The sequence below is a fragment of the Mixophyes fleayi genome, chromosome 4 (assembly GCF_038048845.1).
Source record: "Mixophyes fleayi isolate aMixFle1 chromosome 4, aMixFle1.hap1, whole genome shotgun sequence".
Classification (NCBI taxonomy): domain Eukaryota; kingdom Metazoa; phylum Chordata; class Amphibia; order Anura; family Limnodynastidae; genus Mixophyes; species Mixophyes fleayi.
The window spans coordinates 102,324-174,412 of NC_134405.1; the positions used below are offsets into that span (position 1 = coordinate 102,324).

At 44.4% G+C, this 72,089-nt stretch overlaps 1 protein-coding gene across 4 annotated transcripts; it reads left to right on the forward strand.

Moving 5' to 3' along the window:
- Window positions 1-13,245: 13,245 nt before the first annotated feature.
- SHBG (sex hormone binding globulin) lies at window positions 13,246-43,334 on the forward strand. Of its 4 annotated transcripts, none has more exons than XM_075206084.1 (9): window positions 13,246-13,538; window positions 13,632-13,898; window positions 14,549-14,664; window positions 15,837-16,026; window positions 20,372-20,554; window positions 24,867-25,032; window positions 34,297-34,439; window positions 39,327-39,546; window positions 42,756-43,334. In XM_075206084.1, the coding sequence occupies exons 2-9, from the start codon at window positions 13,821-13,823 to the stop codon at window positions 42,869-42,871; spliced, it is 1,212 nt and encodes a 403-aa protein (XP_075062185.1). In that variant the 5' UTR covers window positions 13,246-13,538; window positions 13,632-13,820; the 3' UTR covers window positions 42,872-43,334. The 4 variants fall into 4 exon arrangements, with proteins under 4 accessions (XP_075062185.1, XP_075062186.1, XP_075062184.1 ...); XM_075206085.1 differs by having other exon boundaries at window positions 13,635-13,898; XM_075206083.1 differs by lacking the exon at window positions 13,246-13,538 and having other exon boundaries at window positions 13,546-13,898.
- Window positions 43,335-72,089: the final 28,755 nt, after the last annotated feature.

The following is a 72,089-nucleotide window of genomic DNA, read 5'->3' on the forward strand; positions in this document are numbered from 1 at the left end:
GGGGGGGTAAACACAAATAGTGATGGGTAGAAATATGAATGAGGGGGAGACACAAACATGGAAACTGACACCGTGTGGTATCACTCAGGATTATGTAGGGTCTCACTGCTCTGTGTCTGAAGCATTATGGAGAGGAGGACTACACAGAAGGTCACTTCCACAAGGCACCCAAACCAGGTAAGAATGGACCAATTGCAGGATGGGAACAGCTTGTGGGTGCAGCTGGAACATTGCATCCAAACCCAGTAGGCAACTGTGAACGACATCAGGTGAGCAGTGGGCCATCTGCTAGCTTGGCACCCTGAACCACCACGGGTAAAGACACAGCCAGGGGACTTGGGTTGAGTGGGGACAATTAATATTCAGAGCCACAGGGACCACCAAGTACAATAGGTGGAACAATGTTCTTGAAGAGACTAAAGCATAGCTCCTGGTGTCTGAAGGGAGTCCAGACTGCCCTTCAAAGTAGCAGGGTCAGGTTAGCAATCTTGTTCCTCCTCTGTCAATTAGCAGGTGGCAAAGCTGCCATTCAGCCGGAGACGAGACTTAATGAAAGACTCCTGTCTGAGCGCAGCAGATATTGGTCAAACGGCCACCATACAGGCACTCCACTCCTCAAGTAGGCAAGCCAGTTGCACAGATGGATAGTGTCCGCATTCTGTGATTGAGCCAGCCGTAGCATCCCAAGGGAGAAGGGTAATGGATCCAGGTCACGGTGCCTAAGCTGGCAGTTGGTGCGTGGCCAAGACATGAGCCCCACTGATGTGAGTGACTCTGGGGTGAGAAAACACTTTGGCTCCCAAACCGCAAGGTAGGATTAGGTAGTGTGGGCTGTGAGGATGATATGTATATTACACTTTAGAGCAGAGGAACTGTCAGGATGGACACAGATTTTTCAAAACAGAAGCCAAGCTGAAACGCTACCATCCAGGATACGCCACCCACAGGACATCTATTCCATGTTTTCATAAATAATGGTTCATTGAGGCCAGGAGTTATTTGTATAAATGTGTATAGTCCCCAGAGTATAATATGACCATTATCATAATTCTCTATGGAGATCTTATCCCACCAGCATTTAAGTTCTTGTTCCAACAACAGAGCCAAATTTTTCAATGTTAGTTCAATATCAAAAGCTTCATTATCACTAACATATGTGTTCTCAAAAGGTGTATTGAAACATTCACATGAGGGATCTGTCTCCATTACAGTGTACAAACGTTTTGGATGTACTGCTATTGAGTTGTGTATATAGCACAATTATTAAAATTGGAAACGTTTTGAATCTGGGAATGAAATACAACTCAGCGCTCCCCCCCAACCCCCAAGAAAAAAACAGAAACGTGATCTAAGCACAAGTGCCAGGTTGCTGCTATTGCAGGGGCTATGCACATAGAATCTCCCCACAAACGTTGAACCGGCATCAGACTATAACAGGTTGGGCTGGTCACCCTATAACAGAGAATTCCACAGCATGAGGTTCCCCAATTACAATATCACATAGTACAATCTTGGTCTGACTTCCCCTGGGGAATTGGGTCTGCAACTCCTTGGTGTTGGGGTAATATTTAAAATTAACTTTTGTTGATTTCTTAAACAATTTTTGTCTGTGACTCTACTGCTACCAGCAAGCACTGGATAAGCTGGTGCTTGTCTAACTACAAGTGCCAGCATACCCATGGCTGCGACGTATGCAGGCGTTTGTAGAACTAAGTGCAATGTCTGTAAGAGGGATGAGCTGTATGTAAAGGGGGTGGGGGCTATATATTGTTATTCTTATAGCACCATTTTACTTGTAAAATACTATTGGAGGAGTGATAGGAATGATAACGATGCGGGTATGCTCATAAGGAGAAGTGATAGCAAAAAACTATTTTAATGCACAGTGTTTTCAAATTCATTTGATTTGCACATTTTTAGACGTTTGCAAAGATTTTGATTTTATTTTTGAGCTGTTTTACTGAAGTGTTTAAAATTTGATGTCACATGGGGGAGTGTGGCCCGGCAGCCACAAGCGGTAGGAACATCCCTTCAGAGATCCGTGTCTTGTAAAACATGTTCTGCAATGCATGAAGCTTTGATAAACTTTGCATTGCGTGGACAAGGGAATAAGGGAATAAGGGAATATAAGGGAATAAGGGAATATAAGGGAACTTGATCCCCTATTGGGACTTATTAGTTTGGAGGACCTTTTTGCCTAGGACAGACAGGAGTCTGTGTATTGATTTATACTATTTCCACTTTTGTTTCTTCACATTAGAGATACGTCCTTTGGCTCTCTCCTGCTCTTCATGTATTGCATTTGTGAATGTTAATTATCAGTGCACTGGTATATTGTTTTTAATTGTGTTCATATAAAGACAGTTGTCACCATATTTTCAGTCTTGCTTCACTATACATTCATTCATTTTGTGCGCCGTGGGAGCAGATTTGTTTTGTTTTTGTTAGGAACCCCTCCAGCCGGTACCACAAAACCCGGAGTCTGCTCCGAAAGTCTGGTGCTCAGTGTTGCCCCTAGTGGTGGGGACAGACTTAGCTGCAGACAAACGGAGGGTCGTGAAATGTGTACCGGCTGTGGAGAACCCAGGAACAGAGAGTTATGGTAGACAGTGTAACCGGAGAACAAGCCGAGGTCAGAGGTCACTTGCAAGCAGGAATAGTCGGTAAACACGCCAAAGGTCGGGGTCACAGGCACGGTAGCAAGGTCCAAGGTACAGGCTGAAAGGTCAAGGGTCACTGGCAAACAGGCAGAGTCCAACGTCCAGGCAGGGGTCATACACAAGAAATCAATCCACAGGTTGTCACCAACACGATACAGGAGCAGGTTAGCAGACAGGCAAACTGGACACTATAACCGGCAGTGAGGCTGCAGAACTCACTGCCTTTAATACACAGACAGACCAATCAGGGCTTGAATGCACACTTGCAGGCTAATTGCCTGCTATACCGCTAGACAAATCAGGGCTTGCCCCTGGACCTACACTCAGGTGTAGGCTAATAAATAATATGCACTGCTAAATCAGCCCACAGGCTGTAAAACACAACTGAGCATGCACCCAGCTACACAGCCTGACGGAGCGCATAAAATTACTTTCGGCGTCCGGCCGTTGCCCTGGCAACGGTTGGCCTGAATCCCGGAAGTGACGTCCCGGTCGTCATAGCGATGGCCGGGACGCCAGGCGGAGCCACAGCCGCGACTGTCTAACATTTTTACAGACTAGAGATGTGCTTATTGGAAATATAAGGGATACTAGAGTGTCACCATTAAAAGAGATTTATGTTTGACAAAAATAAGGAAAACTGACACCAGCTACTTTATTCTGGAGCCTTTTTAACCATAGTCTACTGTTTCTGACATAGAGAAGTGGAGAGATATTTGCTTGTCACTAATTTCCTCATAAGACCACTTAATTGTATTTTATTGCTAAATATGCATATGTTAATGTATAACTTGTTAAGTTAGTGGATGTGTGTTGAGTTTAGAATGTACAATTGCTAGACATTATTACAGTTGGAGAATAATTGCAAGTACGCATTTAATGTAGAGGTGCCTCTTAGCTAGGGTAAGAAAGGGTTAAGGTATTGCATTGTATTTTTATACATTTACTATATTTCACCTGTTTTAAAGGGATACTTTTAAAATACCGTTTATATAAGAGATATTCTATTTTTTTATATATAAAAAGTCTAATTAGACATGAAAATCTTTTGAGAGCACCTGGCTATTATATAACAGTGTCGGCGTGGCTTTCAAAGACCAATTTGCCTATTGCTGTCTCTGTGTGTGTCTGTGGTTTTCTTAGTAGGAGGCGGAGGGTTACTTGGTCTCCCTCTGGTGTTGTTTCTTAAGATCACTACCCAACGAAGAGCCTACTGCGCCAGGGGTGGGCTGGGCCGGGGGGCAGGGGGGCGGAGGGTTCCTTGGTCTCCCTCTGGTGTTGTTTCTTAAGATCACTACCCAACGAAGAGCCTACTGCTTGCAGACCAGGGTGGAGGCACTGAGCTAACTGAGAATAAAGGTAAAGGAAAGACTTTACATAGACACCCAGCTGATCTACTGGAAAGGGGGTGCAACATCTAGATGGGGGTTTCCACACCACACCGCCAGAGTGGGCATGACCATCATGCAAAGGGAGTGGCTATCATTTTAGCCAGAGCGAGGCCACTCTCCAGAACCTTCCCTTACACTTCAAATACATGGGCAGTACTGTGCAAATCTTAGGTGTACATAGCTACCCCTTCCCGAGCAGAGCAGTGTGACGTGGGACATACATCCCAACTGTCCTTACAGTAGGGACAGTCTTGACTGAGCAGGACAGTCACCTAAAATCGGGACTGTCCCACCAGAATCAGGACAGTTGGCAGACTGTCTTGCTCTCTTCTACCTGTTCTTGCAGATTTCACTTCCTAAACCCTATCCCTATTTCCAGCCTGCCCTGACATTATATTATTAGTATTCACATTTAATAAATCTATCTCCCCCTCTGCCCAGACACTAAATAATTAGTATTTACATATAATGAATAGGCCTCCTTATCCACAAACTCAGCCCCACACCCAGTCATTACACCCCAAATCACATAAGAACGAAACAGCTCATTCATCCACCTTATATCAATTATTAATAAGTACTACCACGAACCCCCAATTAAATTAAATAGTCCCCGCCATCAAATCAACTCTCCCCAGCATCACTTCACTTATAAATTAATATCTCCCACCAGCTGTTAAATAACTATACCTCACCATTAAATCAATATCACATGTACCCCTACCATAGTTGCTAATTAATTATTAATAGCTAATAATTAGATGGTATCAATATTTTAAAAATAAATGTTGCTGCTGCCAGAGGAGTCTGAGTGAGGAAGGGATCTGGTTGTACTTCAATGTTATTAATAAAAATAGAAGAGGAAGATCTATAAAACAAAGTTTAAATATTGCAGCCAATAATCAATTTGAGGAAATAGAATCTACAAATTCTAAATAAATATGTATTATTCTTGTGTCTTCTGTGGGCTGCCCCAATATGTGCTCTGATAAGTAGGCTTTATGGTAAGCTCCAGAGGTGGCTGGTAAGAACAGTCTCCTGAGTCCCTCTGGAAACCAGTGTCCATGTTTCATTAAATAAAGAAGGGAATATAAATTGGAATTTTACTAACTAAACACAAAGACCTGTGGTTCTCTCCATCGACGGCTACCCCTCATTAGAAGTTATATCTCCAATCATTCACGTTGCCATTATATAATTATCTTTGATATCAGAAGCTTATCGTACTTTCATTTTTTTAAGTGAAACACTATCTAATAATAAAGTTTTACAAGATAAAGCACTTTCAGATGCAACCTCAAAACTGATAAACATTGTCGTCAGAATGGTTTCCTCATCTGAAATCTCAAAGAAGACATGAGTGGATGACATAAGAACTATAAAAATGTGCTTTTTAATAATCTATAGCTATATGGTTTACTAAACATTTACAGGATCATTTCATATAGTCACTTACACATGTAAATATGTCTATTGCTGACAGAAATTGTTTGATTTTTACCTGCCATCAAAAGCAGATATGATTTATAGCATAAATATTGCTGTAATATTTTCTTTGGTGGCTTGTATCACATAAATGTGCACTTTGTGTCAGGAGCCATGGTGATTCTGGTATAGTGTGCCATTTTCTTCAGGCATATAAGTGTTTTTATTACTGTATTGAATCCGTCTATCTAATCCAGTGGTTGGCAACCATTGGTACGTGTGCCAAACTTGGCATTTGAACCAGTTTTGTCTGGCATGCCAGAGCTCTGCAGCTGCCGCACTAAATCAGCCGCAGATGGCCAAAATGGAGCTGCATGCGCATAAAGTGACAACAATACTGTACTAAACATTATTTCTCCTTATGTGAAAGGTTCTTTATTAATATCATACTTCTGTCCTACGTTGGGTCCGATGTATAGGTTAAAATACCTGGCCACTGGTTGGATCAGCAGTCCATTTAAAATGTCAAGCTTGTCAACAGAATTGGCAAGTTTAGTTACATTTAGTAAAACAGATACTACTGTGATGCCTGTATTGTAATTTTAATTGCAATATTTATTATCACAGTTTAGTAAACAACAATCATTAAGTATTTAGCCAAATACTTCATATGAAGATCTGTCTTACTTAATATTATAAGCTGCACATCGATGCCTATTAACTTTTTCTTGGGTTCATCTTTCAGAAAGCAGGAGCAGTTGTTACGAGCCGCGGCGGGGCTCACAGCCGCCGCGACTCGCTCCCTGTGCTCCCAAGTATCCCGGCTGCCCCTTGACGACCAGGACGTCACTTCCGAGCATGGCCCGACCATTGCTAATTCCCTCAACGCTGCATCCCAGCAATGTAAGGAAGTCGGGCGTGTGCGCAGCACCCTCACCAGCCTGCGGGCTAATTAAATAATTTATTAGGTATTAAACAGGGGCTGTGGATACTTCCAGAGCTAGGCTATGATTGGCTGTATCTTGTATTTAAGGCAGGGAGGTCTTAGCCTCCCTGCCGGTTGTAGCGTTCCAGTTGTGTACTGTTGTTGACCTGCTCTGGATACTTTGATTGTTGAATATCTGTTGTGACCCTTTGCCTATTTCTTGGACATTGCCTGCTTGCCTGTGACCCTGACCTTTTGGCCTGTACCTTGGATTCTGCTGTTCTGCCTGTGACCCTGACCCTTGGCGTATTTTCTGACTATACTACCCCGCAAGTGACCTCTGACCTTGGCTTTCGTCTGACTATCCATCACCATCTCAGGCCCTGCAGCTGCGGTTTAGTATAGCGAACCCACACTACATTGGAGTTATGTCCTGGGGGCATCCGAGTGCCTGTGAGCGTGTCTAGTTCTACGGGAAAGGCGGCTGCAATAGGTGAAGACCTCCACCTATCAGTTCTGCAGGTTCGTTATCTGACCAGACAGCCTAACAGCAGTGCAGGGTATGGGGTGAGACCCTCAGGTCCACCGGTGGGTTAGGGTTAGGGTCTGACCCTGCATGCAAGAAGGAATATTATTATATCAAGCGTAATAAAGAAGTGTTTTTTCGATATAAGAAAAAATGTTACCAAACTTTTCTTGCGCTTATAACCTGGTTGTGTGATATACGTATGTGGGTGCATGTATGCCTGATGGAAACCTGGTGCATATGGTACAGGGACCGTGCCTGCAATACATACGACTTAGCATATGGACGTCTCCTATTCAATATGACGCGTGACAGTTCCTCTCAGCCCCCGGTTGTTGTTTGTTTATTTTTGCTGTTGTGCATTTTATTTTAAACATGAGAAGCTCTGTCGTTGCCAAGGTTGGCCTCCCAGGTTTATTAGATTTACATTTATCTCTCCAAGTTGGTGTCCCTACAGACATGGTTCTGGATGTCTATCAGAGTTGAACATTGAATCATGATAAAGCATGACATGAGTCTTGCCCAGGTGACAAGACAGTCTTTTCAAGTGAGTGCTTTTTCTTTGCCTACAATTTTCCATTAATACCCCTTCCACCTATGTTGCTGTTAATACCTGCCACACACACAAAAATCAGGTGCACCACAGAAGGTTATAATAAGTGGAATAATAATAATATGTAATAATAATAATAATATAATAATAATAATATGATAATATAATATAATATGTAATAATAATAATAATAATATGTCTGTGGACACCCCCTTTATACTTCTCCCTTTGTCCCCTTATTAACCATCTCTTGCCTATCATCATCATCATCAACAACATTTATTTATATAGAGCCAACAGATTCTGTAGCGCTTTACAATTGGGAACAAACAATAATGAAATAATATTGGGTAATACATACAGAGAAGTAAGAAAGCCCTGCTCACAAGCTGTCAGACACCTTCCCGCACTCTTACCTAGTGCCGGGACGGACGCCCTCTCTGCAGCTGCTCGCCCCGTTGCTAGGCAACGGGACATCACTTCGTTGCTAGGCAACGGAGACGCTAAGTGGCGCTTCCTGTTGGCGGTCAGACCAGCTGACCGCCGACCTCAACTCCCACCAATGGCATTTCAGGCACCACTATTTAAACTAGGCTCTGGCATCACTAGGGTGCCAGAGTATCTAGTCTCCTAGCATGTCTCTTGGCTCCTGTATTATATATAAGTATATATTCATTCTGCTGCCTTTCTGGATTCTGACCCCTGCCAGCTTGACCACTCTTTCTGGACTCTCCCTGGTTCCTGTTTTGATCTCCTGGCTCTGACCCCTGGCTCCCTGACAACTCTCCTGCCTGACTCCTCTGTACCTTGTTGCCCGCTCGGTTTTGACCCTGGATTGTCGACTACGATTGCTCACCAGACCTTGCTGGTAGCTACCTGGGAGGACTGCGATCGACACGTCTTAGCGGCTAATTCCAAAACTCCTTGCGGGGTTCCCTAGTGAAAATGTGGGGCGTGGTTAGACTCCGCGCCTCCTTGTGTAGCAGCGCAGATACCAGCAGGTAAGGCCTTCCCATTACCTTGTTCGTGACAGCCTACTCTGGCCATGACCTCGGACGGCCAAGGTGAACCCTCCGCTTGGGACCTGTTGCTCCACTTGGCTCAGAAGGTCGAACAACATGATGCCGAGCAGGCCAGACTGCTTCAATGCATTCAGGGCATCGCCACCCGTCTGGACTCCCTTCAGGTTTCACTATCTGTTCCCCAATCCGCTGTCACTTCATCTGGGGCCATTCCTCCCGTTCCTGCTCCAGTGTCAGTCGCATCCTTCTCTCTGCGACTGCCCATGCCTGAGAAGTTCGATGGGGACCCTAAGAGATTCGGGGATTCCTGAATCAATGTTCCATCCATTTTGAGAGCAACTCGGGGGCTTTCTCTACCGAACGTTCCAAGGTGGCTTTCATCATATCGCTCCTTCCGGACAAGCCCTGGCATGGGCCTCACCACTGTGGGAACGAGATGACCCCCTCCTTCTGGATGTCTCCTCCTTTGTTGCAGCATTCCGGAAAATATTTGATGAGCCAGGTCGGGTTTCTTCTGAAGCCTCCAGTCTCCTCTCCCTACGCCAAGGCTCTCAGACTGTTGGTCAATATGCGGTACAATTTGGCACCCTGGCTTCTGAGCTCAAATGGAACGATGAGGCACTTGTGGCGACGTTCTGGCAGGAACTTTCGGATCGCATCAAGGATGAGTTGGTATCACGCGAGCGCCCAGCGGACCTTGATTCTCTCATTTCCCTATGTAAAAGGGTAGACCTCCGCTTCCGGGAACGCACCCTAGAAAGATCCTCTACCAGACGCTTTTCTCCTCGCCTAGCCCCTCGGTTCCAGAACCCGAGCCCAGCCATTCCGGATGAGCCCATGCAAATAGGTCGCTCCCAGTTATCACCTGAAGAGAGAGAGAGAAGACTTAGGCAAAATCTCTGTCTTTACTGTGGAGAGGCTGGTCACCTGCTACTTTCCTGTTCCAAATGGCCGGGAAACGCTCCATCCTAGTCGGTGACAGGGAGGCCGTTCTAGGAGTCAGACTTTCTACTCCCTATTCCACCTCCAATCCAGATTTTCTCATGACATCACACTGGACTCTCCTAGTGGCCCTCTTTTGACCTCTGCCTTCGTGGATTCCGGAGCTGCCGGGAATTTCATCTCCGCCGCCCTGGCATCACAACTCCAAATTACTATTCGTGACTTACCTCAGCCACTATTACTCACTGCTGTGGACGGGAACCGCGTCACTAATGGCTCCATCTCCAAGGTTACCTTCCCTGTCCGGCTGATGGTTCCTCAAATACCGTTCCTGGGGTATATTGTCTCCGGTTCAGGATTAAATATGGATCCGGAGAAGGTTTCCGCAATCACCAACTGGCCTTGTCCTCTGAGCCTGAAAGCGGTTCAGCGTTTTGTTGGTTTCACCAATTATTATAGACAATTCATTAACCAATTCTCCACATTGATTGCTCCCATCACAACTCTCATCCGAAGATCAGCAAATCCGAAGGTTTGGCCTCCGAAGGCCATTTCTGCATTCACCTCCTTGAAAGAAGCCTTTTTGTCTGCTCCTGTCCGTACTCAACCGGATCAAAAGGAAATCTTCTTTCTAGAAGTGGATGCATCATCTGTCGGGGTAGGAGCTGTCCTTTCCCAGAGATCTCCCTCTGGTGTTTTCCGGCCTTGTGGATTCTTTTCCAAAAAATTCTCCTCCTCTGAACGTAATTATGGAATCGGAGATAAAGAGTTACTTGCCATTAAGCTAGCACTAGAAGAATGGCGCCATCTTCTCGAAGGAGCTAGGTACCCGGTCACCGTCTTCACAGACCATAAAAATCTAACCTACCTCCGAGAGGTACGCTGTCTAAATCCCCGTCAGGCAAGGTGGTCCTCCTTCATTGCCCGATTTGATTTTAAACTCACCTATCGCTCTGGTTCACAGAATTCTCGGGCGGATGCTCTTTCCTCTTTCTTTCCTTCGATGAATCAGATATGGCGCCCACAACTGAACCTCCTCCCATCCTCGAACCTTCCAGCATAATTGCACTAACCAGATCCAGAACTCCCCCAGTTGGCTGTTCCTACTTGGAACCCTACCTTCGTTTGAAAGCCCTCCGCTGGGCCCATACTACAAAGTTTGCTAGACACGCCGGATTATAAAAATCTTGTTCTCTCCTCACCCAGAGTTACTGGTGGCCTACGCTCCGATCGGATCTCAAGGATTTCATAGATTCTTGTGAGATATGTGCCCAAAACAAGATTCCGAGATTCCCTCCCTCTGAGTTACTCCTGCCTCTTCCCGTGCCTGAGCACCCCTGGACTAGCATTTCCATGGACTTTATTACTGATCTGCCGTCCAGTGAGGGTTTCAATACCATTTGGGTCGTTATCGATAGGTTTTCGAAAATGGCCCATTTTGTACCCCTTAAGGGCCTGCCTTCCGCCCCTAAACTGGCCCAAGTCTTCATTAAAGAGGTGTTCCGGCTCCATGGTTGCCCTCAAGAAATTATATCGGACCGTGGGTTACAATTCATATCTCGGTTCTGGAGGGTTTTCTGTAAGGACCTTGGAATTAACCTAAAGTTCTCCTCGGGATATCACTCCCAGAACAATGGCCAGATGGAGCGTGTAAATCAGGATCTTGAGATGTTCATCCGCTGTTTCTCCTCTGGTAATCAAGTCGACTGGTATAATTTGCTCCCATGGGCAGAGTTCACACACAACAATCATATACACAATTCCATCGGTTCCTCTCCCTTTTTTACAGTCTCTGGTGCCCATCCCATCCTTCCTGATTTCTCTCATCCCTCAGCACCTTCTGTTCCTGCTGCTCACTCTCTTGTTCGAGATTTGGCTCACATCTGGGCATCAACAAAGGAAAACCTTTTAAAAGCATCTCAACGATATAAACAAGCCGCTGACCCCCATCGCAGAGTTGTTCCCATCCTCCATATTGAAACCTTAGACTCTGGGTACCTTCGATGAAACTTGCCCCACGATTCATCGGGCCATTTCCGGTGACACAGGTCATTAACCCGGTAACCTACAAATTGCATCTCCCCCTCTCTGAACATCAACAATTCCTTCCATGTTTCCTTACTAAAACCATTGGTTCACAACAGATTCTCCCGCAAGACCTCTTGAACTCAGGGCTGTCTCTTCCATTGGGCATGATGGGCAGGTGCCCGGGGGCCCTGCAGGCAAGGGGGGCCCGTCCAAATCCTAAAAAAAAAATATGAATATGAGATCAGTCATATTTTGGATACCCGTAACTTCCGTGGGCACCCCCAGTACCTGGTCCACTGGAAGGGCTTCGGGCCCGAAGAACGATCGTGGGTATTTAAGGAGGATCTTCATGCCCCTCATCTTCTGGCTAAATTTTTCAAGAAACAATCTTTGAGGTCTGCACCTTTTCAGTGGAGAAGGGGGGGGGATACTGTCAGGCGCCGTCCCGCACTCTTACCTGGTGCCGGGACAGATGCCCTCTCTGCAGCCGCTCGTCCCGTTGCTAGGCAACGGGACGTCACTTCCGGTGTGGCAGGAAGTTGCCATACCGGAATGATAAGATTTATATATGCGTGTTGGAGGAATAGGAGCAGATACAGAAAGCACCCTGTGCTGATGTTCACTTCAAACCCTTCAGGGTATATGTTTACCAGATTTTTTCAGATCATGCTCCTCTTCAAATTCCTTTATTTATATTTTCTTTCCTAACTTCAGATGGCACAAACCCTGAAGGGTTTGAAGTGAACATCAGCACAGGGTGCTTTCTGTATCTGCTCCTATTCCTCCAACACGCATATATAAATCTTATCATTGGCCAAGTGGGGGTGGACTTTCCTAGAATTTTTATAATGATATCATACTATGTTGTTTTGTTTTGTATTTTATTTTTAATACATGATGGAGCAATAACATCATTTATCCATCACGAAGAAATCTTGCTCTTTAGTGTGGACCCCAATGTATGATTATCCAAGTGTGTAAAGAGGGTGTATGTATCCATTTTATTTTATCATATTGTATCTCTTTTGGAATATTTGTGGATGTTGTAGATACATACACAGCAGCACACCTGAGTGGAGCCCTTAATATAGACACATATGAAATCTAATCCCTAACGACTCCACCAGTCTCCCTAAATATTAATAATGTTTATTTATATAGCGCCAATCATATTAAGCAGAGCTGTACAGATAATATGTATCATCAGTCTCTGCCCCATTTTAGCTTACACTATAATTGCCTACCACGCACACTCATATATACACACACACACATACATATACACACATACTCATATACACACACACACACACACACATACATATACACACACATACACACACATACATATACACACATACTCATATACACACACACACATACATATACACACATACTCATATATACACACACACACACACACATACATATACACACATACTCATATACACACATACACACACATACATATACACACATACTCATATACACACACACACATACATACACACACACACACATATACACACACATACATATACACACACACACATACATATACACACATATACACACACATACATATACACACATACTCATATACACACACACACATACATATACACACATACTCATATATACACACACACACACATACATATACACACATACTCATATACACACATACACACACACACACTCATACACACACACACATACATATACACACATACTCGGGTCCAATTTGTCAGAAACCAATTAACCTATCAGCATGTTTTTGGACTGTCTCTCTCTCTGTCCCTTTGCAGACATATCCCCTTTTAGTAATATCCACCAATTAGTGTTCTATTACTTTTGCCTGAACTCCTGTCATTAACTCAGAGAATCGTCGCCCTCATAATCCAACCTTGTTGCTAATTTTACAAATCTTTCCCCTTCCTGCCACAGCCAAGCAGCTGATTCCTCTCTCAAAACACTGCTAGCTTCACATGCCCAGTCAGATGACAGGAGAAGTCAGTAATATTTAGAGCTCATGTGCGGTATTACTGTGAGGATCATTCAGGGATGTGAGTATATTAGAGGGGCAGGATTACTCTTTCTCACTAGTAAATAGGAATGGTCTGATCTATTGCAACTCAAACTGAACCTGTTCTTATCAGCAGAGAGACTGCCCACTTCCATATATCTGCATGCTCAGTGCAAATAGCTGATAGCATTGAGTCTGTCGTATGGGAGATGTCATAGCATTTGGCTTTAGCTCCTGAAGTGTGGAGGAGTTGGATACATCTGAGGTTTGAGATCTCTGCTGGAGTGTGGTAGCTGGGATATTCCATTGGTATCTGTTGATCATGGCTTGGAGAATGACATATTGGCTACAGATATTTGGACTTGTCTTGCTTAGGAGCCTAAAGGGAAGCACAACAGAGGTGAGCTTATGGGGAAGTACAGGAGAAATATTGGTGGGTTTAGTGAAAATAGGGATTGTTAGAGGAGAAAACTAGAATAAAGTCAGCAGGAATGGAGGGGAAAGGTTCGGTAAGACAGGATTTGGTCACACAAATGGGACACAGAAGAGAGATGAATGGTTAGAGAGTGAAGGGGAAATTTGAGGGGAAAAAGAGATAGGTACAAGATAGTGTAGGGGAGAAGAGAGTTCTGGGGGATCTCTAACATAGATAGAGATGAACAGCCACAAGTACGACTGTCTCTGGTTCTCACTGTCTAAACCATAGAGCAAAGGCTGTTTGGTGTGAGTTTCAGATAACATGAGACACAGTCAATTTCTGTATCATGAAACAGGAAATTATGTGCAGGCAGCAGAATGGAATATTCTGCAATATGAGGCGTAGTTCACTAAGGGTTACAGCTCATTTGGCTGGGGGATAAAGTACAAGCAATGACCTCCTCATATAAGTGTAAGAGCTAAAGAAGGAAGGCAAAATAAGGGTAATATAGAGGCTGAGGACATTCTGGCAGAGTGGATGATAGGCCTTGTATAACATGAGAATGTAATGTGGGTTCATGATTCCATTTAATCGGTGTCAGCAGTTATTCTCATCTTAATGTCATTCATTAGGACATAAGCTGCCATGCTGGGTTTCTGGATCCAGAGCAAACGATTAACACTGGACAGAAATGGGGCTACGACCTTCCAGCAGGAACTGTCCACATAGACTTGCAAAGTGTGACCAGGTAAGGACACATCTGGATAATATATCCGATACTTATAAGGAGAACTTCTCATAAGTGCCCTCCCTTAGGTTTGGGAGGTAATCCAGCTAAAGGGTACCCACTTGCACCAAGACAAACCATTTTGTGATGCAAATGCTTTATTTTTACACTAAGATTTACAGTTGAGCTAGGCTGCACCCCACCCTACAGTTGTATGGTTTTGACAAGGTGTAAAATTTTCTTTCTAGCTGGACTTTCTCCTAAATGCCCTTATTGTTCACTAATTTCTTTAATTGAATATTCATAGTTAATGTAAGAAGCAATAATTACCATTAGATGCCCAGTGTGATATTACTCTGGGGAAAAGACTATACCAAGCCCTAATGTATGTGGCTTCTCCCACAGTGGGTACCAATATGCGGTAGGCATCTTACACCCGAGTTACTAACATGTAAGGACAGCACACAAACAACAACCGAATAACATAACAGAACTCGCACAACAGGTAGAATGGGAGTACAGTGGCCTAATGCTCCCACAGGTTTGCACACGTTCCAGGGTTCATATCCCCGACCACTGCCACTTATAGTAGGTAGCCTCCCAACTTTTGGTAGGTCCACTCCGGCTACCTGGATCTGATAGAAACATCTCTTGTTGGCCAGCTATCCACAGATTTTCTCCTACAAATTTCCAGAGACCCCCAGACATAGGGCCAATTTATCAAAGGTCAAGAAGCTCTATTGTGGGTGAAAATGGATGTTCTCACCACTGATCGGCCTTTTTATTTATAGTCACCCTATTTCCCTATACAACAAAGGGTTGCAAGCAATAATGTTGCTGGTGATAAGATTTTGCATGGGGAACACAATTTAACAAGTATTGCTGGCCAGAATTTTGATAATAGAATAAAATAATTAAGAATGCCTTTATTTGAGTAAAGCATATTTTAACTTCTAAGGTTTTTATATTCTTTTAAAAATGTGGGCTTGATACTTGTTGACAGCCTGTGTCCCTCCATGCATGGCACCATGTAAATGCTGTCATTGTTTGGGAACTTATAGACCTAAACTTGTGATAGTTTCCATTTTGGATGTTCTAGGACTAACGCTCCTGTAGTGGGAGGAAGAGATAGTATGTGACATAACAGGAGAAAGAGAAGATAAAGTACTTGTGTGAAATGCTCTTCTTTATAGATCTTACTCCTCCTTTGAACTTCGCACCTTTGATCCTGAGGGGGTGCTGATTTTTGGAGACTCTGCGGGGGGAAGAGATTGGTTTCTACTAGGACTCAGGGAAGGACGTCCTGAAATACAGATCCACAACCAGCTGGCAAAAATAACTATCAATGGGGGTCCCCTATTAAATGATGGAATATGGCACAAGGTGAGCAGGATGTTGTATATAGGCATGTTGGTAATGGGTATGTGCCACATTACCAGTCTGAAAGATGTGGAAGGGACATAGGGACTGTTTTTGTTACTTGTCACTTCTGAGTGTTTACTGCTTATTACAAGTGTAACATTGTGTCTAGAATAGCCCTTTCTCACAGCAGCGCCATAGGACTAGAAGTCCAGCTCTGCAACAATAGCTTATACTCCATGTTTACGTCTTGAGTAACAAGCGTAGAGTTAGCATAATAATGTCACGTTTACAGTGTTATTAATAAATGTAAAAGTTACATTTACAGTATAAACTATAATTAAAATGTAAATACAATTTAATTTATATGTAAGTTAAAATAAATTTAAATTGAATGAAGTGCAATTAAAGTAAATACAAACATCTGTTATTATCCTCCTTAAAAATCCTTCCCTGCCACAGTCCAAATGAAAATATAAATTGACTAATCCGAATAGACGGCCACAAGTTCAAATAGATGACCAAATATACAGCCACACTAGTGAATTAAGTATTATCAGCTGGAGAAATCAATACACAACTATCCAATCAGAAGCAGCTAAATAGTGGTGCATGTATTTGCCCTCCAGCACCTGGCTTGGGTTAGGCGCATATGCATCTCTGCCTACCTCAGTTGCAATTACATGAACACACCCTAACTGTACTCGTCCTTTTCGCACTCTTCTCTTCATCTTCCACCCTCAACCTGCCCTTTTAATCGGGTTCCACCAAAATTCTTCCACACCCTCCCCCCTGATGTTTGCCTATCATAGCTAACCTCCTGTTCCTTTCCACAGGCACCCTCCCTTCCATCTTTAAACACATGCTCATCTCTCCTATCCCCAAGAAACCCTCTACCGTCCGATTTCCCTCCTTGATTTTGCTTCAAAACTACTTTTACATCTTGTGTACAACCACCTAACCCTCACTCTCCGCACACTCTCTTCTCGACCCTCTGCAGAACAATCAGCACTTTTATTGCCATTGAATACAAAATGCAGGTTGTCAGTGGGACAAACCAATTCATTAAGGTCTAAGTAGGAGTGTTACGGCTATCAGTATGATCATAAACTTGTAGAACAAGATGGAGAGGTCTTCACCTATAGCAGCCGCTTTTCCCGTAAAGCTTGACGCGCTCACAGGTACTCGGATGCCCCCCAGGTCTTATACTCAGAGTAGTACAAGTTTATGAAACGTACCGTGGCACTGAGTAGTGGGAGATGTAAGGTGCGTAGTCAGGAAACAGGCTGAGGTCAGATACCGTGATCAGGAACAGGCAAGATGTCAGGGCTGGCAGCAAACAAGGAGAGTTCAGAAATGTAGCAGAGATCAGGGCAAAGAATCAAGGTCCAGAATAACAAAGCCAAGGGTCAAACATGGGAAATCCAATAGCAGTAGATGCAGAGCACAGGAGCTGGTCAGGTAACAGAAGGTGACAGAAACTGCAAACTATAACTGGCAGGGAGGCTATGCCCACCCTGCCTTTTATATACAGATGACCCAACAAGAATACAGTCCCCACACATGCATAACTCAGCCAGAAGGCTGTTAATGGATTAGCTCCCATTGCGCATTGTCAGATTAGTCGGGCCGCGGCAGTAAAAGATAGAAGCATCCCGACTGTTGCCCTGGTAACAGCCAGGACGTGTGGGCGTAAGTGACGTCCCGGTCATCATGGTGACGGCCGGGACGTAAAAAGGTAGACAGGTGCGGCTCGTGAGAAGGAGATGGCAAGTTTTACCATCTCTGTATACATAAAGTGCTCTCTCTATAGCAGGAGAAGCTGACACTTAGTGCTTCTGCAAAATGGCTTCCACCTCTACACTTCACCAAGACTGCCTCACTAAAGTGACCAATGTTCAACTCATAGTTAGGTCAAAGGGTCACTTCTCCGTATTCGTCTTCCTTGACTCCTCTGCTGTTTTTGATACAGTTGACCATGCTGTTCTCCACATAATTGATTCTCTTGGTCTTCCCAGTGCTGTTCTCTCCTGATTCACCACGTACCTTTCTGAATGCTCCTTTAGTGTCTCTATTACTGACAAATTCTCTCCTTGACTCCCTCTATCTTTTGGGTTCCTCAAGGCTCTGTTCTCAGTCCTCTGTCTTTCTCTCTTTATAGTTTTGGTGAACTAATATGCTCTTCGAGTCACAACTACCACCTCTATGCAGATGACACACAATTCTACCTCTCCTCCTCTCTTGTCACATGTGTCCCTCTTCTATTGGCACTTGGATGTCCCAAAGCTACTAAAAGCTCAACATGTCCAAAACGGAGATCATTATTTTCCCTCCTCCTAGTGTTACAACCCCTCCTACAGTGTCACTCTTGCCTGACAATATAACTCCCCTTTTCCCCAAGCCCACTGCATTGGAGTGATCCTTGACTCTGTCATCAGCTTCATTTTTCACATCCAGTCCCTTGTGCTGGCTTGTCGCCTTCTCCTTTAAAATATTGCCAGAATATACCCCTTTCTTAATTAGGACATTACAAAAGCTCTTATTCATTCTCTCATTTTCTCCTGCCTTGACTACCACAATCTCCTCGAATCTGGTCTTCACCTCACCTGTCTTTCCCCTCTAGAATCTGTCCTAAATATAATGGCAAGATTGATCGTCTTTCAGCACTCCACATCCACTGCACCACTCTGCATATTCCTGCACTGGATACCTATAACTTCCAGAATTCAATTCAAGCTATACACCCTCACTTCCAAAGCCCTCACCAACACCACCCCTTCATACATATATGACCTTTTCATGAGATATATGCCCTCTGTGACCTGCCTCTGTCCTATACCTCTCCTACTCTCTAAAACTACCTCTCACTCCCGCCTCCTAGACTTCACCCATGCCACTCCACACTTATGGATCTCCCTACCTCACCTGACCAGACTCTCGCCCAATTTTTCACATTTTTCCCTCTTCACTATATCCTATTCCACCCCCAAATTATACTACTCCCTTTGTATGTTCTACCAGCTCTAGTCACATGTCCACTCCAACAACCAATAACCACTATTGTCTCAGCAATGTCCTCTCCATCTAGACTGTAAGCAGAACAGAGTCCTTTCTACCCTCAGTCATGTCTGTGGCTCCTTCATCAACCTCATCTGTACATGTTTAATTCTGCTTTATTCTATGCAATTGTATTTGGTATGATCTGTAACTCTGGTTTTGTATACGATGATGATTCTCTGACACAGTAAATCTTCCTCATCCTCTTACACAACAAATCACCCTCATCCTCCTACACAGCAAATTGCCCTCATCCTCCCACACAGCAAATTGCCCTCATTCTACTATAGAGCAAATCACCCTCCTCCTCCTACAAAGCAAATCACCCTCTTCCTCCCACACAGCAAATCTCCCTCATCCACCTACACAGCAAATCTCCCTCTTCCTCCCACACAGCAAATCTCCCTCATCCACCTACACAGCAAATCTCCCTCTTCCTCCCACACAGCAAATCTCCCTCATCCACCTACACAGCAAATCTCCCTCTTCCTCCCACACAGCAAATCTCTCTCATCCACCTACACAGCAAATCTCCCTCTTCCTCCCACACAGCAAATCTCCCTCATCCACCTACACAGCAAATCTCCCTCTTCCTCCCACACAGCAAATCTCCCTCATCCACCTACACAGCAAATCTCCCTCAACCTCCCACACAGCAAATCTCCATCATTCTCCCTCAAAGAGAGGTATGGCTACAATGCCTGTCACACTAGATGCCGTGAGAGGAGAAAATGGAGCACAGGTACACCATCGACTGCTAGGTATGTCACACTAGATACCATGGGAGTAGTAAATGCAGCACAGGTACGGTAGCTACTGCTAGACGTGTTACACTAGATTTTGTGGGAGGAGTAAATGGAGCACAGGTACACCAGCAACTGCTAGACATGTCGCAGTAGATGATGTGGAAGTAGTAAATGCAGCATGTTACACTAGATACTGTAGGTGGAGTAAATGTATTGTTTCACCTCAGTTTTAAAGCTTGTGTCATGTGACGGTTTCATATTTGAAACACAGACTGGAATATTTTCTCTGAATGTCCATCATCTGTAAGTGAATGGAACATCCATGCCTTTTCTCTTTATAATTCACCCTCAGAATATACATGAATCAGGGCCGTTTCCAGAAGAGAATCAGTGAAATGGTACTGTGGGATATTTCATTCACTTTAAGCTGGTTGTAGATCTGGTTACTGAGTAAATTTTGTTGAACCTGCCCTGTGTTCCTCTGATTAAACAGTGTTTATCTTTCTCGGATCACAGTTTAATTCCTGGAATGTCAAACATTGTAAATTCTTTCCTCTGACTCACAGGTTGTCCTACGCAGTGAGGGTCATCGTATTATCCTAGAGGTGGATGACCAGCAGTGTCTGCGTATTGGTCATGTGACAGAGAGGGTCACTCAGACTATGGACACAGCCATGAGAATTGCAATAGGAGGAATCCTCATCAATCAGACACAACTGTTGGAACCAGTAAAATATCTCTATTCTACTGTATATTTTCATAGCATGTCCTCCTTACCTGTGTTGTCACTCAAATATAATGTACACTGATCAATGTTACTAAGTGAAATGCTCATTTAGTTTTCTATAATTGCTGTGTTTTCAGGTATATTATGTTTATCAAGTTGGGTTCACCCTTAATCCACTGTATTTTCCTGGCTCATACTACCGAGACTATATTATTATTATTATTATTATTATTATTATTATTATTATTATTATCCTTTATTTGTTAGGCGCCACAAGATTTCCGCAGCACTGTACACAGTACAAACAGTAGACTATACAGGGTGAAACAGTACTGAACAATGAACAAAAAATACCAATACTTCAGAAACTCCAGGCAGGCTAATGCAGTAAAGATGGAGCGGAAGAACAGGTATGGAGACAGGAGGGATGAGGGCCCTGCTCATATGAGCTTACATCCTAAGGAGGGTAAACAAAAATCAGGCACAAAGGGGAGCCAGTTGAAGCATGGGGGAGAGAAAAGGGGGGCAGGGAGGAGAGAGGGGAGAAGGAGCGGAGGAGATGAAGGGGTTAAGTGGATGGGTGGTAGGCTTTGAGGAACAGGTGAGTTTTAAGTGCCCGTTTGAAGGAGCACAGATTAGGAGAGAAACGGATGGAGCGAGGGAGGTTGTTCCAGTGAAGGGGGGCCGCACGGGAGATGTCTTAGATTCTGGAGTGGGAAGAGGTCATCAGAGTGGAGGAGAGGCGACGGTTATTGGCCGAGCACAGGGAGCGGGCATGAGTGAAAATGGAGAGGAGTTTAGAGATATTGGGGGCATTAGACTGGGAGAGAGCCTTGTACGTGGTGGTAAGGAGTTTGAAAAGGATTCTGTAGGGGAAGGGGAACCAGTGTAAGGCAAGGCAGAAAGGAGAAGCAGAGGAGGAGGAGCGGTGTGAAAGGAAGATGAGTCTTGGAGCCGCATTGAGTATAGAGCGGAGGGGGGCGAGATGGGAGTGGGCGAGACCGGTAAGGCAGAGGTTGCAATAATCGAGGCGGGAGATGATGAGTGTGTGTATGATAGTTTTGGTGGCATCCTGAGAAAGGAAGGGCCGGATGCGAGCAATGTTGCATAGTTGGAAGCGACAGGCTTTGGCAAGGGAATGAATGTGGGGGGCAAAGGAGAGAAATCAGTCGAGGGTGACACCCAGGCAGCAGAGTTAGGTGACAGAGGAGATGGTGGTATTGTTAACAATGATAGAGAGGTCATGGTGGGAGGGGAGTCTAGGGGGAGGAAATACAATGAGTTCTGTTTTAGAGATGTTAATTTTAATAAAACGAGGACATCAAGAAGGAAATGGCAGAGAGGCAGTCAGATACACGAGAGAGGAGAGTGGAGGAAAGACCAGGAGAAGAGATGTAGAGTTAAATGTTGTCAGCATAAAGGTGATACTGAAGACCGAAGGAAGAGATGAGAGCACCAAGGGACGAGGTATAGAGCGAAAAGAGTAGAGGGCCGAGAACAGAGCCCTGAAGGACTCCTACAGGGAGAGGGGAGGGGGTGGAGGAAGAACCAGACGTTGATACAGAGAAGGAGCGGTTAGCGAGGTATGAGGTGAACCAGGCGTGGACAGATCCAGAGAGGCAGAGAGAGAAAATAGTTTGCAGCAGGAGGGGGTGGTCCACGGTGTCGAAGGCTGCGGAGAGGTTGAAGAGGATGACTAGGGAAAAGTGACCCCTGGCTTTGACTGATAGGAGATCATTAGTAACTTTGGCCAGGGCAGTTTCGATAGAGTGGAGGGGGCGGTAACCGGATTGGAGAGGGTCGGGGAGGGAATTGTCCAAGAGGTATCTGGTGAGGCGGCTGCAGACAATCCGCTCATTTGGAGGCATAAGGGAGAAGTGAGATAGGGCAATAATTAGCAAGAGAGGTGGGGTCGAGATTGTTTTTTTTTGAGGATAGGAGAGATAAAAGCGTGTATAAATGAGGAGGGGACTCTGCCAGAGGAGAATGATAGGTTGAAAAGATGTGCAAGGTAAGAGCAGGCAGTAGGAGAGAGAGAGAGCGAAGCAGGTGAGAGGGGATGGGATCGAAAGGACAGGTAGAGGGTGGAGAGGAACGAATAAGGGAGCGAACTTCGTCACCCGATGTAGGGTAGAAGAAGAACCAGAGTTGATTGTTGGAGGGAGTTGAAGCGAGGAGAGTGGTGGGAGAAGGATGGGAGGAGATGTTCAGTCTGATGGCCTCAATTTTGAAAGAGATAAAGGTGCCGAAGTCAGAAGCGGAGAGTGAAGGCGGGACAGGAGGGGGGGTGAAAAAAGAGGAGGGAGTTGAAAGTGGCAAAGAGGCAGCGGGGATTGGAGGAGTGAGAAGAAATGAGGGACTTAAAGAAGGATTGTTTAGCAAGGGAGAGAGCAGAGCAGAAAGAGGAGAGGATAAATTTAAAGTGAAGGGAACGAGATTTCCTCCAGAGGCGTTCAGCAGTGCGAGGGCACTTTAGGAGGAAGCGGGTGAGTTTGAAGTGCCATGGTTGGGGAATGAGGCAGCGCCGGCAGATAGAAGAGGCCGGGGCAACAGAATCCAGGGCAGTAGTGAGGGAGTGGTTGTAGAGAGAGGACGCCTTGACAGGGCAGGCCAGGGAGGGAAGAGGTGATAGGAGAGTTTTGAGAGAGGACGAGAAAGAGGTAGGGTCAATAGCATTAAGGTTGCGCCTAGTGAGGGTAGTAGGGAAGCAGGTTGAGCTCGGAGGGTAGAGCCCAAGCCACGGCCTAGAGTAGAGGTAGCAGCCGGGGAGCGGGTCGGGAGGAGGAAGTACCCAAGTGAAGGGTGGCCAAATTTGTGAGCAGTAGTAGCCATAAGCAGCAAGTAGCGGCAGCCATCAAAAAGGCATCTCCAGGGGTGAAATGCAGGGCCCAGAAGAAGTTCCAAGCTGGGCTCCAACAGAGAGCAGGCAGGACACGTCTGACCTGTTCAGAAGCAGAGATATGTAAATACTATAGACATTACTATCAGATAATTAGTATAATACAGCCACCTATTGTGTCTCTACAAGAGCCCTGTACAGCAGTCACTGTCACCTGGTGATATCTCTTCCTCTTTACACTCAGTTATCCTGGATCACACTACCTAGACTGTAGACATTACTATCAGATAATTAGTATAATACAACCACATATTGTGTCTCTACAAGAGTCCTGTACAACAGTCACTGTCACCCAGTGATATCTCTTCCTCTTTACACTCAGTTATCCTGGATCACACTACCTAGACTGTAGACATTACTCTCAGATAATTAGTATAATACAACCACATATTGTGTCTCTACAAGAGTCCTGTACAACAGTCACTGACACCTGGTGATATCTCTTCCTCTATACACTCAGTTATCCTGGATCACACTACCTAGACTGTAGACATTACTCTCAGATAATTAGTATAATACAACCACCTATTGTGTCTCTACAAGAGTCCTGTACAACAGTCACTGTCACCCAGTGATATCTCTTCCTCTTTACACTCAGTTATCCTGGATCACACTACCTGACTATAGACATCACTATCAGATAATTAGTATAATACAGCCACCTATTGTGTCTCTACAAGAGTCCTGTACAACAGTCACTAACACCTGGTGATATCTCTTCCTTTATACACTCAGTTATCCTGGATCACACTACCTAGACTATAGACATTACTATCAGATAATTAGTATAATACAACCACCTATTGTGTCTCTACAAGAGCCCTGTACAGCAGTCACTGTCACCTGGTGATATCTCTTCCTTTATACACTCAGTTATCCTGGATCACACTACCTAGACTATAGACATCACTATCAGATAATTAGTATAATACAACCACCTATTGTGTCTCTACAAGAGCCCTGTACAGCAGTCACTGTCACCTGGTGATATCTCTTCCTTTATACACTCAGTTATCCTGGATCACACTACCTAGACTATAGACATCACTATCAGATAATTAGTATAATACAACCACCTATTGTGTCTCTACAAGAGCCCTGTACAGCAGTCACTGTCACCTGGTGATATCTCTTCCTCTATAGACTCAGTTATCCTGGATCACACTACCTGACTATATACATTACTATCAGATAATTAGTATAATACAACCACCTATTGTGTCTCTACAAGAGCCCTGTACAGCAGTCACTGTCACCTGGTGATATCTCTTCCTCTATACACTCAGTTATCCTGGATCCGTACCTCCTTTACCCTGTGTTATTATGTCCCTGCAATTGCAGCTTATTTTTCTTACATTACTTTTTGCATTCTTAGTACTTACTCCTAATGTTCAGCTCATTACCTTATCATGTTTTGTTCCTTCTTACCATCTAGATAAATACTGCCCTTGACGGATGTCTCAGACACTGGATATGGCTCAGCCTGACCCCAAAATGGCTCTATACAGACACTGCCTCAAACTCTTCCAAACTTTGCTTTTCATCCCACCGCAGAGGCAGCTACTTCCCAGGTTCTGGAAGAGTGATATATCGCACCAAAGGTAATGACCATTAGCTTACTTCTATTCCTTACACTGCAGGTGATGCTATGTGTTCACTGATGATTTCTCCCAGTCCAAAAATTGTAAATGTCACAAAAACCTGCCAACATTCCCAATGGAAAAGCATATTTAGGACGCCTCTCCTCACACACCCTGTCCCTTTCACGTTACACACCTTTTGTACAAAATTTATCCCTGTTTGAGAACCAGAAATAGGGACTGATATCAGAATTGTTGACAGGTATTTCAAAATTTCAGTCAGTCTTTGATTCTAGTCACCAAACATTTGCTTAAAGTCAACTAGCACTTTTCTCTAATCCTTAACACACAGTAGACTCAACACTCGCTCCTGCACAACTAACACCCCTCACTCACAGCCATGACACTCTATTACCCACTTAACACTCTTTCACTTTGAGCCAACACTCTCTCCTACCAACCTAATATTCCTTCTCTCCAACCAGAACTGTCAACTAACTACCTAGCACACCTTAATTCGAAGGCTGGGTGCACACTAGAGATTTTTTTATCCGATCTTCGTACCAATCAGCCAACATATGACCGTTCAGTAAGATATTGTGTGAGTGTCTAAAGTCGTTCTAAAGTGCCGATCATCGTCTCATTTGGTTGGTCGTACAGTTTAATATTTTCTGACCAATCACCGACTAATCATGTAGTGTGTATGCACTCATGTTCACGATCTTCATAGAGTTTACAGAGTCGGGGGACTTTTCAGACGATGCTAGCAATGAATGTCCCGGTGAATAAATGTAGTGAGTGCTGTAGCAGCAATCATTCATTTGTTCCTTCTCAGACAGAATATTTTGTTTCAGAGTCACAGAAGCTAACGAAACTCATTAGGACATGTGGATAGCTATAGCAAGGCGGTTTTAATCAGTGTGACAATGTGACAGTAATGAATGAATGAATATTGTGCTGTCATTCTCCGGACTAGAGGACAAGATGAAGAACCAAATGAAGAGCACAGATCTGAAGGTAAATCGTGTCAGTGTGTATGCATGAACCGCCAGACTGATCGGACCTTCAGTAGTAGGTAAAATCGTTTCAGATAACACTTCGGTTGGAAAAATTCTTCAGTGTGTACCCAGCTTAAGCAAACACTCTCTCCAAACCATCTAACATTCTCTTACTCCAAACCAAACTTTCTTTTAACCACTTTGCAGTCTCTCACTCTCAACCCTCTCTTACCCACCTAATATAGCTTCTCTCCAGCCAGCACTCTCAACTAACCACTTAGCACTCCCTCACTCTAAGCCAACGTTATATACAAACCATCTAATATCCCCTCACTCCTTTACTCTGATACAACTACCAACTTAATATTGCTTCTCTCCAGCCAGCACTCTCTACTAACCACCTAGCACTCCTTCACTCAAAGCCAACACTCTCTAAAAACCATCTTATAGTGCCTCACTCCAGACCACACTCTTTATTAACCACTTCACAGTCTCTCACTCTGATACAACACTCTCTCCTACCCATTTAATGTTCCTTCTCTCCAGCTAGCACTATGTACTAAAAACCTAGCACACCCTCATTCTAAGCAAACACTCTCTGCAAACCATCTAACTTTCTCTCACTCCAGACCAAACTCTCTATTAACCACTTTGCAGTCTCTCACTCTCAACCCTCTCTTACTCACCTAATATTCCTTCTCTCCAGCCAGCACTCTCTACTAATCACCTAGCACTCCTTCACTTTAAGCCAAAACTCTCTACAAACTATTTAATAGTCCGTCACTCCAGACCAAACTCTCTAGTAACCACTTTGCAGTCTCTCACTGTCAACCCTCTCTTACGCACCTAATATTCCTCGTATTTAACTAGCACTCTCTACTGATCACATATCACTCCCTCACTCTCAGCCAACACTATCTACTTAACAACCTAACAGTCTTTTACTCTCAGTCAAGTCTCTTTTACCCACCTAACTTTCTTTTGCTCTAGCTAACACTCATTACTAATCACCTAACACTCCCTCACTCTCAGCTAACACTCTCTACAAACCATATAGCAGTCTTTTACTCTCAGCAAAGATACTGTCTTACCCCCCTAATATTCCTTTGCTTCAGTCTAGCACTTTCTACTAACCACCTAGCACTACCTCACTCTCAACTACAACCCTCTCCCACACAACTAATATTCCTTCACTTCAACCAGCACTTTCTACTAATAAGCTAATATTCTCTCATGCTCGGCTACAACTCTCTAATATACTCCAAATACTTTCTCGTTCTCAGCCAACACTTTCTCTGACCCACGTAGCTCCCACTCACCTCTCTGCTGCTTACCTAACAATCTCTCACTACCAGCCAACACTCTCTACTAACCACCTAATATTCCCTCACTACCAGCCAACACTCTCTACTAACCACCTAATATTCCCTCACTGCCAGTCAACACTCTCTACTAACCACCTAATATTCCCTCACTGCCAGCCAACACTCTCTACTAACCACCTAATATTCCCTCACTGCCAGTCAACACTCTCTACTAACCACCTAATATTCCCTCACTGCCAGCCAACACTCTCTACTAACCACCTAATATTCCCTCACTGCCAGTCAACACTCTCTACTAACCACCTAATATTCCCTCACTGGCAGTCAACACTCTCTACTAACCACCTAATATTCTCTCACTGCCAGCCAACACTCTCTACTAACCACCTAATATTCCCTCACTGCCAGTCAACACTCTCTACTAACCACCTAATATTCCCTCACTGCCAGTCAACAATCTCTACTAACCACCTAATATTCCCTCACTCCTGACCAAACTCACACAGTTTCTTCCTCTCAGCCAAGACTCACTCCTACTCAATTAATACTTCCTCACTCTTGGTCAGCACTATCTACTAACCACCCTAATATACCCTCTCTCCAGACCAAACTCTCTATTAACCACCTAGCAGTCTTGCACTCTCAACCAAAACTCTCATCTACTCACCTAATACTCCCTCATTCTTATCAAACACTCTCTACCTAACTAACTCTTCCTCACACTCATCCCAGACTCTACTAACCACCCAACACTCCTTCATTCTCAGTCACAATTAATTAGAGATGCTCACTGACCCACGTGTTTTGGTTTTGGTTTTGGTTTTCGATCTGGATTACCGTCGTGTTTTGGTTTTGGTTTTGCCAAACCGCCCTTGCGTGTTTTGGTTTTGGTTTTGTTTAGTTTTGTTTTGCTATTTTTGAAAAAATACCATTTTTTTGGTCTAAAATAACCTAATTTAGTACTCCAGTTTCTTGGAAAAGTGAAGTAATTCTAAAGCTAATAAATTATGAAAAAACAGTTTAATCCCTGGTAGGCCGTCCTTAATTCTAACACTTGCCTGCAAATTATACAGACAAACCTGGTCGTCTTCCCCCTCCATCTTTGATTATTGGCAATCTAGCCATCGTCTTTGGGTGTATATTACACCCTCCACTTGTAGTTGAATAGAAAAAAAGCAGCCTGCATAGACTGTAGAATTAGAAAGTAAAAATAAATGGACCAAGGTAGTTTGGTGGCTATCTAAACTCCCACCGGTCGGCTACCTCTCTTTCTCATCCCTTCTTCCCTTCTCCCCCTTCCTCGACTCCGTCTCCGTTTCTCCCAGCTCTCCGTCTCATCCATGTGTCTGTCTGTCTTCCCCTCCCTTTAGATTGTTCGCTCCTTTGAGCAGGGCTCTCCTACCTCCTGTTTCCATCACTTTTAACTGCGCTCTCCAGCTACTCTGCTCACCTCCTCTCGGCCCCTCTGTGTGTGTTTTTTTGACTAATTTCAAAAGACTGTGTAGTTTGACATCGCCTTTCCCAGATGACGTACTGGGAACACTACCATCGGGACTGGTGACAGAACCTGGTTGCTCATTCTGTTCATATGTGGACTGCTTTGAATCCATTCTGAGCCCAAAGCACTTGTAGTGCTACAAATTGTTTTAGATACTGCTGACAAATATGACTTTTGACAGCCAGAAAAATTAATGCAAAAGAATGGGGGACACCCCAAAAGCACATGGAGTGCTAAATATTATTTTTTAGACTGCTGACAAACAGGACTTTTGACAGCCAGAAATATTAATGCAAAAGAATGGGGGACACCCCAAAAGCACATGGGGGGGTATTCAATTGTTAGCGTTAACGAAAAAAACCGAGCGTTTAAAAAATCTTAGCGTTAATGCGGTAATTACTCGCGGAATTTCAGCTCGCCGCTCCCTGAGTGGCGAGCTGAAATTCCGCGAGTAAACTACCGTATTAACGCTTTTCACGCGCAATATTACCGTATAAACCATAATATTTTTTGAGCGCTCGTTTTTTTTCGTTAACGCTAACAATTGAATACCCCCCATGGAGTGCTAAATATTATTTTTTTAGACTGCTGACAAACAGGACTTTTGACAGCCAGAAAAATTAATGCAAAAGAATGGGGGACACCCTAAAAGCACTTGGGAGTGCTAAATATATTTTTTGGACACTGCTGCCAAATATTACTTTAGTTTTGACAGCCAGAAAAATTAATGCAAAAGAATGGGGGACACCCCAAAAGCACTTGGGAGTACTAAATATTGTTTTTCAGACTGCTGACAGGACTTTTGACAGCCAGAAATATTAATGCAAAAGAATGGGGGACACCCCAAAAGCACATGGGGGGTATTCAATTGTTAGCGTTAACGAAAAAAACCGAGCGTTTAAAAAATCTTAGCGTTAATACGGTAATTACTCGCGGAATTTCAGCTCGCCGCTCCCTGAGTGGCGAGCTGAAATTCCGCGAGTAAACTACCGTATTAACGCTTTTCACGCGCAATATTACCGTATAAACCATAATATTTTTTGAGCGCTCGTTTTTTTTCGTTAACGCTAACAATTGAATACCCCCCATGGAGTGCTAAATATTATTTTTTTAGACTGCTGACAAACAGGACTTTTGACAGCCAGAAAAATTAATGCAAAAGAATGGGGGACACCCTAAAAGAAAGCACTTGGGAGTGCTAAATATATTTTTTGGACACTGCTGCCAAATATTACTTTAGTTTTGACAGCCAGAAAAATTAATGCAAAAGAATGGGGGACACCCCAAAAGCACTTGGGAGTACTAAATATTGTTTTTCAGACTGCTGACAGGACTTTTGACAGCCAGAAATAATAATGCAAAAGAATGGGGGACACCCCAAAAGCACTTGGGAGGGCTAAATATTGTTTTTCAGACTGCTGACAAACAGGACATTTGACAGCCAGAAATATTAATGCAAAAGAATGGGGGACACCCCAAAGCTCTTGTAGTGCCAAATATTGAAAGAAAAAAAAAGACTCCTCTATCCTCCTCTCTTCTCTATCACTGGTTATCAGAATTGTAATCAGAATTGTTATCACAATTGTTATCAGAATTGGATGAAGAATAAGGTATATTCTCTGTCCCTGCTCCAATCAGCCTGTGACTACACCCTGCTCTGTCCCTCTGTCAAATGGCGATGGATTGCTGTGGAGGTGGGTATTTATGGATTTCAAATATCACGAGAACCGAGCCCCGAGATCCGACGACATCATGATGACATTCGGCCTTGATTTGGAATCCGAGCAGGCGGGAGAGTACCGAGCCTACTCGGCTCGGTACTCGGATAGGCAAAGTTCGGGTGGTTTCGGTTCTCGGGGAACCAAGACCGCCCATCTCTACAATTAATACTTTCTCATTCTCAGCTAACACTCTCTACTGACCACCTAATATTTCCTCACTCCAGCCAGCACTCTCTATGAAGCACTTAACACTCACTTTCTCTCAGCCAACACACTCTCCTACACATATAAATTCATCTCACTCCTACCAGCACTCTCTGTTAACCACCTTTCTGTCTCTCACTCCTGTCAACCATCTCTTATACACACAAAATATTCCCCCACTCTCAGACAACACTCTCTGCTACACACCTAATGTTCACTTACTGTCATTAAACCAGGAGGAATTAGAGGACGGAGCTGGTTTACCAGTGGTTAGCACCACTGAACGAAGAGGTGTGGAGTCTAACACACCCCTGGTCTTCACCAAGGACCCCGACAGGTAGTTATGGGCTTTGCCGCTTGCAATGTGCAGGTCATGGCCCGCTAGGTCAGTCACTGGAGAAACAGGTAAGTGAAAGTAGCGTAGTCAGACAATCCTAGATCAAGCTGCGCTGAGGTGCTCTACCGAATCAGAATGCAGAACGTGGTCAGGGAAGACAAAGCTCAGAACCAGTCAGAATACACAGACAAAATCGAGATCACAACAGGGTAGTCAAGCCAATGGGAAGAGGAGTAGGACACGGAAACTGGAACAAGAATCTGACACCCTAATGGCACCAGAGTCCTGTTTATACAGGGATCCTTAATAGACACCCAGCAGTCAGTGACATCGCTGGCTGCTGCTAAGGACTGGAGAATCGCGTCACATCATTTACAAAATGGCGCGCATGCATAGATGTCTCCAGGATGGCAGGGCGGAAGTGACGTCCTGTTGCTAGGCAGGGAGAAGGAAAGCGGTCCCCACAAAGCAAGGAGAGTGCAGAGATGCCATATGGCGCTTACTCTCAGCTAACACTCTTTGCTTTGCACCTAATACTCCCTCACACCCAAACAATACACCCTCCACCTTCTACTAACCACCTAATATTCCTTTACTTCAGCTGACACTTTCTACTAAGCACCTAATACTCCCTCACACCCAAACAATACACCCTCCACCTTCTACTAACCACCTAATATTCCTTTACTTCAGCTGACACTTTCTACTAAGCACCTAATACTCCCTCACACCCAAACAATACACCCTCCACCTTCTACTAAACACCTAATATTCCTTTACTTCAGCTGACACTTTCTACTAAGCACCTAATACTCCCTCACACCCAAACAATACACCCTCCACCTTCTACTAACCACCTAATACTCCCTCACACCCAAACAATACACCCTCCACCTTCTACTAACCACCTAATACTCCCTCACACCCAAACAATACACCCTCCACCTTCTACTAATCACCTAATATTCCTTCACTTCAGCTGACACTTTCTACTAACCACCTAAATCTCCCTTACTCAAACTAGCACTATGTCATGGACAACTAACACTCCCTCACACAGAACCAACAATCATTTCACATAACAGTTACTTGAACTTATTCAGTACTTTCTGATAAGCAACCAACACTCACTCACTTTCAGCCACCTAACCCTCCTTCACTCTTAGTCAGTACTCTCTCCTGAACAATTAATACTTCCTCACTACCAGCCAACACTCTCTACTAACCACCTAATATTTCCTCACTGCCAGTCAACAATCTCTATTAATCATCTAATATTTACTTGCACTCGGGTCAGTAATGTCTACTAACCACTGAACACAACCTCACTCTCAGTAAGAAATTACATGGCCAGCAAACACTCTTCTACACATGACACTCCCTCACGCTCATTTAGCTCTCTCCTAAACATCCAAAACTTACATACTCCATACTAGCTAACATGCTCTCTCTCTCTACCTAAAACACTTAAAACTCTCTCATTTAGCACTCACTTCTATAACCATAACAATTTCTTACTGTCAGTCAGAACGCTCACAAAAACAGCTGTTATTTCCTCTTCACACTCAGCCATGACTCTCTTGTAAACAGCCAGTAACTCATACTTGATATATTCTATCTTTTTAAGAGCTCACGGCATGAGTGTCAGGCCGTAGGCCTACTGAGGACTACAATGAAGTAGAACACTAACCGGTATTAGCACTAATGAACTAGCAGGTGCGGAGTCTAACGTACCCCTGGTATTCGCCAGGGACCCCCACAAGGAGGATTGGACTTCGCTGCACAGGGCACGCAGGTCGCGGTCCTACTAGCCAGTTGCCGGTGTAGGGTAGAAGGGTCAGACAGTCCGGGTCAAGCCAAATCGGGAATGTAAGGTACCAGGGAGAATCCAGAGGAATAGTCAACAAGCCGAGGTCGCAGGAACAATATGGGTCACACAGATGAAGGAATGGTCGCCAAGCCGGATCACAACGAGAGAGCAGGAACACTGGGAGCATAAACAGGAAAAGGAGCAGGGAGAACCAGGAACACTAGGAGTAAACCTGTTACTTTGGCACCCTAATGGCGCCAGAGGCAGGTTTAAATAGAGACAGGCTGCCTCTGATTGGGGGAGGCCAGGAGGCGGCAAGAGAGAGGGAAGAAGCGTCCCATTGCTAAGCAACGGGACGGCGGCAGGGCGCATGCGCCCGACGGAGGAGAACTGCCGGAAGCAGTAGTGCTTCTGTTGCTAAGCAACAGGGCTCCGACCAGAAGACAGGCGTCCATCCCCGTCTGACAGGAGATCAGCGGGGATGGCGCCTGACAATGAGGAGGGTGAAAAAATGGAGTGGATAGAAGATTTATCAAACAATGTTGTGTTACAAGTATTCATGGGCAACATAGTGACAGGATACAATTTCACAAACATTAGAGATCTAAGTAAATATATTACCTACCAATAGGCCATTTATAAAAATGATCTACCATAACATAGTGTAGGAGATTATTATCCCAACGACACAGGTATGTGGGAGAGAACACCAAAGGGTATGTTTGTAAATGCATCATGAACATATATCATTCGTTCCAGGCGGCTAGTAATCGAGTGTTAAGGAAAAGCTCTATAAAAATGTAGTTAAATTACCTCAAAATAAGGGGGAATATACTCCATATTTTATAAACTTGACACCATTTCTTTTAAACTGAAATTAAGAGTGGTTATGTTTTTTTGTTAGAATATGGAGTTACTTTGCTTCCATTTTAAGGCATGTATCCCCACGTTCTGCCTCCAGTTGTATACAATGACCCCAGTAGTAGAAGCCATGTTTTTCTCTATCAACATAATGCATACTTCCTTCCCCTGTTTTGAAATAGGAGGGGTAAAAGGGGCACTAAGGTGATGTTGGAGGACAGCCTTTTTAAGAAATAAAGGGGAACCCGGCTGAAATTTAAGAAGATCTTCTAATTCTAGCTTCCCTTTGTATTACTACAAGTACCTTCTTCCAAAATACCTGTATTAATAGATAAGCCAACCAAATGTGAGCCATGTTGGCCTCTTTTCTCAAACATCTCCATTATTGAAGGTCCCTGAATGGTTTACCTTAAATACGATGGATGGTATCATCTAGAAATTAGTTTCTATTTTATTTCCTCTTCTCATCTTGTTTACTTATCTCTGCTTGTGAGGTTATATCTGTCAATACTATTATCCTCTGTCTTTTAGATCTAAATTCTATGGTACCAGAGGACAACTTGTGGTCTCTCCTCATACAGATGCGTGTGCGTTCTGAAATTGATTCCTTCTCACTCCTATCTGTATTGGACCCAAGAGAGGGACCTGTTATAAGTCTCAATGGGAAGGACATGGTAAGAAAATTTATACCTGTAGATATGGTGTGGGAAGAAGATTGAAAATATAGGTTAGTGTCATGGCATTGCTATCATGTATGAGGTCACCTACTGACCTGTTCTCACTGGCGAATCTTGGCCACACTCTTGCTACTTGACCACCTGCTGCTCAACTGTGCAGCTGAATTGCATTTGTGGGAGGGTATCAAAGCCATGACCAGGCTCCTTCACCAGTACCTGAAACTGTTTATGTTTCCAGGTAGTGTATAGCTGCTGCAGAGCCTCTTTGCTGATTGCTCTAGGTAATTCTTCCTGACAGCTTACTTTGGATCAGTACTACTGCACAGCAAACAGTAAGCTGAGGCCGCACACTGAGTTGAAGGCATATCTTTGAATCAGACCTCAGTCACAGTTACATGAACATGCTCTTACTGTACTCCGCCTATGCTCACCCATCCCTTCCCTGCCTGTTCTGCATCTTCAGGCATAAGGAGTTACCACACTCCCAGTTTGAGGAGCCAGAGATGCCAAGGTAAGAAGCAGCTGGGGTGGGTCGCCACTTCTGAGTGTTATGCTTTGGTGCTCTGTTGGCTCAGGATCCATTCCACATTCTACTGTATGTCAGAGCTGTTGTGTTTCTATGTGCTGGAGGTTGTTACGCAACCATACTCACCCTGCTTCCTGAGATGCTAACGAGGATTCCAAATTGCAGCTGATTTATTGAAGTGAGTAGGATGGAGAATTAATTAAAAGGGAGTGGGAGGGGGAGTGAATTACAGTTGGTGTTAGGGAGAATGAATTACAAGGAGTGAGAGGGAGAATTGATTACAAAGAGTGTTAGGGAGAATGAATTACAGGGAGTGGCAGGGAGGGGGGATTACAGAGAGTATTAGTGAGAATGGATTATGGGAGTAGGAGGGTGAATGAATCACAGGGAGTTAGAGGGAGAGTGGATTACAGGGAGTGGGAGGGAGAATGAATTACGAGGAGTAAGAGAGATTGTGGGAAGGTGAATGGATATATGCGAGTTAGAGAGAGAGTGGATTACACAGGGTGTTAGGGAGAATGAATTACAGAGAGTGTTAGGGAGAATAGATTATGGGAGTGGGGGTGAATGAATCACAGGGAGTGGGAGGAAGAATGAATCACAGGGAGTGGGAGGAAGAATGAATTACAGGGATTGGGAGCGAGTGTGAATTACAGAGAGTGGGAGGGAGAATGAATTACAGCGAATGGAAGCAAGAATGAGTTATTGGGAATGGGCACGAGAATTATTATTTTTGTTATTTATAAGGTACAACAAATTCCGTAGCACTGGCTACAGAAGCAAGTAGCAAATAGATGAGTGGGAGAAGTGTTGGTAAGAGCTTTGTAAGTGAGGGTAAGCAGCTTGTACTGAATTCTGAAAAGGATAGGGATCCAATGAAGGGGTTTGCTCAGAGAAGTGGAAGATGAGACTAGCCACAGCATTCTGTATGGATTGAAGGTCAGAAGTGCGATAGCGAGGAAGGCCAGTAAGAAGGAGGTTGCAATAATCGAGACAAGAAATGAGTGAATGGACCAGGATTTTGGCTGTTTCCTGAGAGAGGAAGGGACGGATATTCGTAATGTTACAGAGGCAGAAGTGACAGGATTTGGTGAGGTACTGGAAATGAGGGGTCAAGCTGAGGGCTGAGTTAAGAGTGATCCCAAGGCAGTGGGTTTGGTTGACAGGATAAAGAGTGATGTTGTCAACCAAGACGGAGATATTGGGAGTGATTCCAACAATGCTCGGATTTGGAGATGTTGAGTTTCAGGAAGAGCCTTGTGGGACTCCAATAGAAAGGGGAAGAGGGGGGGAGTCAAAAGCAGACACGCTAAAAGAGCGGCCAAGAAGGTAAGAGGCAAACCAGGAGAGAGCTGTTTCACGAAGACCTAGGGAGTGAAAGGTGGCGAGGTGAAGAGAATGATTAACGTTGTCTAAAGCAGCAATGAGGTCGAGGATTATGAGAAGGTAGAAGTGACCTTTGGACTTAGCTGAGAGAAAGTCATTTGTTACTTTAATGAGGACAGTTTCAGTTGAGTAAAGGGGATGGAAGCCAGACTGGAGAGAGTCAGAAAAAGAGTGGGAAGAGAGAAAGTGGGTCAGACGTTTGAAGACAAGTCGTTTGAGGATTTTAGAAGCAAAGGAAAGCAGAGCTATGGGGCGATAGTTGGAGGGAGAGGATGGGTCAATGGAAGGTTTCTTGAGAATAATAGAGATGAGAGCATGCTTGAAGGCCAAGGGGAAGATACCAGTGGAGAGAGAGAAGTTAAAGAGGTGAGCAAGGTGAGAAAAGGCATTGGAAGAGAGGAAGCGGAGGAACTTGGAGGGGACAGGACCAAAAGGACACATTGTAGAAGAGAGAGGAGCTCAGGCACAGTTACAGGAAAGTAGGAGCCAAGGGTGGCAAAGTGAGTGATAGAGACAAGGTTATGATATTCCTCAACCACCATCTTAATTTCCCTAGATTACCCTATTACCATCCTCTACACTGCTAACGCAAGACAACAACCCTCTGACCAACATTGCCACACACACAGCCCACTCAATACTTTTACTACTTTTCTAGCTGGTCCATTGTGCAATATGATGTAGCACATGCCCTTGTGTTTCTAACTCCCATTGTCCTATAGATTGTAAGCTTGCAAGCAGGGTTCTCTTACCTCTCTGTCTGTATGTATTACCCAGTATTGTCTGATCAATGTTTGTTCCCAATTGTAAAGCGCTATGGAATTTGCTGGCGCTATATAAATAAATGTTGATGATGATGATAGAAAGGACAGGTGGGGGGAGACAAGTCTGTCGAGAGCAGATATCATTGTGGAAAGAGTCAATTTTGTTTTTGAAGTAAGTGGCAAAGTCAAGAGCTTTGTCAAGGTGATGGATGAGGGGGGAGGAGTTGGGGGAGGACACAGTAGAGAATTAATGGTAGCAAAGAGGTGTCGGAGTTTATTGGATAGGGAGTGAAATAGGTTTGTTTGGCAAGAGAGAGGGCAGAATAGTAGGATGAAAGGATGAGTTTAGAGTGGATTAAGTCAGCAATAGAGTGAGATTTCCTCCATTGGAGTTCCGAGGAGTGGGAGCACTTTTGGAGAAGACGAGTAAGAGGAGAGTGCCACGTTTAAGGTTTGGATTGGCAGGCATGAAGGTGGTGGCTGGGGCTGCAGTATCAAGGGCAACAGAGAGTTTGGTGTTGTAAAGAAAGACAGCTTAGTTGGGACATGGTAGGGAAGAAATGGGAGCAAGTAAGGGTTCGAGAGAGGACACAAAAATGATGGGGTCAATGCTGTTGATGGGACGCAGTGTGCGAGCGACTTTGGCTTGGAGAGGTGGAGCAAGGGTTAAAGAAGGGGTAAAGGAAAGGAGATTGTGGTCAGAGAGGGGGGACACAGAATTGGAGAAGTTGGAGATGTCACAAAGATGGGAGAACACTCGGTCCAGGGAGTGACCATCACGGTGGGTGGCGGAAGTTGTCCATTGGGAGAGGCCATGGGAGGAAGTGAGAGTGAGGAATATAGAGGCAGCAATAGTAATAGGAGAGTCAGTAGGTATGTTAAAATCCCAAATGATAATGATGGAAAGATCAGAAAAGAGGAAATGGGAAAGCGAGGCGACAAAGTTATCAAGAAATTGAGAGGATGGGCTAGGGGTGCGATAGTTGACCACAACACAATGGTGGAGAGGGGAGAAGAGGTGGATGGAGTGAACTTCAAAGGAGGAGAAGGAGAGGGAGGGTTCAGGGAAAATAACGCTCAAGCTGTAGCCATGAGACTGCAGGACACCTACACCACCTCTTTGGTGGTCTCCAGGATGGGGAGTGTTGGAGATGGAGAGACCATCGTGGGAGAGTCGAGCAAGGGAAGCAGTGTCAGAGGGGTAGATCCACGATTCTGTAAGGGCCAGGGGACCAAAGGAATGAAAGAGGAAGAGGTCATGAATAGCAGTGTCTTTGTTGCAGACCGATCTGGCATTCCAGAGTACACAGGACAGGGAAGGTGAGCAAAAGGAAGGATGAGAATAAGGTTGGCAGGATTGGATGTTCAGGGGGACAGGGTGATATGTGGTCGAGGGGGAAGCGACAGGGGATAGAGTGGATAGGCTTCGGCCTGTAGCATGGACTAATGATGTGGGGAGTCATAAGGGGGAATGGGCGGAAGTGTTGAATGGAGATTAATAAGGTACAGGAGATGTAGTAATTGAGACCTTGTGGAGGCATGAAATAGGTGAGAAACAATTGAGTGGAAAAGACAAACGAGCGTATCGCAGAAGCTAAGGACTGTGACAGGTTACAAGTGAGGTGAGGAAAAGGTGAGAATAGGGCAGGTGAGTAAAGTGAAAGACTGAATAAAATTACAATGAAGGGTGGTTGGAAAGAATAATGGGGGGACTGGTGGAGTAGTATGTATATATATATATATATATGTATATATATGCACACATCAGATCTGTAATTTTCATCTGTCATAACCATCTGCTGAAAAGATTGTCTGCACACTCCATGGAGACTACTGGTCGTAAGTGCATACACACTTCCACATTTGTCAGGTATCATTCCATCATTGCTGGTGACTTTTAGTCAGTTTATAAAATCAAATGAAACAATACGATGTGCTTTTGCGCGATAAAACATGGTCAAGGGAGCGTACACACTAATGCGACATCAGACCTAACAGTTGTTTATCATGTGATTGGCACAATAATTGGGTGAAAACCTGTTGTGTGACATAGCTTTAGTGTTTCTGGTTTATAAGGCATTAGGAGATAATGTAAACAGGTTTTATTTAATGTCAGGAGTTTATGAAAAAAAAAATTATTTTCACTGTACAAAGATTTTGCTTGATTTTGTATTCTGACAATCATTCTGCTGCCATTTTCTGTTCCAGACATTCATTCTTGAGGTTGGCAACCAAACATCCCTGTCTTCACCATTTCCAGACATTCACAAGTGTGATGTTTTTCTTGTTGCTCTGGAAATAACCGATACAAGAGTTACTCTGCTGATTGATGGCAACAAAGAGCAGAGAGAGATATCTCATGACACTTACAGAGCATTGAGGAATGCCTGGCAAGGTGACGCTAAGCTGGTCCTTGGAGGTAGTCCAGGTGAGTCTATTGCAGGTTAACATACAGAGAAAAACATATCCTTGCCTTTTGTTGGCTACCGAATGTCTGATCTTTAAAAATCTTTGTTAGTTGTCACGAGCCGCGGCGGTACTCACCATGACGACCGGGACGTCACTTCCCTTCAACTCCCGACCATTGCCGACAGGGCTGCCAAGAAGAATTCAGGGCCCGGGTACAACAAATTCATGGGGCCCCCCTCATAGTGAAGTAAGCCCCAAAATTTTTTTGCGCCGCCTTACGGCGGCGCAAAAAAGATTGGGTATATGGTCATATATTCAGGGGCGTGGCTAGCCAAACGGCAGTGCAAAAATTTTGGGAGGTGCGGTCATGCGTTTGGGGGCGTGGCAAACGTGCCATTGGGGCGTGGCTAACATAAAAACCACTAGGCTCTCAATTCGCCGGAGCGTCACATATGTTTAAGCACTCCTGACTTTCAGGACATCTACCACCACAGGGTAGTATACAAACAATGCAGTGTGTACACAAACAGTTCAGTCTTGGCCTACACCTTACATTGGACACAACATTCACCAAAAATTGGTATTGTCCCTACTAGAATCACAACATTTCACACACTGTGCTGCTCTCTCCTACCTGTTCTTCTCACTTTCTCCACCTGTGGCTGCTGCTTTCTTTAGTTGTGGCTTGTCCGGATCCAGAAATGTTGAAGGACCTATTTTGAAAAAAAAATGGCTACATTTAGAAAATTACAGCCAGCCCCAGCGTTAAATCAATAGCACCCACGATTAATAATTAGGCCTTCCTCCAGCTCCAATATTACAATAATGTGCCCCTTCATCATCGCCATGCCTTATGATCACACTGTGCCCTCCATGCTGTTTTTGCCCCCTTCATCTGGCTCCCCTTCATCAGACTATACTATGCTGCTCCCCCCCTTTTTCAATCCCACTGTGCCATGCCTCCCCCCCCCCTTTGTAACCCCACTGTGTCATGCTGCCCACCATTTTTTAACCCCACTGTGCCATGCTGACCCCTGTTTATTAACCCCACTGTGCCATACTGCCCCGTTTTTTAACCCATCTGTGCCCCTCTCATTTTTTCACCCCCTCTGTCATGCTGCTTTCCCATTTTTTAACCCCTCTGTGCTCCCCCCTCAATTTTTAACCCCTCTGACATGCTGCTTTCCCATTTTTTAACCCATCTGTGCCCCTCTCATTTTTTAACCCCTCTGACATGCTGCTTTCCCGTTTTTTAACCCCTCTGTGCTCCCCCCTCAATTTTTAACCCCTCTGACATGCTGCTTTCCCATTTTTTAACCCCTCTGTGCCCCCACTCATTTTTTAACCCCTCTGACATGCTGCTTTCCCATTTTTTAACCCCTCTGTGCTCCCCCTCATTTTTTAACCCCTCTGACATGCTGCTTCCCCGTTTTTAACCCCTTTGACATGCTGCTTCCCCGTTTTTTAACCCCTCTGTGCTCCCCCTAATTTTTTAACCCCTCTGACATGCTGCTTCCCCGTTTTTAACTCCTCTGACATGCTGCTTCCCCGTTTTTTAACCCCTCTGTGCCCCCCCTTATTTTTTAACCCCTCTGTCATGCTGCCCCCCCGTTTTTTAACCCCTTTGTGCCCCCTCATTTTTTAACCCCTCTGTCATGCTGCCCCCCCGTTTTTTAACCCCTTTGTGCTCCCCCTCATTTTTTAACCCCTCTGTCATGCTGCCCCCCCGTTTTTTAACCCCTCTGTGCCCCCCTCGTTTTCCTCCCTTCACTTACCTTTTCTCCTCTCTTGGTCTTCTCTGCTGTTCTGTGCTCCATTGCTCCAGACTGACTGAATGCTGGGCATGACATGATGACATCACACCCAGCATTCAGACAGTCTGAATAGAGCACAGAGCAGCAGAGAGGAGGGATGCCGGCTCCGCGATCAGGTGAGTATGTTTTTTTTTTTTTTTTAAACTAGCCTGCTCCCCCCACCAACGACCGAGCCCCCCCCACCCCCCCCCCCCCCCGCCAAAAAAAAAAAAAAAAAGGAAAGGAAAAAAAACGTTTTGAAAAAAAAAATTAAAAAATTAAAAAAAATCAGCAGCGCAAGGGCCCGGGCCGGGCCCCCTGACATGCCGGGCCCGGGTAATTAGTACCCGCTCCCCCCCCCTCTCGGCGGCCCTGATTGCCGAGGCAACGGCCGGACGCCCAGCAGTGTAGCGCCGCGTCCCGGCAACAGGAGACAGCCGGGCGCATGCGCAGAAGGACCTAATAGCCTGCTGGCTATTAGGCTGTAATTATTTTATTAGTCAGCTCCTGGGAGTAGTTGCAGAGCTAGGCTCTGATTGGCTCACCTCTATATTTAAGGCAATGAGGTCTGCTACCTCATTGCCGGTTATAGCGTTCTGTCCTCAGTCCTGCTGCCTGCTTGTGCTATCCGTTTGGTTCTTGCTACCTTGGATTGACTACCCGTGTTTTGACCCCTGCTTGTTCTTGGACCTGTGACCCTTCTCTTCTGACCTCAACCTTTTGCCTGGATTTCGGATTTTGCTTCTCTGCCTGTGTGTCTGACCCTTCGCTTGTCTCTGCATTTTGCATCTGTGCCTGTGACCCTTTGACCTAGGATTCTGCTTAACTACAGCCCGCCAATCACTCCACTCCTGGGTACTCCTTTAAGCCAGTATACGTTACTCGACCCTCGGTCGGCCCGCAGCCCAGTCTGTCCCCACCACTAGGGGCTCCAGCGAACACCGGGCCTTCAGAGTAGTCCCCGAGTTTCACTGTACTGGCTTGGGAGTTCCTAACATTAGTCATCTAGATGGACATTGACATTAGATAAAAATGAAATATGCTCATTATTATGCGTTAAAATCGCTTACAGAGCACAAGTCTATTTGTAAATGCCTGTGAATGTGACCACAACTTCTTCCGTTCGCAAAGTGTGACTTACTGTAATGTACTATGATGGTAACAACAAGATTGCAACAAAATCGGTGGCCCAAGAAGAATTCATACCAATTGTGATAAGTGACACAATTAATGGCAGAAATGTTGAATGTGGAATCCTCCCTGAAGATCTGATACCCCTGTGGCCTAATGCTTTGTATAATACAATGTGTAAGAATGTATAGGTGTGTGTGGTGAGATGTGAAGAAACATCGATAGTCTACTCTTTCATCTATGGCCATAATTCTACCTTCTCATTGTCTATCTGTACCTGATTTCTCTCTTTCTTCCCCAACAGAGGAATCTGGTGATTTCCATGGATGTCTTCAGGATATTCTGGTCCAGGGAGAAGCTATCGACTTGGACTCTGCCCTTTTCAGGAGTGACACTATTTGGTCACACAGCTGCCCCTAGCCTGCTCTAGTCATCTGCAGAAATCCTAGTGTGGTCTGCAGATTGTCTTCATGTACATTTGTTTTCTTTATTCTTACAAATTCAGACCATTTTAACCCATGCACTTGTACAGAAGCAGTGATACATAACTCACACATTTATCATTTTACATTCTGGACAGTATGTTCCATTCTTACATATATTCTGTGTATGCTCCACGAAGCAGCAGTCTCTGAACAGACTTAGTCCCATATGGTGTCTGCAAAACATTTAAGGCCAAGGAACTAGGCCCCAAAACTGTAATCCTGCCTCCCCTTTACTCGTATCACAGCTTCTGTGTGTTAACAAGATCACCCTTTACCTCAGTGTTATTATGTTATTAATGTATCAGAAAAAAACCTTACTCCATGGCTGTAAAATGCATCTCTGTGTTTTCATGTGATTTCATTTGATCAGATCATTAAAAAGCAACATATATATAATAGGTCAATGTAACATATCAATGATGATTTGACATAAAATGTTATTTTATTAGCCATTTTGCACAAGAACCAGCTTTCCAAAAGTGAAAGCAAATACTTAGCTTTTTGCCTTTTTTTGCGACTTTTCACTTTAACTGTTGCAAAATACTGACTTTCCTCTTCTGACTCCCTGGAAGCCCTAACAAATGGGTTAACTCCCTATTCAGCTGAGCAGAGACAGGAAAGGAAAATACCTCTGAGCCTATAAAATGTAGCCCCTCTGCTTCCTCTGCGCTTGTTGCCCGGCTGATAGACAGTTAGTGTGGTTAGTGGTTTGTTATCCCTTTATGTGGGGCTAACCGATACATGCCCATAGGCCTTGTGATAGCACCTCAGGCGGTATGCTACCCGAAGCAGGAGGTGGCTCCCCGGGATCTCCGTTTGCTATCAAAGCTGGTAATAACGAATAAGGTAGCATGGGAGGTGCGACCGCCATATCATAAGCCAGCGCTGATAGAGAAGTATTTCTGGGTCTCTGAGCGGGTGTAAGCAGTGGGAAATTTAAACACAGAGGGCGTGATTCATCTTCATACCTAAGTCCTGTAGCGTGCCGCATCATGCATGAAATTGCTCTGCGCTTGCTCAGAAACGTAACTCACTTTCAAGTTCAAACGCAAATCACACTTCCGACAGCCTACGATTTGAAAGTCAGAACGGGAGAGGGAGGAGGCGTTTGCATGTAGCCAATGTACAGTATGAACGTGCCGAAGTCGAGCACACAGACATTCATTCCATTCAAGCTGTGGGCATCTCTGAGGTAGCCTATCACTTACATCAGCTACAGGATAGGTGTAAGTGCCGACTGATAGTGATGACTGGCCCGTATGCATGCTATAACATGTGTTTGCAAGTAAGATGAACTGTAAACATTTATTTTATGTACAGTAGTGTGGCTGGATCACTTAGAGATAACTTATTGTATAAATATATCTAAATTATTATCGCAGGGCGCTAATTTATATAATTGAAAATGTACTTATTTTTATTATATTGTGTTGCATTTTTGTATGGGAAATGTATTTATTTCAGAGACAGTTTCAGGGGAGGAAATTCGCTTCTTGTTTTGAAACTTCAGAAGGTGACTAATCATACTTATTAAGTCTTTTCATGTGACGTGACCAATACAGCAGCAGGCCGTCACCTTTGGGTCCTGTGTAGGTTTTCTTCCTGTATCTTGGAACCTGCCTGAACAATGTAGACTCAGGATGCGAGTAATACAGGGAACTTAACACCCAGATTTAGGAAATCAAGAGATTGATGTAAACTTTGCTAAAGATTAAATTACGTTAGCTCCACGGTTAAAGGATATATTACATCGTAATGGTAATTATTGAATGGGTTTTATCAGCCTTTGCGGAGTCCTCTAGGCTCAGAGGACGGTGTTACCCCCTGCTAACGTGTGTCAAAATGTGTATAAAAATGGCCCTGTTTGACCATGTAATGTATTACTCCATCTGTACCTTGCTGGAGATCACTAGTACCTCAAACTAGTGTATGCAATTGTTCTTATTAGGACACTTGAGCTAATAAAACATCACTGCTTCAAGAACCCGCTTTGAGAACTATTTACCTGCTGTAATTCCTGTGACCAGCAGATTAGACCAAATCTAATCCGTTATCCGGCTGCTCTGAGATTGGGACCCAGCATCCAGTACCAACGCTCTGCCTACTACCTGCAGCTCTGGTCAGTATGATAGGCCAGGGAGGAACCATCCACAGCAACCCTGATCTGAAGGCAAGAGGTCAGGGGTACCAGCCAGGTGCCCAGCAAGGGGGTACCCTAGCAGAGAGAGTTACCCAGAAGTACGCGGTTCTAGGTGCCGCTAAGGAGCCTAGTGGTGGCAACAGCAAAAGCCCCTCCTAGTGCAGTTAGAGGGCGCAATTTGGGTTAAAGAAAAGGGGATGGTGGAAAGGCAAGCTTAACTGGTCCCCAATAAAACAACAGACTGGGTGGCACAGGAGGTGTCACAAGTAGGCATTAAGAACATCCTGATATATGCATGTATTTGTTAAGAATAAAAAAGTATTTTTTTTAGTAATGATTATATTATTAAGAGGTGTTAATGTATTCATTTTTTCCCATACATTCTGATGGGACTTTATTTTGCAGTGTGTTCTATCTGTATATGGCAGGTACCATATAGCCAGAGTGTACTTATACCAAGGGCCATCTTAGCAGCATTATGGGCCCCCTGGGCAAAGCAGTGTATTGTCTTCTTCTCTTCTGTTTTCTTTCTTCCTTGCTTGTCCATAGCGGCTCCTCTCACTGCGCTCCTCACTAATTGTGATAATGTCATTCAGTGCGAGCACATCGGGGAAGAGGGAGGGAGCCACCGCAAATTAAAAAGATTATTTTTTTTTAATTACTTTCGTGCCCTGGCTATGGAGCTCCTATGCCTGTGGGCCCCCGGGCACTTGCCCAGCATGCCCAATCGGAAAGACGGCCCTGTTTATACCTATATTCAAGTGGAAGGGTTTCTTGAGATCCTCTGGTATTTGAATAAGTACGTATGTGTATGCAATTTCAGTTCCATTTTAAGTAAATTGCGTTTCCTTTGATTCCCTTGATGAATGAAGCCCAGAGTTTCTACTGCATACTTCAGACAAGAAGTTACAGCAAACAATGGACACAGAGCCTGCCCCAAAGAGGCTGAAAAGCACAGAACTTAGGTGAGCCCTTAGTAATTTGGGCTCTTATGTCATTGTGGAACAGTTAGTTTTCTTATTCTTTTTTAGTATCCTTGTAGAACCTGTGAGTAGGAGATGACCTGCAAAACCCATCATAGGGTCTGAGGAGCTTGTGGAATTACCTTTTGGATTGTACACCTCAAAATAGGAAACCACGGCAGCCACCATAAACACGGAGTGGAGTGTTCTTTGTACACAATGTTATTAAGGATCTCATTAAAAAAAGACTGGGAGCAGCCAGGAATATGTCAGTCTTACTCCAAAAGGATTGAAAAAAGTATTATTTTACAAATGGAACAAGTCTAACAGCGCAGCTAGCACTATCACTAGCAGGGCGGCTAAGCACTCCCTGCCATTTATAATACTGGTGGCCAATCACAAAGATCCATCAGGAGCAAGCCCCCTGCTGCTATTAGAGGAAACAATCAAATGACTGCAAAAACAGGCGGGAAAACTGTTCCGGCTGCCTAGAGCCAGCCAGGCAGCTAATAAAGAGCAAACCGTCATGAGTAGCTGCTCCTAAATATCTCTCAAAGACTACTGTCCCATGAAATATGGAGTCCGTTTCAGAGATGGAAAAGTGTCAGGTATAAGCCCCTCTAGCTACTCCCTGATTAGATATCTTATCATATATTCCAACAGTCATATCCAACATATCACCTCTATTTTGTGAGGTAACCGCTCCTGAACCCCTTTATCTGTCACAAACCGCCCTCTGTGCACTTGTGACTTGGAAGCTTACTGTAAGGGAACACAGGATTCCAGCCTAAACCTCACACTCATCTCTCTTTCAGGGTACAGATTTCGCTGGTCCCTTTCCCAACAGAGATGCACTCTTCACACCTCTCAGCAACTGCCACCAGCAACGTATAAGGCCCACGGCAAACCTATAACTTAATCACCCAATTGCGCACACTCTGTGCCCTGGTAGCTAAACAGTAAACCCTTCAGACACTGGTTTCTAAAGAGTTAATCCAGCCAAGCAATCTGCCTCTTCTAAACAGACAATGGATTTGTTTAGAGCAATAAGGACAGAACTATTACATTGTTAGATTTATTATACAAAAGGTGCAATACTTAAAGATGATAAAAAACAATTAAAGATTTGACATACAAATAAAAAATTGCAAACAGTTATAAAAACAATGGGATGAAAGTACAGAGCAGCACTTAAAGTATAAATATCTGTATGCCTGGGGGTTGGCAGAAAAGATGGACAGTCTTTAAATTAGATTGATCCCCAAGAAACTGACAATTTGTTGTAACTGGTCTCAGCTTTTTAAAGACACCATTACACATTTCCCCACCTCCCGGGAAGTTGTGGTCTGTATCACTTTTTTCAATCACCATTTGCATGTTGCCTGATTTACTAAACAATTCTACTATGTGACCTAACTTTTCTGTGGAACGTCACACAGACCTATTTTTATTATTAATAGATCCCCTATGAATTTACCCATCTGTTGATACCAAACAAACCTAGGTACAGGGTGTCAGTTTGAGATTATACTCATTTCCTCAACTTTGTCACGGGCACTAGGAGTCTTTACCCAGGGATCACGAGGTGATAGGCTTACCAGAGCAGTATAGATGGTAATATGGTACTCTGGTAACAGGGTGATCACGCAACAGGAAATAGCAGATGATGGAGATGCTCAGGAAAGTCTATGACTAGCAGCACTGGTAATATGGATGTAGAAATACACGAGGAACTGTATGGACAAAGGACACGTGAAGGTAGTCAGTGGTCTGCGGTAGCAAGTTGTACCACTGCTATGTGAGAGGATACTGGAACAGGTGACACAGGAAACAGGGATCAGTGGTCTGCCACTAGCAAGTTGTACCACTGAATATATATGTGAGGAGGAGCACGGGGAGAGACTGCAATACAGGGGATACACGGGCACCTTAAACTTGATCCACAATAACATGCACAATATATTAATGACTGAACAGCACTGCAATAATAGAAAGTCACTAGAGGTAATCCGGCACAAGATAACACAGTCAATGATGGCAATAGTCTCAGCGGATAGTAAACTCCAGAGGAGAACAAACTCAGTCCAGCAAGATATGCAATACACCAGCAGAGTCAATGAGAAGTATGCATACCGTGGTTCAGAAGCAGGCTGTCAGACAGGAGTGCAGAGATACCTGAACGGCTGGAGGCCGGCAGGATGCGAAGTCCCTGGAGGGGTGAAGCGGTCATCAAGTAGGTGCAGCGCACAGGTAGGTAGACCAGCAGGGGAACAAATACTCAGGAAGCAGTAGTATGTAGGACTGGACTCCTGGAGGACCCTGAAGAGTAGCAATGATCTATATGAGATGAAAACAGTGAGGCGCAGATCCGATGCAGACTGGCGAGTAGAGACCAGCGGGAACACGGAGAAGCACGGAGAGCGGGTCAGCTGTAGTAGGACGAGTAGAACTGAGAAGTAGCAGCAGCAGGACTCTGCAGATACACGGAGGTAGCGGATGGCAACCAGCAGGTGCAGCAACGATGAAACACGGGAGAGCAGAGCTGAGCTGGAACTGTTGAGCACGGAGAGTAGCGGATAGGAATCAGTTGTAGCAGTCTCGAGGAAACACGGGAGAGATGAGATGAGCTGAAGACTGAAGCGCACGGAGGCAGCGGATAGGAATCAGCCAAACAGTCACGATGAAACACAGGCGAGTTGAAGTAGATTGAAGACTGTAGTGCACGGAGGCAGCGGATAGGAATCAGCTAACAGTCACGATGATACACAGGAGGGTTGAAGTGGCTTGAAGACTGTAGTGCACCGAGGCAGCGGATAGGAATCAGCTAACAGTCACGATGATACACAGGAGGGTTGAAGTGGTTAGGAAACCACAGGAGTGGAAGTGGTCTGGAAACCACAGGAGTAGAAGTGGTTTGGAAACCACAGGAATCAGCAGCGCTGAATACACGAGGAAACACCTTCAGAGGCTCATGGGAATGAGACTCCAAGATCAGGCAACGTGGTATTGACCACAGGTGCTTAATATAGGGAGTGTTGCCTGATCTGCCAATTAAGTTAAAGGAACAGGTACTGAAGGGTTTGAAAGGGCTGCGCATGCGCAGACCCTCAGGATGGAGGACGGCCACGGTTTCTAAATATACGGGAAGAAGCACTCACAGTCCGGTGAGTGACAGTACCCCCCCTTTTAAAGGTGGGCACAGAACGCCTGGAACCGGGCTTGTCCGGATTTTTGGAATAAAACTTCTTAAGAAGAGCTGGGGCGTTGAGATCTTCAGCTTTGATCCATGAACGCTCCTCAGGACCAAAGCCCTTCCAATGAACGAGGAAACGGAGAACTCCTCGCGAAATTTTTGCGTCCAATACCTGAGTAATCTCGAAATCTTCCTCCTGATGAACTTGAACTGGCTGAGGTGCTGAAGGAAGAGTCGAGAAACGGTTGATGATGAGAGGTTTGAGCAAGGACACATGGAAGGCATTGGAAATACGAAGATTCTTAGGAAGTAGAAGTTTGACACAAACTGGATTTATTACTTGAATGATCCTATATGGACCAATAAAACGAGGAGCGAATTTCATAGATGGGACCTTCAAACGAATATTTTTGGTAGATAACCAGACACGATCTCCAATTTTTAGTGGTGGAATAGCCCGCCTCTTCTTATCTGCGAAAGACTTATATTTGTCAGATGTCTTCTTTAAACAGGTTTTGACCTGAGACCAGATGTTTTTGAAGGTCTGACAAACAGTCTCTACAGCAGGAACTTGGGTGGGAGGGAGGGCAGGAAATTCCGGAAAAGACGGATGGTGACCGTAAACCACAAAGAATGGAGTTTTGGACGATGACTCATGGTACATGTTGTTATGGGCGAATTCAGCCCAAGGAAGCAATTCTACCCAGTTGTCTTGATTGGCTGATGAGAACATCCTTATAAAGGTCTCGAGATCTTGATTGACCCGTTCAGTTTGTCCGTTTGATTGCGGATGGTAAGAAGATGAGAGTGCTAATCGTATGCCCAAGGTTTTACAAAGGGCCCGCCAGAATCTGGAAACGAACTGCACTCCTCTATCTGACACAATCTCAGATGGACATCCATGGATACGAAAGATTTCTTTAACGAAATGTTCAGCCAGAGTAGACGAGGAAGGCAAACCAGACAAAGGGACAAAATGAGCCATCTTCGAAAATCTGTCTACCACTACCCAAATAGTATTAGAATTTTTACTAGATGGCAGATCAGTAACAAAGTCCATACTAATATGGGTCCAGGGCTTGGCCGGAATGGGTAGTGGTTGCAGCAACCCCGCTGGGGTTCTGCGGGAGGATTTGAACTGAGAACACAATTCACAGGAAGCAACAAACTCTTTGACGTCTCTCCTCATCGAGGGCCACCAGTAACTTCGAGAGAGAATCTCAAAGGTCTTGCGTTCACCAGCATGTCCAGAAAAACGAGAAGAATGGAACCACGAAAGGATTTTCCTCCTCAGAGTAGGAGGCACGAAGGTCTTCCCAAATGGTAGCACTTTGGTGGACGAAGCAGCCAGCGAGATACATTTGGGGTCTAAAATAGAATGGTTGGAAACCTCTTCAACGTCAGAGGACGTCACAAAAGCTCGAGATAGAGCGTCAGCTTTCTTGTTCTTGGCAGCTGGTTTGAAGGTTATGATTAATTCGAAACGGAAAAAGAAAAGAGACCATCTTGCTTGACGAGGATTCAAGCATTGGGCAGACTGTAGATATGACAGGTTTTTATGATCTGTGAAAATCGTCACCGGGTGACGAGCTCCTTCCAATAAGTATCTCCACTCCTCTAATGCAACTTTGATAGCCAGCAACTCCTTGTCCCCGATCGTGTAATTTTTCTCTGCAGGCAGGAGACCCCGAGATTAAAAGGCACAAGGATGGAATTTTTGTTGCTCCGAGCGTTGGGAGAGAATGGCTCCTAAGCCCACATTAGAGGCATCTACTTCTAGGAAGAAGGGAAGTGTCACATCAGGCTGTCGAAGAATGGGAGCAGAGGAGAAGGACTCTTTAAGAATTTGAAAGGCTTGGAGGGCCTCGGATGACCATTGCTTAGTATTGGCCCCTTTACGAGTCAGGGCCACAATAGGAGATGCAATGGACGAGAAGTCTTGAATGAAGCGTCTATAGTAATTGGCGAAACCTAAAAAACGCTGAATAGCACGAAGAGTAGTTGGCTGGGGCCAATGTAATACAGCATTCACCTTGTCTGGATCCATCTTCAGGCCAACTCCGGAAACAATATACCCCAAAAATAGAATCTGGGGCAACTCGAATGAACATTTTTCTAGTTTACAGAATAATGAATTTTCCCGGAGTCTGGAAAGGACCTCTGCCACATGTTGGTGATGAGAAGGCAGGTCCTGGGAGAAGATCAATATGTCGTCCAGGTAGACAACGACACATACATATAATAAGTCCCGAAAGATCTCATTAACGAAGCCTTGGAAAACAGCGGGGGTATTGCACAACCCGAAAGGCATTACTAGATATTCATAATGCCCATCTCTGGTGTTGAACGCTGTCTTCCATTCGTCACCGGGACGGATTCTAATTAAATTATAGGCACCACGAAGATCCAACTTGGTAAAGATCCGAGCTCCCTTGATGCGATCAAATAACTCAGTGATCAACGGAATGGGATACCGATTCTTAATAGTAATGGCATTGAGTCCACGAAAATCTATGCAGGGGCGTAGTGATCCATCCTTCTTTTTTACGAAGAAGAATTCGGCTCCAGCGGGAGAGGTGGAAGGTCGAATAAACCCTCGCTGGAGATTCTCCTGGATGTACTCAGATGTGGCTTGAGTTTCAGGTAACGAAAGTGGATAGACCCGACCCCTAGGAGGAGTCTTGCCAGGTAGAAGATCGATCGGACAATCCCAAGAACGATGAGGAGGAAGACGTTCAGACTGAGCTTTATCAAAAACATCGGCAAATGAAGCATACTGAGGAGGGAGTCCCGGTGAGGAAGATGAGATGGAAGATTGCTGTACTTTAAGAGGAATGACTTGAGAAAGACAACGATGATGACATTCAGCTCCCCAAGACGTAACTTGAGGAGTGCGCCAGTCAATCTGGGGAGAATGACATTGAAGCCATGGAAGGCCTAAGACAATCGGACTTGTCGTAACTGGAAGAATTAAAAACGAGATCTCTTCATGGTGTAGCACACCAATCTGAAGTGTTACTGGAGACGTACTCTGAGTGATGAGACCATTGATGAGACGTGATCCATCTATAGCAGTCACAGTAATCGGTGTTTTCAAAGTAATCACTGGTAGGGACCATTGATTCACTAGGGATTTAGAAATGAAATTTCCTGCTGCTCCAGAATCAATCAGTGCCTGAGACTCAAAGGATTTGGTAGCAAAGGAAATCGTAACATCAAAAGCGCAGACTTTTAATTTCATAGAAGATGGAGAGGACTCCAGGGACCCTAACTTCACCTCTCCAGAACTAGTTAGGGCCTGGCATTTCCCGATTTCTTAGGGCAAGAACTGAGCATATGTGTGGAATCAGCACAATAGATACAAAGTCTATTCTTTACTCTTCGTTTCCTCTCTTCTAAAGATAATTTGGAACGTCCTATCTCCATGGGAATCACGGAAGGTGAAGCTGGACGAAACTGAGGGGTTGAGCGAAGAGGTGCTTTAACTGAAGTTGTTTTCTCAGATTCTCTTTCACGAAACCTCATGTCTACACGATGGCAAAGAGAGATCAAATCTTCTAGTGACGAAGGAAGCTCTTGGGTAGTCAGTGCATCTTTAATTTTATCGGAGAGCCCCTGCCAGAAGGCGGCAATTAATGCTTCAGTGTTCCACTGAAGTTCAGAGGCTAATATCCTAAATTGAATGACGTACTGGCCTACTGTATGAGAACCTTGACGTAAACGAAGAATGCTGGAAGCAGCGGAGGTCACACGACCTGGTTCATCGAACACACTTCGGAACATAGAAATGAATTTGGCACTATCTTGTAATACAGGATCGTTTCTCTCCCACAGAGGGGAGGCCCAAGCCAGAGCTTGTCCAGAAAACAATGAGATAAGATAGGCCACTCTGGAACGGTGGGTAGAAAAATTTTGAGGTTGGAGCTCAAAATGAACTGAGCATTGGTTAAGGAAACCCCTACAAGTTTTGGGGTCTCCATCGTACTTTGACGGAGTAGGCAGGTGAAGCGTGGGAGCTGTAGACACCTGGGATGGCACTGGGGAAACGGAGGAAAGCACAGGAGCTTCAACATTAGCTGTAACAGGCTGTCCAGATGGTCCTTGGGAGGCTAACGACTGGTAGAATTGAAGTAACAGCTGTTGGCGAGCATCCTGTTGCTCCACACGGGTGACCAGATGCTGCAGCATCTCTTTGGCTGTAGGTTCCGTATCTGGGTCTGTCATGGCCTGATCTTACTGTCACGGGCACTAGGAGTCTTTACCCAGGGATCACCAGGTGATAGGCTTACCAGAGCAGTATAGATGGTAATATGGTACTCTGGTAGCAGGGTGATCACGGAACAGGAAATAGCAGATGATGGAGATGCTCAGGAAAGTCTATGACTAGCAGCACTGGTAATATGGATGTAGAAATACACGAGGAACTGTATGGACAAAGGACACGTGAAGGTAGTCAGTGGTCTGCGGTAGCAAGTTGTACCACTGCTATGTGAGAGGATACTGGAACAGGTGACACAGGAAACAGGGATCAGTGGTCTGCCACTAGCAAGTTGTACCACTGAATATATATGTGAGGAGGAGCACGGGGAGAGACTGCAATACAGGGGATACACGGGCACCTTAAACTTGATCCACAATAACATGCACAATATATTAATGACTGAACAGCACTGCAATAATAGAAAGTCACTAGAGGTAATCCGGCACAAGATAACACAGTCAATGATGGCAATAGTCTCAGCGGATAGTAAACTCCAGAGGAGAACAAACTCAGTCCAGCAAGATATGCAATACACCAGCAGAGTCAATGAGAAGTATGCATACCGTGGTTCAGAAGCAGGCTGTCAGACAGGAGTGCAGAGATACCTGAACGGCTGGAGGCCGGCAGGATGCGAAGTCCCTGGAGGGGTAAAGCGGTCATCAAGTAGGTGCAGTGCACAGGTAGGTAGACCAGCAGGGGAACAAATACTCAGGAAGCAGTAGTATGTAGGACTGGACTCCTGGAGGACCCTGAAGAGTAGCAATGCAGACTGGCGAGTAGAGACCAGCGGGAACACGGAGAAGCACGGAGAGCGGGTCAGCTGTAGTAGGACGAGTAGAACTGAGAAGTAGCAGCAGCAGGACTCTGCAGATACACGGAGGTAGCGGATGGCAACCAGCAGGTGCAGCAACGATGAAACACGGGAGAGCAGAGCTGAGCTGGAACTGTTGAGCACGGAGAGTAGCGGATAGGAATCAGTTGTAGCAGTCTCGAGGAAACACGGGAGAGATGAGATGAGCTGAAGACTGAAGCGCACGGAGGCAGCGGATAGGAATCAGCCAAACAGTCACGATGAAACACAGGCGAGTTGAAGTAGATTGAAGACTGTAGTGCACGGAGGCAGCGGATAGGAATCAGCTAACAGTCATGATGGCACACAGGTGAGTTGAAGTAGATTGAAGACTGTAGTGCACAGAGGCAGCGGATAGGAATCAGCTAACAGTCATGATGGCACACAGGTGAGTTGAAGTAGATTGAAGACTGTAGTGCACGGAGGCAGCGGATAGGAATCAGCTAACAGTCACAATGATACATAGCAGAGTTGAAGTGGCTTGAAGACTGTAGTGCACGGAGGCAGCGGATAGGAATCAGCTAACAGTCACGATGATACACAGGAGGGTTGAAGTGGCTTGAAGACTGTAGTGCACGGAGGCAGCGGATAGGAATCAGCTAACAGTCACGATGATACACAGGAGGGTTGAAGTGGCTTGAAGACTGTAGTGCACGGAGGCAAGGGATAGGAATCAGCTAACAGTCACGATGATACACAGGAGGGTTGAAGTGGTTAGGAAACCACAGGAGTGGAAGTGGTCTGGAAACCACAGGAGTAGAAGTGGTTTGGAAACCACAGGAATCAGCAGCGCTGAATACACGAGGAAACACCTTCAGAGGCTCATGGGAATGAGACTCCAAGATCAGGCAACGTGGTATTGACCACAGGTGCTTAATATAGGGAGTGTTGCCTGATCTGCCAATTAAGTTAAAGGAACAGGTACTGAAGGGTTTGAAAGGGCTGCGCATGCGCAGACCCTCAGGATGGAGGACGGCCACGGTTCCTAAATATATGGGAAGAAGCACTCACAGTCCGGTGAGTGACAAACTTCTTGTGTGGCAGAATTCTTTATTTACCAAAAAGCAGATTGTGCATGAGATGTTCTGTTAAAAGTAACTGTGTGTGGAGATAAGCAGGCAAATAGCTCAATATGTAAATATATATATATATATATATATATATATATATATATATATATATATATATGTTTACTCCAACAATAGATGAATACAATACATAATAATGAAGAAAATAAAGATAAAAATAAAAAAACAACAAATAAAATCCATAATCACATGAGATATAGCTCAAGCTAATAGGAATCTATATAGGTAAAGATTCCAACAAATGTCTCAACATAGAGCCAAGATGCTAACATATAACGGAGTGTCCATATGACCATATGAGTAATAGCTCTGTGCACGGATGTGGATGAAGAAACTTTGTTTCACCAAATTCCGGCTATAAAGTTAGATGACGAGTTCCCACAAATAAAGCGGTCTAGTCAAATATGTAGCTCCATAATAACAGTTATGTGATAGTACATTAGCAGTGGAGCAGTCCGCTGTTAGTGGTATTCATTGAGCCGATGTAATGGATCAAGCTTGTAAGTAAGTAAATAGGACATCCAACTCTTACCCGTTGAGGGTCCAAGTTCCCGTCCCGCCGGACAAGCGGTTCAGACAAGCGAAGACTCCACGATGTGTCTTCTGTGGTGCGCACCACCTACAATCCGTCCGGACTAATACACAGTAGATTGTAAAGATGTTCCTCTTGAGGACACAATGTACGTAAAGCCTCTGAAGACAATGTATCAAGTGTATCAAGTGTCTTCACGATAAATGAGGCTCAGCAGAGCTAATGCTCAGTAGTGGATATTCCGTAGATTGGAAGATGACAAACAGCGACGCGTTTCGTCCGTCCAAGCGGACTTTTTCAAGCTATAGAGCTAACTCTCTCTCCTATGGTCATATATAGTGTGGAAGAAGGAGGAACCTCATTAATGATAATGTCCAAATTAGTAAGGTTAAAAACCTATACTTGTTAAAAACTAAGCGAAATCATATATAGAAAAAAATATATATATTAGTAATAACATGTACAAACATTTTGTTTCGGAGTATTATATATAAAAAACAGACACATATAAATCAAATTAAAAACACAATATAGTAAATAAAATAAACCACAATATCTATGTATATACATAAAATGTTTTAATACAATTTGTGGTAAACATTTAAAAAACGTCAAGATCATATAAAATTATATACAACAAAAAGAGGTATGAAATACTAATACAAGTTGGATATAAGTAAACCATGAGACTATATATTAGAGACTATTTAATCTATGCTCCCTGAACCGGCATTTCAGGGAGCGAGTAGTTCTACACACGTACTGGAGTCCACAAGGGCACTCCAGTACGTAGATAACATAAGTGGTGTCCCAATTAATAAATTGTGAAATACAGTGTACAGAACCATTACTATGGAACTTAATGCTAAGGGTACCTTTCTGGATAAAGAATATCCCCAGAGGTCAGCTGTGTAGAATAAGACGTAATTGTACTAGAGATGAAGATTTTCTTACACAAGCAAAAGAGATGGCTAATAACTTCCTTGGAAGAGGATATCCCCAAGATCTGATTAGTGAAGCATGTGATTTCGCATTTAGTAAGAATAGACAAGATTTGTTGACTCCACATGAGACAGTGGAATCTAATGAAGTGAGTAGACATATAGATGTAGAGGTTTCTAAAGACCTAAACAAAAATAAGAGCACAGAAGAAAATATAAATATAGATAAAGATAAAAACCAAAGTATAAATGAAGATAAACACACAAATAAGGATAAAAACAAAAATAAAATTGAATAAGAACTCCTTGGTCTACGTTTCGTAATTTAATAACAAGTCCCATGTGATCAAGAAAATTATTATAAATAATTATAAAATTTTACAAGATATCGTGTTGAATGATGTCCTTGAACCGACTCCTAGAATCGTATATAAGAAAAATAGTAATTTACAGAATCTACTAGCTCCGAGTGTTTTGAGAAAAAATAAAAAAGGACAAACTGAGGATCTGTCTTGGCTACTCCCTAAATCTTTAGGATGTTTTAAATGTGGGAAAAAAGTCTGCTTAACCTGTAATTTTATTAAGAAAGGTACCCTTAGCATTAAGTCCCATAGTAATGGTTCTGTACACTGTATTTCACAATTTATTAATTGTGACACCACTTATGCTATCTACGTACAGGAGTGCCCTTGTGGACTCCAGTACGTGGGTAGAACTACTCACTCCCTGAAATGCCGGTTCAGGGAGCATAGATTAAATATTCTTAAGGGTATACACAATCACAGTGTGTCCAGGCATTTTTGTGAGAGACACAATAGTAATCCACAAGGTTTATCAATCACTGGGGTTGAAAAATTCGATTGCATGCAAAGAGGAGGAGACAGATACAAGAGACTCTGTAGAGGCGAGGTTGCATGGATGTTTAAATTACAAACCATGTACCCAAATGGCCTAAATGAAACTATGGAATTCAACGACTGGTATCTCTAATAGCCCCTTTGTTTTGCCTCTAGATGCAATTGTGTGTCATCTTTGATATATAAGAGACTTTTAATTGGGACCATATGTGTCTATAGATTGTTTTACTGCTGTCATGGTCATTTGGACTTCTGTCTATTGGATTCATCTATAGGTTTATGTCCTTGGTTTTTTATCATTATTATTATTTTTAGGTCACTACATATAACTATTGGGATCTCAGACTATTAGACCATATGGGTTTATGGGTCCATACGTATTTATATGTACATATTTTTGCAATTTTTTTTTGGGGGGGGGGGGGGGTCTCTAATATATAGTCTCATGGTTTACTTATATCCAACTTGTATTAGTATTTCATACCTCTTTTTGTTGTATATAATTTTATATGATCTTGATGGTCTCTTTGAGCCAGACACCATGCTGAGTGGTTCCTAAAAGTCTATTCAGGTTTTAAAACTCCATCCTTGGCCAGGATATATCTCACAGCAGGGGCCTTTAAAGCTGCTACAGGTGACATTGCTATCTTCTAACACTGGGATGTGCAGAGTCACCGAATACACACACACAGACTCTTTGGATTCACATTTTACACTTTAGTAGCTCAAATTATCAATGGATTCATTTGATGTACCATATTTACACTGCAGTTATGATTTAGGCCTTATGTGATGGGTTAACCCTTATAAATAACTGTAAGTTCTCTCTGTTCACGACACTTCGCGTCACTCTTTCCTTCTCCTGCCTCTCCCTCTCCTGTTCATTCCACCCCTAATCAGCTCCATCTCCACTCCTCTCCCATCCACCTCTTGTTCCCCTTTCCCCCATCCCCTGCCCGCTAACGGGTCCCATCCTACTTTTGTTTTTCATCCTATTCCAACCCTCTCTCCCTTTCATGCCCCTCGCTCAATATCACACACACCCTTGTAGTCCATCAACCTCATCCACATGTCTCCTCTTTCCTTTCTTCCTCTATCCTGTGGTCTCTGGAATGCCAGGTCAGTCTATAACAAACTGACCTCTATCCATCATCTTTATCTATTTATATAGAACTACTAATTCCACAGCGCTGTACAGAGAACTCACTCACATCAGTCCCAGTCCCTGCCCTGTTGGAGCTTACAGTCTAAGTTCCCTAACATGCACACAAACAGTCTGAGAGAGACTAGGGTCAGTTTTGATAGCAGCCAATTAACCTACTAGTATGTTTTTGGAGTGTTGGAGGAAACCGGAGCACCCATAGGAAACCCACGCAAACACGGGGAAAACATACAAACTCCACACAGATTATTATTATTATTATCATTTATTTGTTGGGCGCCACAAGGTTTCCGCAGCGATGTACATAGTACAAACAGTAGATCTTACAGGGTTAAACAGTACAGAACAATAAACACAAAATACCAATGCTTCAGAAACTCCGGGACAGACATATGGAGTAAAGACGGAGAAGAAGAACAGGTATGGAGACACGAGGGAAGAGGTGCTCATACGAGCTTACATCCTAAGGGAGGGTGGACAAATCAGACATGAGAGGGAGCTGGTGATGCCAGGGGAGAGAAGAAGGGACCAGGGGATAGAGGGGAGAATGAGCAGAGTAGATGAGGGGTTAAGTGGATGGTTGGTAGGCTTTGAGGAACAGGTAAGTTTTAAGTGCTCGTTTGAAGGAGCCCAGATTGGGAGTGAGACGGATGGAGCGAGGGAAGTTATTCCAGTGCAGGGGGCAGCTCGGGAGAAGTCTTGGATTCTGGAATGGGAAGTGGTAATTAGCGTGGAGGAGAGGCGACGGTCATTTGCAGACCGCAGGGACCGGGCAGGAGTGTGAATGGTGAGGAGGTTAGAGATATAAGAAGCAGTAGACTGGGAGAGAGCTTTGTAAGTGGTGATAAGGAGTTTGAAGAGGATTCTGTAGGGGAAGGGGAGCCAGTGTAAGGCATGGCAGAGAGGGGAGGAGGAGGAGGAGCGGCGTGAGAGAAAGATGAGTCTAGCAGCCGCATTGAGTACAGAGCAGAGGGGGGCAAGATGAGAGAGGGGGAGGCCAGTGAGGAGAAGGTTGCAGTAGTCGAGGTGGGACATGATGAGTATGTGGATGATGGTTTTGGTGGCATCTTGTGAGAGGAAGGGTCGGATGCGGGCGATAAGGCACAGATAAGGCCATGGTTGAGAATTGAACTTATGACCCCAGTACTGTGAGGCAGAAGTGCTAGCCACTAAGCCACCGTGCTGCCCCAAGATCCATGATGTCTTTATCTCTAGATCTTTCAACCTGCTTGCCATCACTGAAACCTAGCTATCCTCTGAGGACACTACCTCTCCTGCTGCTGCTCATTCTTTAGGGGGCTTGTCCTTCTCCCAGACACCCAGACTTGGGGACTGGCAAGGTGGTGGCATTGGGATACTTTTCTCCTCCTGCTGCTCTTTCTAGGTTCTTCCACCTCAACCTTCCCTCCCTTTTTCCTCCTTTGAGGTACACTCTATCCGCCTCTTCCACCTAGTCCACCTCCATGTTGCTGTTATCTACCATCCTCCAGGTCCTTTCTCTCAATTCCTTGATTACTTCGCCACTTGGCTCCCTCACTTTCTCTCCTCTGACATTCCCTCCCTCATCTTGGGGGACTTTAATATCCCGTTAGACAATCCTTCAGACCCTGCTGCTTCCAAATTTCTCTCCCTTTCTTCCTTACTTGGTCTTTCTCAATGAACCTCCCCTCCCACACACTGCAGTGGCCACTCCCTTCATATGGTTTTCTCGCACCTCGGTACTGTCTCTGACCTCATTAAATCACCTTTTCCTCTCTCTAACCACCATCTCCTCTCTTTTAGCATCTCTTTACCCCTCTCACCTTGCTCATTGGGTTACTCTCACCAGGCGTAATCTTGACACCATTGATCCTACCACATTCTCCTCCTCCCTGATCTCACTCCTCTCGCCCCATCACCAATCTCTCTTGCCCCAATGAGACTGTCTCCTTCTTTAATCACAACCTTACCACCAGGGCTGCCATCAGAAACTTTGGGGCCCAGTAATAATTAATCTGGTGGGGCCCCCTCTCCCCATACATGTACACCCCTCTGTTTTTGCCATACATGTGCCCCCTATCACTCATCACAATACATTCCCACCCACTCCCTCATCACTGTAAATGTTCCCCTCCCCCAAAGTAAATGTCCCCCTCTCCCCTCCCCGGAATCACAGTAAATGTCCCCCTCTCCCCTCCCCACAAGCACAGTTAATGTCCCCCTGTCCCCCCCAATCACAGTTAATGTCCCCCTCTCCCCCCCACATTTAATGTCCCCTCTCCCCCCCACAGTTAATGTCCCCCTCCCCCCACAGTTAATGTCCCCCTCCCCCCACAGTTAAGATCCCTCTCTCGCCCCCAATCACAGTTAAGGTCCCCTTCTCCCTCTCGCCTCCCCTCTAAAATTAAGGTCACCCTCCACAGTTAAGGTCCCCTCTCCCTCCCCCTCCACAGTTAAGGTCCCCCTCTTACCCCTCTTCCCCCCTCCCTCCACAGTTCAGTTCCCTCAGGCTCTCCCTCTCCCCCCTCCCTCCACAGTTAAGGCCCCCCTCTTCACCCCTCCCTCCCTCCTCCCACAGTTCAGTTCCCCCAGGTTCTCCCTCCCCCCTCCCTCTACAGTTAAGGTCCCCCAGGCTCTTCCTCCCCTCCTCCACAGTTAAGGTCCCACAGGCTCTCTCTCTCACCCCTCAAAAAAAAGAATAGCTAATTAGCTTACCAACTCCTCCATGATGCTGCAGCTCCCAGTCACTGATGACATCACCGCACCGCGCTCCCAGCCTATAAGAGTCTGGGAGGCGGAGCGCACCATCCCGGAAAGAAGGTAAGAAAAAAAAGGGGCAGCACAGTCAATGACTGCGGGGCCCCTCACAGCAGTACTGGCCGTACCCGTCTGATGGCAGCCCTACTTACCACCGCACTTGACTCTGTCACCCAGGCTGTCACCATCCAGCTTCATCGGTCCCTGCCTCAATCCTGGCACTCAGAATTCACCCACTATCTTCAAAAATGCTCCTGCAGCGTAGAACAGCTCTGGAGAAAGTCACGCACTCATGTTGAATTCCTCCACTTCAAGTTCATACTTGCCACTTATAGTTCTGACCTATCACTCTCTAAACAAATCTTCTTTGAGGCTCTCATTTCCCCCCAATCCTTCAACCCCCATCGCCTTTTTGCCACCTTCAACTCCCTCCTCTGCCCTCCCCCACTGCCAGTCCCCTTCTCGCTTTCTGCTATCGACTTTGCTACCCACTTAACCTCCAAAATTGAGTCAATACATCATAACTGTCAGAATCACTAGTTGGAATTGATGATACCTGCCAGCAGTTGGCGCTACTGGGTACTGAGGCGCAGAGTCTAACAAGCCCCTGGTTATCACCAGGAACCCGCGCAAGGAGGTATGGACTTTGCTGCAAGGGACGTGCAGGTCGCTACCCTCAGTATCAGTCAGCTGGCGAGGTAACAATTGAGGCAGCGGTGACAGCCCACCAGGAGGCAGGATGGAAGAGTAGTCAGCAAGCCGGGTTAAAACCAGAGGAACGGATATAGCCAAATCAGAAGGAGGAGAATGGTCAGGAAGTGGGTCAATACCAAATATCACTCTAAGCTACAATCAGGAACCAAAGGAGAAGTCAGGAACAAGCCGTGGTCAGAATCCAAATAACAGCAACACAGGAACAAACACTGGAGCAAGGCTGAAGACCAAATACTCTGGCTCTAAAGGCTGATTTATATATCCTAAGGTGCCTCCTGATTGGGTTAGGGAGATTTTGGCGGTAAGACATGCTGGCTGCAGACAGGTGAGCAGAGATAGCGTCCCGCTGCTAGGCAACAGGACGTGGTTGCTGAGAAGGTGCAGGCGTCTGTCTCCTGCACCAAGTGTCAGTGCGGAGATGGCGCCTGACAGTACTCTCCCCTTTCTTCTTTTTCAGGGCTTGCAAGGTCGCCTGTCTCTCCTTCTTGAATTTGGCCAATAAGCGAGGGGCATGCATCTCTTGTACATCGATCCAAGATCTCTCCTCGGGGCCATAACCTCTCCAGTCAACAAGACCACTGGAGATCTGGATATCCAGAATCTGATTTATCTTATATTCCTCTCCATGATCAGTCTTTACTGGGACCGGGGGTGGGGTTCTTTTGACAAATATGTGGAGAATGAGGGGATTTAGTAGAGCAATATGAAACACATTGTGAATCTTGAGTGAAGGAGGAAGAAGGAGTTTGAATGTCACGGGATTTATAACTTGAGTGATTTGAAAAGGTCCAATATAAGTCTTAAATTCCTTGTGGGACTGGTCTACGGCGACGACCGGCGCTAGCTTTGTAGCGTTGGGAGGATTCCAATAATTTGGACTTCGCCTGAGACCATATTTGAGAAAAGTCCTGAATGAGATTCTGCACGGCCGGAAGCGCTGAACCAGGTTGGGAAAGTTCAGGAAGGAGAGGGTGAAACCCATAGGTAAAAAAAATGGAGACAAATCAGAAGAGACATGCACCTGGTTATTATGAGCAAATTCTGCCCAACACAAGAAACGACTCTTGGTTGACTCTCTCTGTTTGGCCGTTGGTTTGAGGGTGGTACCCTGAGGAAAACTTTAGATTGACCCCCAACTCTTTGCAGAATGATTTCCAGAACTTGGACACGAACTGTACTCCTCTATCCGAGATAATATCCTTGGGACAGCCGTGAAGATGGAAAATCTCCTTGATGAAGAGGTTAGCAAGGATAGAAGCCGAAGGAAGTCCCTTGAGAGGTATGAAATGTGCCAACTTGTAAAATCTATCCACTACCTCCCAGATAGTATTGAATCCATGGCTAGCTGGTAAATTGGTGACGAAATCCATAGAAATACTAGTCCATGGTCTCTCTGGAATAGGAAGTGGTACCAAGGGTCCTGCAGGAGACTGCCTAGGTGTCTTGTGTCTGTCACAGATTCCACAAGCGGCAACATAGGCCTTAACGTCCGTGTCACAAAACAACGTAGAAATACCGCTAAGGAGCCATGAATAGGTGAAAAAACAAACAATGTTTATTGCTGGCAAATATAAACAGGTGATGAAATCATAAGTTTGCAGAAATACCAGATATTCAGTAGTTGCAGGTAAATGGAAGGTGAGGGAAGATTCCAGGCAGCATATACAGGGAAATGCACAGGTAAGTCCCAGGTTCACTTATGAAACAGATCAGCAGAATGAATGATGAGATCCAGTATAAACACAGGAACAATGCAGGAGGAAGAATCACAGGGTGAAACCACAGGATATGACATCACAGGATGGGACAACAATAACCAGCCCTGTGTGCTGGGAGTAACAGGTATATAAAGGGAAAAAGAGACCACATCCAGGTGCATGGAATAATTGGAGAACAGAAAAGTTAACCCTTAAAGCACAAGAAATGCACAATAGCAGCACCTCTGGACATCAGAGGTACTGCTGCAAACACATAAAAAGAACAAATACAAATAATAAAGTCCATAAGGTAGGAGCTGCCAGGCGGATCGTGACAGTCCGCCTGGATAGAGGGCCACCAATAATGCCTAGAAATCAACGAGTAGGTCTTCTTGACACCCGCATGCCCGGCAAACAGAGAATCATGGGCCCACTTGAGAGCCTTGGGCCGAAGCCTGGAAGTGAGAAAGGAGCAACCAGGAGAAGGAACCTTGGTTGAAGTTCTGGTGAGGGCCACAATGGTAGTAGGATCCAAGATGGTTCTGGGGGTGGAGGCGGGTTGAAGATCTCTATCATCAAATGACCGGGAGAGAGCATCCGCCCTGATATTCTTAACCCCAGGTCGAAAGGTCAAAATGAGAATAAAACGGGCAAAAAACAAGGACCAGTGGGCCTGACGTGGGTTCAGACACTGAGCTGTTTCCAAGTACATTAAGTTCTTATGGTCCGTGTAGACAGTAACAGGATGCTCATCCCCCTCTAGCAAATGTCTCCACTCCTCTAGGGCTGTTTTGATAGCCAATAATTCTTTATCCCTGATACCATAGTTTAATTCGCTGGAGGAAAATCTTCTGGAACAGAAACCACAGGGATGAAAATTTCCATTGGAATCTCTCTGTGAAAGAATGGGTCCTATGCCAATGGAGGATGCATCAACTTCAACAAAGAAAGGCCAAGACAAGTCAGGTTGTAGAAAATAGGGGCAGAGGAGAATGTCCTTTTTAATGATTGGAAGGCACTGAGGGCTTCGACAGACCATGATTTTGCTGCTCCCTTGCGGGTGAGAGCAGTAATGGGAGAAATGAGAGTCGAAAAGTCTTGGATAAAGTGCTGATAATAATTGGCGAAGCCAATAATGCGTTGGATCGCCTTAAGATCCAATGGTTGTGGCGAATTGAGAATGGCAGCCACTTTCCCAGGATCTATGGAAAGACCATCACCGGACACAATATGTCCCAGGAAGTGGACCTGAGAGGCTTCAAAGACACACTTCTCCAGCTTGCAGTAAAGGTGGTTGGAACGTTGGGCCCGATTCATCAAGGTACGCAAACGCATACGTATGCGGATAATCTGCTAGTCGTCTCTGCGCATTCGCGAAAACGGGACTTGAGCAGCGTAAAGCACCACATGCGCTGCTCAAACACAGCAGATATGGCACTCAAAGGCAACTCAAACGCAAACTCTGACGGTGCTGGACCAATTGAGTAGAAAGGGGTGGGAATGGGAGGAGAGTGGGCGCGGACTGGGCGGAGATGAGAGATCACTTGAGTAAAGTAGGCATTATGGAATTTAACTTAAGCACAGTAGGCGTTCCCTCTCTGCGGTTAAGAGAAACTGACGTCACTCATGCCTCAAATCCTTGCTAATCCTTGTTTTGGGTCATGTTTAAGTCCAAAACAGCTATCGAAAACAACTAATAACCGCCTTTAGAAGCATACTTTGCGCAGAAAAACCACAACGAAATATGCAAAACAAACATACATATCCATACAGACATTTTTTAGATTTAAAAAAAAACAAAAAAACAACATTTTTTTTTTTTTTTTTAGCATATTTTTTTTATTCTTAAATCAGATATAAATTGTTTCTCCTGAAAAAAAAAATTGGTTCATTCTGGTGACCAGGGCAGCAAAACAGTGACAAAAAACAAAGGCAGAAGGGGGGGGGAAATGGATCAGTGGGTTGGTCCGATGTTGGCAGCTGGATCAGTAGTCGACTGGTGGAAATCAGACGTTTTGATCCCTCAGGTACTTCCCCACCAAGTGCGTTTTAGTATTGAGTGTTCCCCCGTAGACACCTTCGGCAGCCATTGCAATGATTATAGCTGTGTTTGCTCTGTATATGGCTACGTTACATGTTGGCTTCCCATCTGTAGACTTTGTCCTCAAATCCATCATATGGGAGTCTGGCGAGTTTAAGGAGTCCCTGATCACACTGCACTTCACACCGCCGATTGTAACCCCATTTATAAACAGTGAGCTACGGTCTTCCTTAGTCAGCTCCTTGACCTCTGCCGGCGTGATCTTGCCCAGGACAAAACAACATTTATTTTGATACATATATATATATATATATATCAAATGTTCCATTATTGTGTTTGTGTAAAAGAAGTCTCTTTTCCTTACAGACACCTTTCTAATAATTGCCACTGTCAAGTGTTTGTTGATGTGTCATGTTTAAGGATATTTTGGCCCTTTGGGTTAAAATCGGAACTACCGGAATGCCGGAATTAATTAGCTTCATATAGTGCACTATGCTGCTTGCTGGCTCGTCAGTAAAGAGGCCTGGCTTTTATAGGCCTCTACACTGCAGTTTGGTATGCTATGCAGATATCTTCTCTACTATCACTCCCTATCCATTCCGGCAGCCAGAATGGAGTGCAAACTGCATTCCACATTCATTCCGGTTGTCGGAATAGAGTGCACACTGCATTCCCCATTCATTCCGGCTGCCGGGCTGGAGTGCACACTGCATTCCCCATTCATTCCGGCTGCCGGGATGGAGTGCACACTGCATTCCCCATTCATTCCGGCTGCCGGGATATAGTGCACACTGCATTCTCCATTCATTCCGGTTGCCGGGATGGAGTGCACACTGCATTCCCCATTCATTCCGGCTGCCGGGATGGAGTGCACACTGCATTCCCCATTCATTCCAGCTGCCGGGATGGAGTGCACACTGCATTCCCCATTCATTCCAGCTGCCGGGATGGAGTGCACACTGCATTCCACATTCATTCCGGCTGCCGGGATGGAGTGCACACTGCATTCCCCATTCATTCCGGCTGCCGGGATGGAGTGCACACTGCATTCCCCATTCATTCCGGTTGCCGGGATGGAGTGCACACTGCATTCCACATTCATTCCGGCTGCCGGGATGGAGTGCTGAGTGCATGGTAAACATTTTTTTTTTTTTTCTAGCACTAACATTCAACTTTGCCATAAATATTGATTTTAAATCTCTTCAGAATCACAACAACCACCATTATAATTACTCTCAATGTGAAATGGCTGATGTGACAGTTGTTGATGGTGCTTTTGCATTAAAATCCACTATTAATAGAAATTAAAATAATATTAGATTTTTGCAAATTACACGCATGATTTATGCGACTTTAACCAGAGCGTTATATGACCCCAGGAACACTTTTAAGATCAACAAAAATATGGCAAGGATATTAATGATCCCTCAGAGACAAGAGCATTGGTGAGGAGTAGAACTCAGGCTTGCACAGTTGCAAGGTACATTAGCTAACTGCTCCGCCAATGTACAAGTGGTGAAAACAACATGTCAAGGAAATGTAATAGAACTAAAAGATGATCACCTACTTCTATCATAAGTTGTTTTTCATAAATTTTTGTTAAAAAGGTCAATACTTACAAATATTAAACACATACAGATTTGTTACATGCAGAGTGAATATGTCTGCATATTTAAATGTATCCATGTATATTAATACAAACCAAAAGTAGAATATTATTGCTAGCACTTCAAAATATTGTTTTTTCTCTAAGGTTATTTTGGACACTTAGGTTTTTTCACTTTTGCCAGTAGATATTTCCTATGTCTTTGTAATCAAGTCATTTGGACCAACTGCTTTTCTCTGTTGTAGCTGACCACACTGTTCAACATGCCATATTACACACCAAAACATATACTAAAGCACTCTTAGATAAGTGACAGAGTGGAATACATACACTGAAACATGGAAATAGACAAAGTCAAGCCATGTTCAGGGTTCAAAACTTATTACTTTGTCCTTGCCAGCTCATTTCTTTAACCACTAAGTTATACTTCAGATTGAAACACACACCAATCTGCACATGAACTATTTGCACACAAAAATGTCCTTGAACATAATGAATTGAACACTTGAACACACCTTCTTAGTAACAGACAGAATGAATCATGTTTGGTGGTTTCCAAATCAATAAAAAAATGTCTAGTCTAATGCATATGAGATAATTTTACTATAAGAACTAAACACAAGCTTGTTTTAATCAGTATAAAAAGAAAGAGTTACTCATAACCACAACCACCGTTGCATAGACCCAGCATCAGATCTCGTCAGCTGATACCTGGCCTATACACCTGCATATACTTAGCTCATTACAAACCACTATAAAATATATCCTCATGCAGACTTGAAGTTGATTACATTGCTAAAGTTTCTGTGTTTTGCTGCTGGTGATTTCATTAGTGGCCTTTTATTTGTATTGAGTTATAGGTCAAGTTAATGTGTTAAAAAGCATTTATTGCATTTAAAAAGCAAAATGAAATATGCACAGCATACATATATATCAATACAGACATTTTTGACAAATTTAGTTTTTTATAAAAAAAAGTTACATTTATCAGTATTTATATTTATTAGAAATGTTCCATTAGTATGTTTGCGTAAAATAAGCCTTTTTAACTTACAGACACCTTTCTAATAAATGCCACTGGCAAGTGCAAGATGTTTGATGTTATTTTGGCCCTTTGGCCTCAATCACGAACTGACGGAATGCCGGAATGCAGGAATTAGTTTGCTCAATATAGCCCCCTCTGCTGCTTACTGGGTCTTCAGTAAAGAGGCCTGGCTTTTATAGGCCTGTACACTGCACTTTGGTATGTTAGGCAGATATCTTTTCTGCATTATGGGGATCAACTTTGATACATACTTCCATAGATATATATATATATATATTGGGCATTACTCCTAGACATTACAGGTATCTGTTAAAACACACTTCATGTATGCAGGAATGGCTTGCTCAGTGCATTCCCCATTCACTCCAGTTGCCGGAATGGAGTGCACACTGCATTCCACATTCATTCCGGCTGCTGGAATGGATGACAAAGGTACTTGCTAAAACATTCTTGTATCTTAAATAAGGCCTTTCTCACTTTTACATGGAGTTCAACCATATTATATGAATTGCCAACTTTTGCCTAACCCACTAAATAAGGCTGCTCACCCTACTGAGTTACCCCTCCATGGACTGCACCACTCAAGATTATCTACTCCACATTTGTCTCGGTGGCTCAGTGGTTATTACAGGTCGTATCATCTAAGCTGCTCCTTGCTGGCTGGACTGTTACTCGTACCTCCTGTATCGTGCTGCCTCATTGTGGTCTCATATACCTGCTGCATTACCATCTCCACTTTGTTGCTGGACTGTTCCTGCTATTGCTATATTTGAATACCCTGATTATACTGCTATATTGTATTCCTTCATACTACATTACCAGTGGTATTGCTCACCCTGTTGCTATGTTCCTTGTGCCTATTTACCAAGACTTTCTGTGATCATTCAAGCATCATTAAATCGCTGATTGTACTTTATCCTGCATCTGTTGTCTATTCGCTGTCTGGGTATAGAACTGACATTACCAGTGTGCCTACTTCACATCAGTTACTATCACTCCCCCAGGACTCTGCCCAACACCCCTGCTAGGGGTAACATCTCTTGGGTAGATCCAAGAGTCCAGAATACCAAACCGTGACAATTGGTGGGTGGAATACCTAACCACTACACTATTGTCTAGCACACATAGTAAATATTTTCTCCAGCATATCTTTCAAATGTACAATAATTAAACCAAAATATTGCAACAACACATACAGCTAAGCTCATTTATCACATATGTAGGTAACCTCATTTATTAAATATGTGAGTAATCATTAGAAAATAGACTTACTGTACAGTGAATACACTTTGCTAACATGGCAGATCGCTTTTAGAAAAAAACACACTCAGTTAATTAGAGCGCACCTGTGTGCTCCTAATGACATCTGTCCGGCGTACTCACCGGCATTTCATTCACTAATTGCAGTGCTAGTTAAAAATACCTTTCTCAAACTTCTGTGTTGTTGGGAGTTTCACAGTTCTGGGTAAGTAGACCGTAGATGGTCAAAAAAAAATTTCCTGCTGTTTACTGCTGTACCTTGCTCAGCCCTCAGTATGTTTAAATATTTAGCTAGGTGTTGGTGAGCTAGAAATCTCAATTGCTGCTGAAATGGCTTAATGTACTGTGCTAGTGGTTTTTATGTTGAAGGTTAGTGGTAAAGTGTTTGGGTAGCTGCAGAGTTTGAATCTTTAGGCCACTGTGTATACTTAGAGGCGGGACTGCATACAGACCTCTAGAATGTAGTGAATTGACTAAATCTTATCCCTTTTCATTGCTTAATTTGCTACCTGTTGACCCTCCCCCACAGATATTGAATCTGTGTTGGTTTTTGGATCTGTTATAGTGTTTGGATTTGTGTCATCAGAACACAATATTGTCTGTGTGTGTGTGGTAAGTAGAAACGTGAGAAATTTTATAACATACACATTTATTTTAAAATTTGCAGTAAGAATGGGCATGCTGTGGTATAGGTGGTGTGTTATTGTGTTTTCAAACACTTTTTTTTTTTTGGGTTGTTTGGGAAAGAAAAAAAACAACACCTTAACACTCTGTATTTTGCGTTGCACTATCTTGAACTGATTACACCAGAACAATTTTAATGTAACTAAGGTGATTTTTACAAGGTTATATGCCTATGGTAAGTATCACATTTGCATGCACTTTGGTGGTGGTTCTATATGGTGAGGTGCTGTTTGGTCATTCAATAGGTTTTGTTTTTGTGAAAATTGTCAATTTTTTTTTTAATTTTCCTTTTGTAAAAAAACACTACTTATGGACTGCCCTTTGCCACAAAAAAGCTTGAGGATGAATTTCCACTACATTGTAAGTATTGGTTGGCTCATTTGTGGCAAAGTTTGAAAAAGCAAAGTTGAAAAGTGTCACCTAAGTGTTGGTTTGTAAACTCTAGCTTTTGCAACACATACAAGGGCTCCTGGAGTTGGACCACAATCTGTTTCACGGGGGGCCTGCTCCTCGGCCCCGTCCAAACCCGCAACTACGCCAACGTCGCCGTCCGAGGGAGGGCAGCTTCAGGCCACGTGTCAGCGTCTTTGGGATGTCATATGCGGAGGTTGTCCGTCGCTATCGGCTTCCTCCACATGTGATCTGGGACACCCTGCGCATTGTGCAGCGTGACCTTGAGCCAATGCGCAACATCCCGAAAGCAGTACCGTCTTTGACCAAACTTGTGGCGGTACTGCACTTCTGTGCTACTGGATTCTTCCAGTGCACAGTCAAGGTGGCGGCAGGTATGTCCCAGGCGACCTTTAGCCGTGTGCTGGAGGTTGTCCTAAGGGCGTTTCTGTCGCGGCTCCGGCAGTTTATCCATCTGCCACTCGATGAGGAGTCTCTTGTGTGGATTAAGCAGCAGTTTGCCATCATAGCTGGCTTTCTGCATGTCATAGAGGTTGTAGATGGGACGCATGTGGCACTGGTTCCGTTAAGTGGAAATGCGTCCGTTTTTATTAACCGTAAGCATTTCCACTCAATTAATGTCCAGGCCATATGTGACTCGTCTCTCCAGATTCGGAACCTGGTTGCAAAATGGGGGGGAGTACCCATGACTGTTATGCATTTTGTAATTCTGGGTTGTGGCCTAGATTGCAACAGAGGCAAGGGGGTGTCAGACCACACGGAGATGCGTGGCTTCTTGGTAATTATTAGAAAATATTGGATCTGTCAAGTAGAAATTGTTAGTTAAAATGTATGTCAAATATAGAATTTAAAAATATATTATTGTACTTGAAATGTTACTGTTACACAATGTGTTATATAGTGCATGTGCCTTGTATTTATAGTTGCCGCTACTAATTACAAAGCTCTCTGGAGAAATAATGACCAAGCTTAG

Coding starts and splice junctions, on each gene's coding strand:
- SHBG (XM_075206084.1), top strand. CDS start 13,821: ATGGCTTGGAGAATGACATATTGGCTACAGATATTTGGACTTGTCTTG. Junction 13,899..14,548: donor TAAAGGGAAGCACAACAGAG/GTGAGCTTATGG, acceptor GTCATTCATTAG/GACATAAGCTGCCATGCTGG. Junction 39,547..42,755: donor GGTCCTTGGAGGTAGTCCAG/GTGAGTCTATTG, acceptor CTTCCCCAACAG/AGGAATCTGGTGATTTCCAT.